Source organism: Lolium rigidum, chromosome 2 (genome assembly GCF_022539505.1).
Source record: "Lolium rigidum isolate FL_2022 chromosome 2, APGP_CSIRO_Lrig_0.1, whole genome shotgun sequence".
Lineage (NCBI taxonomy): Eukaryota > Viridiplantae > Streptophyta > Magnoliopsida > Poales > Poaceae > Lolium > Lolium rigidum.
The window spans coordinates 265,873,648-265,945,736 of record NC_061509.1 but is presented as its reverse complement, the minus strand read 5'-3'; the positions used below and the strand labels follow the sequence as shown (position 1 = coordinate 265,945,736).

Below are 72,089 nucleotides of genomic sequence, written 5' to 3'. Positions count from 1 at the left end.
ATTAGCTTGGACTACCGGATCATCACAATGCACATGTTTTAACCAAGTGTCACAAAGGGGTACCTCTATGCCGCCGGTACAAAGGTCTAAGGAGAAAGCTCGCATTGGATTTCTCGCTATTGATTATTCTCAACTTAGACATCCATACCGGGACAACATAGACAACAGATAATGGACTCCTCTTTTATGCATAAGCATGTAACAACAATTAATAATTTTCTCATATGAGATTGAGGATATATGTCCAAAACTGAAACTTCCACCGTGGATCATGGCTTTAGTTAGCGGCCCAATGTTCTTCTCTAACAATATGCATGCTTAACCATAAGGTGGTAGATCGCTCTTACTTCAGACAAGACGAACATGCATAGCAACTCACATGAAATTCAACAAAGAGTAGTTGATGGCGTCCCCAGTGAACATGGTTATCGCACAACAAGCAACTTAATAAGAGATAAAGTGCATAATTACATATTCAATACCACAATAGTTTTTAAGCTATTTGTCCCATGAGCTATATATTGCAAAGGTGAATGATGGAATTTTAAAGGTAGCACTCAAGCAATTTACTTTGGAATGGCGGAAAATACCATGTAGTAGGTAGGTATGGTGGACACAAATGGCATAGTGGTTGGCTCAAGTATTTTGGATGCATGAGAAGTATTCCCTCTCGATACAAGGTTTAGGCTAGCAAGGCTTATTTGAAACAAACACAAGGATGAACCGGTGCAGCAAAACTCACATAAAAGACATATTGAAAACATTATAAGACTCTACACCGTCTTCCTTGTTGTTCAAACTCAATACTAGAAATTATCTAGACCTTAGAGAAACCAAATATGCAAACCAAATTTTAGCATGCTCTATGTATTTCTTCATTAATGGGTGCAAAGCATATGATGCAAGAGCTTAAACATGAGCACAACAATTGCCAAGTATCACATTACCCAAGACATTTATAGCAATTACTACATGTATCATTTTCCAATTCCAACCATATAACAATTTAACGAAGGAGAAACTTCGCCATGAATACTATGAGTAGAAACTAAGGACATACTTGTCCATATGCTACAGCGGAGCGTGTCTCTCTCCCATAAAGTGAATGCTAGGATCCATTTTATTCAAACAAAACAAAAAACAAAAACAAACCGACGCTCCAAGCAAAACACATAAGATGTGATGGAATAAAAATATAGTTTCAGGGGAGGAACCTGATAATGTTGTCGATGAAGAAGGGGATGCCTTGGGCATCCCCAAGCTTAGACGCTTGAGTCTTCTTGATATATGCAGGGGTGAACAACCGGGGCATCCCCAAGCTTAGAGCTTTCACTCTCCTTCATCATGTTGCATCATACTCCTCTCTTGATCCTTGAAAACTTCCTCCACACCAAACTTAGAACAACTCATTAGAGGGTTAGCGACAATAAAAATTAATATGTTCAGAGGTGACACAATCATTTTTAACACTTCTGGACATTGCATAAAGCTACTGGACATTAATGGATCAAAGAAATTCATCCAACATAGCAAAAGAGGCAATGCGAAATAAAAGGCAGAATCTGTCAAAACAGAACAGTTCGTATTGACGAATTTTATCGAGGCACCAGACTTGCTCAAATGAAAATGCTCAAATTGAATGAAAGTTGCGTACATATCTGAGGATCACTCACGTAAATTGGCATAATTTTCTGAGTTACCTACAGAGAAAACAGTCCAGATTCGTGACAGCAAAGAAATCTGTTTCTGCGCAGTAATCCAAATCTAGTATGAACTTTTCTATCAACGACTTTACTTGGCACAATAAAACACTAAACTAAGATAAGGAGAGGTTCCTACAGTAGTAAACAACTTTCAAGACACAAAATAAAAACAAGATACTGTAGGTAAAAACATGGGTTGTCTCCCATAAGCGCTTTTCTTTAACGCCTTTCAGCTAGGCGCAGAAAGTGTGTATCAAGTATTATCAAGAGACGAAGTATCAACATCATAATTTGTTCTAATAATAGAATCAAAAGGTAACTTCATTCTCTTTCTAGGGAAGTGTTCCATACTTTTCTTGAGAGGAAATTGATATTTTATATTACCTTCCTTCATATCAATGATAGCACCAACAGTTCGAAGAAAAGGTCTTCCCAATATAATGGGACAAGATGCATTGCATTCAATATCCAAGACAACAAAATCAACGGGGACAAGGTTATTGTTAACGGTAATGCGAACATTATCAACTTTCCCCAAAGGTTTCTTTGTAGAATGATCAGCAAGATTAACATCCAAATAACAATTTTTTAGCGGTGGCAAGTCAAGCATATTATAAATTTTCTTAGGCATAACAGAAATACTTGCACCAAGATCACATAAAGCATTACAATCAAAATCTTTAACCTTCATCTTAATGATGGGCTCCCAACCATCCTCTAGCTTTTTAGGAATAGAGGCTTCACGCTCTAGTTTCTCTTCTCTAGCTTTTATGAGAGCATTTGTAATATGTTGCGTGAAAGCCAAATTTATAGCACTAGCATTAGGACTTTTAGCAAGTTTTTGCAAGAACTTTATAACTTCAGAGATGTGGCAATCATCAAAATTCAAACCATTATAATCTAAAGCAATGGGATCATCATCCCCAATGTTGGAAAAAATTTCAGCAGTTTTATCACAGGCAGTTTCAGCAGTTTTAGCAGTTTCGGGCAGTTTCTCGCGCTTTGCATTAGAAGTGGAAACATTGCTAACACCAATTCTTTTATTATTAATAGTAGGAGGTGCAGCAACATGTGTAGCATTAGCATTACAAGTGGTGGTAATAGTCCAAACTTTAGCTACATTCTTCTCTTTAGCTAGTTTTTCATTTTCTTCTCTATCCCACCTAGCACGCAGTTCAGCCATTAATCTTATATTATTGTTAATTCTAACTTGGATGGCATTTGCTGTAGTAACAATTTTATTTTCAATATCCCTATTAGGCATAACTTTCGATTTCAAAAGATCAACATCAGCAGCAAGACTATCGACTTTAGAAGCAAGTATATCAATTTTCCCAAGCTTTTCTTCAACGATTTGTTAAAAGCGGTTTGTGTACTAATAAATTCTTTAAGCATGGCTTCAAGTCCAGGGGTGAACTCCTATTATTGTTGTAAGAATTCCCATAAGAATTACCATAGCCGTTGCCATTATCATAAGGATATGGCCTATAGTTGTTACTAGAATTGTTCCGGTAAGCATTGTTGTTGAAATTATTATTTTTAATGAAGTTTACATCAACATGTTCTTCTTGTGCAACCAATGAAGCTAACGTAACATTATTAGGATCAATATTAGTCCTATCATTCACAAGCATAGACATAATAGCATCAATCTTATCACTCAAGGAAGAGGTTTCTTCGACAGAATTTACCTTCTTACCTTGTGGAGCCCTTTCCGTGTGCCATTCAGAGTAGTTGATCATCATATTATCAAGAAGCTTTGTTGCTTCACCAAGAGTGATGGACATAAAGGTACCTCCAGCAGCTGAATCCAATAAATTCCGCGAAGAAAAATTTAGTCCTGCATAGAAGGTTTGGATGATCATCCAAGTAGTCAGTCCATGGGTTGGGCAATTTTTAACCGGAGATTTCATTCTTTCCCAAGCTTGAGCAACATGTTCAGTATCTAATTGTTTAAAATTCATTATGCTACTCCTCAAAGATATAATTTTAGCAGGGGGATAATATCTACCAATAAAACATCCTTGCATTTAGTCCATGAATCAATACTATTCTTAGGCAGAGATAGCAACCAATCTTTAGCTCTTCCTCTTAATGAGAAAGGGAACAATTTTAATTTTATAATGTCTCCATCTACATCTTTATATTTTTTCATTTCACATAGTTCAACAAAATTATTAAGATGGGCAGCAGCATCATCAGAACTAACACTGGAAAATTGCTCTCGCATAACAAGATTCGATGAAAGCGGGTTTAATTTCAAAGAATTCTCGCTGTAGTAGCAGGTGGAGCAATAGGTGTGCATAAGAAATCATTATTATTTGTGGTTGTGAAGTCACACAACTTAGTATTTTCAGGGGTAGCCATTTTAGCAACGAGTAAATAAAGCAAACTAGATAAAGTAAATGCAAGTAACTAATTTTTTTGTGTTTTTGATATAGAAAACAAGATAGCAAATAAAGTAAAACTAGCAACTAATTTTTTTGTATTTTGATTTAGTGCAGCAAACAAAGTAGTAAATAAAACTAAGCAAGACAAAAACAAAGTAAAGAGATTGAGAAGTGGAGACTCCCCTTGCAGCGTGTCTTGATCTCCCGGCAACGGCGCCGTGAAAAAGAGCTTGATGGCGTGTAACTCACACGTTCGTTGGGAACCCCAAGAGGAAGGTATGATGCCACAGCAGCAAGTTTTCCCTCGAGAAAGAAACCAAGGTTTATCGAACCGGGAGGAGCCAAGAAGCACGTTGAAGGTTGATGGCGGCGGGATGTAGTGCGGCGCAACACCGGGGATTCCGGCACCAACGTGGAACTCGCACAACACAACCAAAGTACTTTGCCCCAACGAAACGAGTGAGGTTGTCAATCTCACCGGCTTGCTGTAACAAAGGATTAACCGTATTGTGTGGAAGATGATTGTTTGCGAGAAAACAGTAGAACGATATTGCAAGTAGATTGTATTTCAGTATAGAGAATTGGACTGGGGTCCACAGTTCACTAGAGGTGTCTCTCCCATAAGATAAACATCATGTTGGGTGAACAAATTACAGTTGGGCAATTGACAAATAAAGAGGGCATGGCCATGCACATACATATTATGATGAGTATAGTGAGATTTAATTGGGCATTACGATAAAGTACATAGACCGCCATCCAGCATGCATCTATGCCTAAAAAGTCCACCTTCGAGTTATCATCCGAACCCCTCCAGGTATTAAGTTGCTAACAACGGACAATTGCATTAAGTATTGCGCGTAATGTAATCGGTGACTACATCCTTGAACATAGCACCAATGTTTTATCCCTAGTGGCAACAAGCACATCCATAACCTTAGAGGTTCTTGTCACCCCTCCGATTCACGGAGACATGAACCCACTATCGAGCATAAATACTCCCTCTTGGAGTTACTAGCATCAACTTGGCCAGAGCATCTACTAATAACGGAGAGCATGCAAGATCATAAACAACACATAGACATAACTTTGATAATCAACATAACAAGTATTCTCTATTCATCGGATCCCAACAAACGCAACATATAGAATTACGGATAGATGATCTTGATCATGTTAGGCAGCTCACAAGATCCGACAATGAAGCACAATGGGGAGAAGACAACCATCTAGCTACTGCTATGGACCCATAGTCCAGGGGTAGACTACTCACACATCACTCCGGAGGCGACCATGGCGGCGTAGAGTCCTCCGGGAGATGAATCCCCTCTCGGCGGGGTGCCGGAGGCGATCTCCTGGATCCCCCGAGATGGGATCGGCGGCGGCGGCGTCTCCGGAAGGTTTTCCGTATCGTGGCTCTCGGTGCGTGGGGTTTCGCGACGGAGGCTTTAAGTAGGCGGAAGGGCAGGTCGGGAGGCGGCACGAGGGCCCCACACCACGGGGCCGCACGGCCAAGGGGGCCGCGCCGCCCTAGGGTGTGGCCACCTCGTGGCCCCACTTCGTCTCCTCTTCGGACTTCCGGAAGCTTCGTGGCAAAATAGGACCCCGGGCGTTGATTTCGTCCAATTCCGAGAATATTTCGGTACTAGGATTTCGAAACCAAAAACAGCAGAAAACAGCAATCGGCACTTCGGCATCTTGTTAATAGGTTAGTTCCAGAAAATGCACGAATATGACATAAAGTGTGCATAAAACATGTAGATAACATCAATAATGTGGCATGGAACATAAGAAATTATCGATACGTCGGAGACGTATCAATCACCTCCCACATTTGGTCGTGAGACCATCTTAGAGCAGGGTACCGGACAATGGCAAATTGTACTTGAAGCACACCAAATGCCCGCTCGACATCCTTCCTGCAGGCCTCCTGTCGCGTAGCAAAGTGGGAATTCTTCAGACCCGATGGATTCGAGATTGTTTTGATAAAAGTGGCCCATTTTGGATATATACCATCGGCTAGATAATAGCCTTTGGTATATTCGTGGCCATTGATCTCATAGTTGCATGGTGGAGCATGTCCTTCCACTAGTCTGCTGCAACACCGGAGACTGCTGCAACACGTTGATGTCATTGTGTGATCCCGCCATGCCAAAGAAAGAATGCCAAATCCACATGTCATAATCTGCCACAGCTTCAAGCACCACACTGCAATATCCATGACGCCCTTTGTATATACCTTGCCAAGCAAACGGGCAGTTTTTCCATGCCCGAGTGCATGCAATCGATGCTTCCAAGCATTCCAGGGAATCCTCCGGCAGCATTTTGTGCCATGATCCTTGCGAGTCTCTTCCTCGGTTGGCCCTCTCAAATAGTATTTGCCAAACTTTCCCACCACAGCTCGGCAAAACTTGTACATGCACTCAATGGCGGTAGACTCACTCATGCGAAGGTAGTCGTCCCGTGTATCGGCAGGTGCTCCGTATGCAAGCATCCTCATGGCGGCGGTGCACTTCGAATGGAAGAGAACCCGACAACGCCTACAGCGTCGAGCTTGAGCTTGAAGTAGGGGTCGAACTCTCGAACGCCGTGGAGGATATTCATGAACAGCCCCTTGCTCATCCTGTACCGGCGCCGAAAATTGTCGGCATGTGTTGCATCATCGGCGAAGTAGTCGTTGTGCAGCATGGCATGCCCTCCATCCTCTGCCGGGGCTTCGACTTCCTTCTTCCCGGCCTTGATCCTCGCGGCGCGGCCTCTTCCCTCTTCTCCGCCTCGGCGTTAACCATGTCCTGGAGGGACGCGATGATCGGCAAATGCTCCCGCAGGTCGTCGTCAAAGGCTTGCTCGTCCTCCGGCGACGGGGCAAGCATCTCATCGTCGTTGTCCATGGCTAAAGCAAAATCAATGGTTAAAATTGCGCCGAGGCGGATGACGCAACAAACGGCGGCCAATCGCGCCTACACGGCAAGTCGTCGAGCAGCTTCGTGCGCGGATGTGGGGCGGATTTGACGGCGCGTACGGGACGCGGCGGCGGCGGCGGTGGCACGGCCGGCGGGAGCCACGGCCGCGACAACGGTGCCGACTCTCGGCGAGAGATCGGACGCCCAAACGGTCGGGAAATCCAGCGGCGGCGGTGGGGTGGGAGGCGCGGGAAGGAAAGAGCGACGAGAAAAGAGGCGCGAACCAACGGTTTATGCAAATAGTCGCCGACATGTGGGAGCCCGCCTCACTTTTCGGTGTGTCCGGCGTCCCCGGAGCGTCCCCTGTGGGACGGGGATGGGCTCGGGGTGCCGGACACCGTATCGGGGCGCGCTGGACAAAAATAAGCTATGGGGGACGCGGCTGGAACGATTTTTTGGTCTAGCGCGCCCCAAATCTCTTTAGAGGACGCTTTAGGACGCGGCTGGAGATGCTCTGATGTGAGCAGCCATGCTGACCCCTCTCGCTTAAAATTCTCTCCTAGCCACATCACAACAACGATGCCGTCTTATAGCAAAACTCAATCCCCTAAAAAAAATGCAAAACCAAAACTTTCTCTAGTTTTCATACTTGCAGACGTAACTATGGTATCAGATACATAAATTGTGTTGAGTACTTGAGTTGTTCAAAAGAAGAAAAAAAAACCCGCTTCGCCGTTCAAAAACAAAAAGAGTGGAGAAATTGGAGATGGAAAAAGACAGAATTGCCCCTGAGTAAAATTCACCCAAAGAGACACAGAACTGATGTTCGTCCACCCCCGACTCCGCTCCCACTCGACCGCTCTCCGCCGCAGTCCGCCGGTCCTCCTCCGCCTTCTCCCCGCCGGCCGTCGTCCACCATCCCGTCCGGCCATCCTCCGTACGCCGCCGTCCTACCTAGCCCTCTCCTAGGCGCTCCCCCGTTCCGCCCCGTCGTCTCCTCCGAGCGCTCCCGACCGCCTGGCCGCCCGCCGACCTCCCCCGCTGCTCGTGCCGGCTGTTGCTACGGGGACGCCAGGCGACCAGCAGAAGCGGTCCGAATCAGCCCCAATTTCTCTCAGGTGAGCTCGCCTCGCTCCATTTTCCGGCGCCCTAGGTTGCTGTTCAGAACTCTGATTTGGATGGACGAGTTAGGGTTTCATGCCGTGCTGCGATTTTTGTTTGTTTGTATGAGCTCTAGCACGGGGAAATGGATCTTGGGTGGTGTGATTTACCGTCACAGGAGATGGACAGGAACTCTCTCTGCTGTATGCTTATTGTCTGTCAGTAATCTGTATGGAACTTGCTGGACAGCGACTTCAGATGTCATTTAGTATCGTCGCTTGCCCAGATTCAGCAAAAATTCGAACAGTAGGCTCATATTAGTATGCTTGTTTTTTCTGTATTTTGTTCATATTTGTCTGGGCGGCTCAAAATTTCCGGACAGCAACTTGGCATGTCATTTTACCATTTCAGAAGTGCCCAGATTTGGATAGAGTTTGAACAGTAGGCTCACATTAGTATGTTTGTTTTTCTGTTCTTTCCCCAGATTTCGCTTCCCAGGATCTTCCCTCGAAGCGCGAGGCGATGCCGCCAAGGAAGCGGGGGAAAAAGGGGCTGCTGCCACCACAACCAAGCAGCAGCAACCGCCACCACCAGGGCCGCCTGGCCCCGACGCGCCTGTGCAGGAGAAGCTGCGGTGGCTCACTGACCAAGAGAGTACGGTCTCTAAGCCCTAACTCCCTCCCTGCTCCTTCCTCATATGTCCTGCACAACATTTTTGAAATCCAATCTAGGTTTTATAGTTTGTAGCTATCAGTCAGACCTGTGAGTTGCAGGATACAGCAGTTTTCTGCCCTGATGAAATGATGCTTTCCAATGTAAACGTTTAGATATACTTCAGTTCTTTCATAGGTTCGTAGGAACGGCTTGTGAAGCTGCGTGTTTTGGGGTTAAGTGTGGTGTGTGTTTGGGCTTGGCGTGATTGCATGAATCCCTGTGTCAACAATACATTTGTGGACCTGTTTGACCAGTTCCATTATGATATGAAATCGGGAGCGGGGAGCTCCTTAATCGAAAAGAGAGACTATGCGGGAGATTATATAACTACCTATATTCACCAGAAGGATCGAGTCCCTAATCATGACTGCTTTAGTACAAGTTTTCCTTTTTTGCATAAATTAGATTTCGAGCTGTAGAAAGCAATGGTTCAATTTTTTTGCAGGAATCAGTTAAAAAATTGTATCGAGTAAGCAAGAAACATTCCTTAATGCAGACTTTGCTGTGAAGGATGCAGCATCCACAATTTTTACAAAGATGTAACGACATCATTATTGTTGTACTTGCAGTTCAGTCTGCAATCGAGGTTGAACTCAAAATTTAATGTTAATGGCAAGGTTTGTAATCTAGTGCAAATAAAATATGGTACTGAAGAGTATTACTACTAATATATTGTAATGGAAGTTGGCTTTAATATGTCTTGTCCACTCTGACTATCACTTAGTAAAGGGATTACTCCTTTTGCTATTAAATGTTAACTACTTAAAATTTCTCAATATTTCTTGCTCAGTATTTAATACATTAAGGATGCATTTCATACTAGAAGCACTGCCACTTCACTTAACGTAATGATCAGGACTTCAATGCTAATCCAGTCTCATCGATAAATAGTTGAACGTCGGAAAGCTGCCATCAGAGCTATTCAAGCAGCAGAGGTTGAGAGCGTACTTTCTCGGCTGCACTTGGTGCGAACCTACATTTCCAAGGAGCAAGAAGAAGCGTGTGCCTTGCACTATTTTCAGGAGAACTTGCCCAATGTATCAGTTGTCCCGAATGAAAAGCAGGATGAGCTTGAGTTGAAGTGGAAAGAGTGGGATAATCACATGTATGGAGACCACAGGGATGACAAGGTTTCACGAGCTTCGATCACGTCATTGGCAACTGCTGCTGGTTTCCATTTCTCGGCAGATTCAGGTTCGAGCGCTATCCGTTTGTTGATGATTTACTCTTATAGGTACCAAATCTGCTGGGTTGAATGTTTTTCGCACCTTGTATGATGTGTGCAGTGCAGAAGAACTTCATCGAGAGCACCTTAGATTTTAACAACTTTGTAAGTACTTTGTAGAGCTGTACCAGATATTTTTGCTGGTCCCTTCACAACTCTTAACCGTTCTCTGCTGCTTTGAAGACATGGAGTGAGCTACCCGAAGGCGAAATGACAGGAGCAGGGGATTCTCTACAGACACCTGGGGTTTGTGCTTTACCCTCTAGACACGAAATGTTATCTCATTATTTGAAATCTGGATCATCAAACTGAATAGTTGGGTCTTGAATCGCCTTATAAGCTTACGTATTGGTTGTAACATAATCCTGCGCAGGCTACGAGTAGCCGACTGTCTTTTGGCATGACACCGAAAACTGTAAGAGTACCCAAGAACGGGGAGATGCTCTTATCTGTGCACGGGTCACCTCTTGGAGTGTACAAAGAAGAAAATCTGGCACCCATTACTGGTATATGCTTGCTCCTAATACAACACCCATCTCTTGTTGCTGTTTTTTACTACTAAAATAATAATAAAAACATGTTACAGAATCTGGAAATGGAAGTGAAGAGCCGCCTCGTGATGCCACAGGCCCTCTACAGTAGCAGCAGCAGTAAGAACGCTTAAAGCTCAAGTCCCTGTCTTCCTTTATGCATCTGGCTCATGGCTAACCCTTTGTTTCCACTGCAGGAGGGGAAGCTGGGAGATACTAATCAGAACTTCAACCACTAATTCAGACTGTTCGTAGCATCTCAACCCTTAGAGCGTGACGAGGTTCGGTGTGTGTGGATTAGGTATCCTTTTGTGTAGTTTGATGAAGCTTGTTGTAGGACGCCGGTTTCAGTCAGCTGAGATCGTTTGTCAGGTGCCTTGGCACAGTGTTGTCTGTTGTTAACTTCGCCACCAGGAAGATTAGCTGAATCTTTGGTGCGGCCTTGGTGATTTACCCAGTTATTAAGACTTGTGTAATGAGATGAGATGGGCAAGGTAATACTGTCGATGCTGTAAATGGAGCTGTAATGTCCCATTTAGCTATGTGTATGGCGTACCTTGTATATCAGGGGGGTCTGCTATTTGTATCTTTCTGATTTGCAAGTTGCGACGCATCTTACACTTGACTTCGTTTCCGAGATCGTATCATGAGAATAAGATGGTGGACGTGGATTTAGTAGTATAAATTTTACCAAAAATCTTTCTGGATTCAGTGAATCTGCTTCAACTAATTTGGATCGTAGGTTATTCTGCAATCATAATGAGAGTAGTCAAAGGATGTGTGGTCCGTGTCTTTATATCCGTTTAAACGATTTTTATCAAATACTCCCTTCATGCCAAGAAAAATACTCCCTTCAACTAATTTTATCGTTGGAGTATCTTAAGTTCATCTAAATTTGGATTTATTTAGACATTAAACAGTTACTGGATACATAAAAAATGTAGACAGATAACTTTCATGGGAAGTACAGTACTATTCTGAAGAAAATCGAGTTTTATAAAAGATGTCTTAGGGCCACTTCTTTTGGGCTTATGCTTATAGAGAAGCCGGCTTATGAATTTCGGTGGGGAGAAACACCGGTGGGGAGAAGCTCCGAGAAACTATCTTGGACACTTCTTTTCGGCTTATGAAAATTGAGCTATCTTTTGTGTTGTGTTGTGTAAAGACTATAAAGCCCCCAAAATTCAATTGTGCCTTTGTCAATACTTAATATTGTATTGTTGTTTGTTTTACACATATGTAAGCAAGAAAATGAGAACCAGACCATTCTTGTGATGCCATTCTATGTAAAATGGTTATAACAGAATAAAGTTGCAATGCTTACACTGCAGTTTGCAAAATAAAATTATCAAACAACGACATGTGCAGGTTTCTGAGTTTTATAACACAAGATCAAATTGTATCCATCACAAATGTCACAAAATCACATCTCCACATCATCAAAACAGTGAGGCACCGGCCCAAATTTTGCACTCCACGCATCACAAATTTCACAAAATCATAGTCGGAGTGACGATGTACTAGCAGGCAGTGGGATGCAGCTTGTGTGGTCGAGTTTACTGGAGGGCGGAGCTCCAAAGATGGACTAGCCGGCAGCAGCGGCGGCGGATGGAACTTGTCCTCGACAGCGGCACCAGTCCGGGCTGCAGGTGGAGATGCGGTCGCGAGCGGGCGAGGGCTGTAGCGGCGATAGGCGGAGAGGCTGTGGGCGGCGCCGGCTAGGGGTCGTCATCAACTGGCCGAGGTGTCAACCGGCGGCGGCGGATCCTTGCTGCGGGAGGATGGCTCGCGGCGAGTAGCTGTGGGGGCGGTCCGGTAGCGGCTAGTGCGGGGCTGGCTGCGGCCGTAAAGGACAGCGGCGGGGCGGGCGCTGGTTGCCATGGCAGGGCCGGGACGGCGGCGGCGGTGGTGGAACCCTAGCGAGGCTCGTCCACGATTTGGGATATGAGCGATACGGAGAGATGGTTCCGTTTTCTTTTTTCTTTTTTCCTTTTCGTTCGGTAACCGACAACTCCTTTGGAGTGGCATTTCCTGTAAAATGAACTCAATTCCAGGGGGACGTTGACATACCGGTTCGGCTTACGTTTGGAGAAGCTCGGGAAACTGGTCCGGAGGAGTTTATGGATTTGCACTGTGGGCTGGCTTCTCGGCCAGAATAAGCAAGACAAAAGCTGGACACTTCTTTTGGGCTTCTCCGGTTTGGCACCTAGAAGCAGCTCTAGAAGCTCAAAAGAAATGGCCCTTAGGGCATCTCCAATGGGCCGATGCAAACCGTCGCTCATCCAATGGGGCGACGCAAACGGACGCTGAGCGACGGTTTGCGTCCGCATGTGCCGAAAATGCGTCTATTACGGGCTTCAGCGGGACAACGCATAGTGACCGGGCCGTCCGTAGCGAAAAAATCCGCCAGGTTTGTATCTCTGCGGGCGCTGCCCGGACGCAGCGGTCATCCGTCCGGTCCTCGCACGGACCCGCATGGTAGGGGCACAAATACTTCGTCTTCTACGGCATAACTTTCGGGCGGCCGCGCTGCAGCTTTTCAGGGCCGCGATAATGGTGCGCCTCGGCTTCCGCGAGCGTGCGCTGCTAGGCGTCATCGCAGTGGTAGGACATTGAATGCGAGATATCGTTTGAGCCTCTTAAAGGAACGCTGTTGGCGCCCATTTCCTCGACCACACCTTTGCCAGAGTCCACCCTATCCACCCGACTGACACCATGGGGAAGAAATGTTGTCCGTTCCGCAAGACCAAAAAACTACCACGAGGCTAGCGGCTCGCGGTCCGGCAAGAAACCGTGGGTCGGGCGGTACATCCGCATCAAGTTCGCGCCCCGCCTCTCGGAGGGAAACCGGCCGTGCCATGGCCGGATGCACACTTGCATGGAGGAGGCTGGTACCTCGCGTGCCGGTCCCCCCGTGCCACGCGAGGGCCGAGAGCGCCGTGACGAGGTGCGTTGATGACCCACAAGTATAGGGGGTGTATCGTAGTATCTTCGATAAGTAAGAATGTCGATCCCAACGAGGAGCAGAAGGTGTTGACAAGCAGTTTCGATGAAGGATTCACTGTAAATGCTCACAGACAAGTAATCAGGGGGGTTTGATGTAACAGTTGAATTAAGTACGAGTAAGTAAAGTGCGAGAGTAACAATTGCAGCGAGTGGCCCAATCCTTTTTAGCACAAAGGACAAGCCGGTTTGTTTACTTATAATGACCAAACGTTCTCGAGGACACACGGGATTTTAGTCTAGTGCTTTCGCTACATGCGGCTAAATAATCTTCATTGTTGTGATAAGTGTTGTGTGGGTGAACCTATGCTAATGTACCGCCCTTCCTAGGACTAATACATACTTGTGATTATACCCCTTGCAAGCATCCGCAACTACAAGAAAGTAATTAAGAATAAATCTAACCACAGCCTTAAACTCTAGATCCTGCGATCCCTCCTCGCATCGATATACCAGCGGGGTTTAGGTTTCGTCACTCCGGCAACCCCGCAATTGGCAAACGAGTACAAGATGCATTCCCCTAGGCCCATAAATGGTGAAGTGTCATGTAGTCGACGTTCACATGACACCACTAGAAGAATAACACCACAACTTAAATATCACACCATTGAACATTACTCAACCATAGTTCACTACTAACATTTAGACTTCACCCATGTCCTCAAGAACTAAACGAACTACTCACAAGACATCATACGGAACATGATCAGAGGCGATATGATGATGAATAACAATCTGAACATAAACTTGGTTCAATGGTTTCACTCAATAGCATCAACAACAAGTAGAAATCGATACCGGGAGAGTTTCCCCTATCAAACAATCAAGATCAAACCCAAATTGCTACGGCGGTGACGGTGTCCAGCGGTGATGACGGCGGTGATGATGGTGGAGATGATGATGATGGTGATGGCGATGATGTCCAGCTCGATGACGGTGACGATGGCGTCGATTTCCCCCTCCCGGAGGGAATTTCCCCGGCGGATTCTCGCCCGCCGGAGAGCTCTTTTCTCTCCGGTGTTCTCCGCCCCGCGAGGCGGGCTGTAACTCTTCGCGAGGTACCCTCCGTGGCTTAGGTCTTCGGTACGAAGGGTTTGGCGAAGAAAAGGAGGCGAAAGGGGTCGTGGGCCCTCCACACCACGGGCCGGCGCGGTCAGGGCCTGGGCCGCGCCGCCCTAGGGTGTGGGCCCACCCTGGCTGCTCCTGGCTCCTCCTCCTGGCTTCCTTCGTCATCTTGAAAAATAGGATTTTCGGTATAATTTTCTTCCAGAGTTGATCTTCCAAAATATTGCGTTCTGACGGTGCTTTTTCCAGCAGAATCCTGGCTCCGGTGTTCGATCCTCCAATAATGATGAAACATGCAAAATAGATGAAATAACATAAGTATTGTGTCCCAATATGAAATATATCAATGAATAACGGCAAATTATGATATAAAATAGTGATGCAAATTGGACGTATCAACTCCCCCAAGCTTAGACTTCGCTTGTCCCCAAGCGAAGCCGAGCTCGATAGACATGACCACATGTTTATGGAGTGAAGAGTCGATGAATAAAATACGGACAAGAAGCATCATATTCATTCACACAGGACATTATAGTAAACAACCTCTTATAACTCATATTGAAACAAGTATAAGGTAATCACAAGTAAAGGTGCATGAGAAATCATGATTGGTGATGGCAAACTTCGTTCTTGGTCAGAGAACAATTAACAGATTATATTTATCTCATTGAGCAGCGCTCTCATGTTAAAGTTTATAAGGCACAACTTGCATACTCAATCGTAATGGTCTTCTCATAATCATTGATAACTTGCAAAGCTATATTCATTCGAGATAAAACTTGTACTAAACAAAGAAGAATAAAAGACATGATGTAGCAAATCACAATATAATGGTTTGATCACAACTACTCAAATGCTTGCTTGAGATGGAGGGAAATAGGTTTATCGACTCAACATAAAGTAAAAGACGAGGCCCTTCGCAGAGGGAAACAGGGATTAAATCATGTGCTAGAGCTTTTTCAGTTTTGCAATCATATAAAGAGAATAAAAGTAACATTTTTAGAGGTGTTTGTTGTTGTCAACGATCGGTAGCGGGTACTCTAACCCCCTTGCCGGACAACCTCCTAAGAGCGGCTCCCATATTATTTTCATTTTGTGTGGCACTCCTTCCAACCTTTCTTTCACAAACCATGGCTAACCGAATCCTCGGGTGCACGCCAACAATCTCATACCATGAAGGAGTGCCTTTTTATTTTAGCTTTATTATGATGATGACACTCCCCCAACCTTTGCTTACACAAGCCATGGCTAACCGAATCCTTCGGGTGCCGTCCATCAATCACATACCATGGAGGAGTGTCTATTTAATTTAATTAATTTGGGATCGGGAATCCCATTGCCAGCTCTTTTTGCAAACTTATTGGATAAGCGGGTGAAGCCACTAGTCCATTGGTGGAAGTTGCCCAACAAGATTGAAAGATAAAACACCACATACTTCCTCATGAGCTATGAAACATTGACACAAATAAGAGATACTAAGTTTTGAATTATTTAAAGGTAGCACATGAAGTATTTACTTGGAATGGCAGAAAATACCATTTAGTAGGTAGGTATGGTGGACACAAATGACATAGGTTTGGGTTAAGGTTTGGATGCACGAGAAGTATTCCCTCTCAGTACAGGTCTTTGGCTAGCAAGGTTAATTAGCAAGCATAAGAGTCGAGGGAAACAAACAAACATACATGTGATAGAAACAATCATGCATCTTCCTTGTAAGTACAAACAATTTTAACTTCAGAATAATAAGCTATGAGCTAACAAGAAAGACAATGAAACATCTACATGTATTTCTCTTTTCTATTTAAACCTCAAAGTGTTGTTGCTATTGACCAATGCTAAGTTTGCCAAAACCAAATAGATTTATTCAATGCTCCCAAAGTGATACCAATACTAATAACAAGGTGAATCATATAGTACAGATTGCAAACTAGAATAGGATGTGCAATATGTAAATGATAAGACTTCTCATTAATATTCCATAACGATAACTCATACCAAGGGATACATAGACAACCAACTAAAGGAGAGATACTTCCAAACGCAACCCATCTTATATGATAACTTCCCTACTCATGATATGACACTACTTGACAATAAAAGTAAAAGGTAGTGATAACGTGATACCGCGGCACTCCCCCAAGCTTGGAACAAACCAAGGGGATGCCTATACCGATGATGAATTACTCCTTCGGCGATGGTGGTGATGAATTCCTGACAAGCTTCTCAATAAGCTCCTGAAGCTCGTCAATCCTGTATATGAGATTGCGAATCATCTCTGAGTTGTGCTCGACGCGGTTAAAGAGTCTGTCTGATGGCGAGTCCCAGCTCTTGGAGTTATTTCCCCATTCTTCAGCCTCAGGCTCCTTCTCTCCTGCAGTGTTAGAGCGATCTATATCCCATTGGCTAGGCAATGCTGCCTTGGGAGTCCCTTCAATTTGATTATTGAAAATTAGATTGTGGAAGGGGTGATGAGTGCCTGATGGAGATGTTCTCGGAGCTAGGTGATGACGTGGAACCGCTCCTCCCGTGCGAATTCTTGCGCTCTTGTTTGCACTAAAAGGGTTGTCCACCACCTTGATGCTTGCGATGGTAGCACGCGGATGTGCGCGCGAATCTTCCTCCACCTCTTCTTCATCTTCTTTCTTGACGTCCTTGTCTTCCTCTTTCCACCCAAGATCTCGATCATCTTCATCCGGAAACTCCTTGCCCTTGTTTTTGGAGACCATGGTGCTTCTAGACCGAAAACAGATCCTGGCAGAAACAGCTCGAAACAAAACACGTCGAAAACACGATATACGGACCTCCAGGGGTCCGGGGGATTATATAGCAAAATTTTTCACGACAAACGGAAAATACCAGATCGAACCAGAGTCGGAAAGGGGCGACGGGGCGGCCAAACCATAGGCCGGCGCGGGCCCAGGTCAGGCCGCGCCGCCCTATGGTGGCACCCCCTCGTGCGTCCTTTCCACTCCGTTTCGAACTCGTAATTTCTCATATTTTCCAAAAACAGCAAAAATATAGTTCGGAAAGTAAATTGCGTACTTTTCATTACCAGTACTGTTACCTATTCGAAGTCGAGTTCTGGCGGACTGTCAATTTGCCCTTTGATGTAGGCCTCCGGTGTCTCCACTTGAATAATATCGACATCAACATTATAGGAATCACCTGAGATATAATGCTTGAGTCTTTGTCCATTCACCACTTGCGTAGCATTGCCTTGGAGAGAGCTAATTTTGATTGCTCCTGAACGATACACCTCCTCGACAACATATGGTCCTTCCCATTTCGAGAGTAATTTCCCTACAAAGAATCTGAGACGAGACCGATACAATAGGACTTTATCCCCAATATTAAATTCTCTTTTGATAATCCTCCTATCATGCCATTTTTTGACTTTCTCTTTAAAGAGTTTAGCATTTTCATAAGCTTCACTTCTCCATTCATCTAGGGAACTCAATTGCAACAACCTCTTATCACCTAGGCAAGTTTAGGATCTTTATTTAATTCTCTAACGACCCAATAAGCTTTGTGCTCTAGTTCTAAAGGTAAATGACAAGCTTTCCCATAAACCATTTTATAAGGTGACATTCCCATGGGATTTTTATAAGCAGTTCTATAAGCCCAAAGTGCATCCTTCAATTTACTAGCCCAATTCTTTCTAGTTTTATTAACGGTCTTTCCCAAAATAGATTTAATCTCTCTATTTGATAACTCTACTTGACCACTAGTTTGAGGATGATAAGCGGAAGCAATTCTATGATTAATACCATACCTAGCAAGAGTTTTTCTAAATCCTCCATGAATAAAGTGAGAACCTCCATCGGTCATAATATATCTAGGTACTCCAAATCTAGGAAAAATAATATCTAAGAGCATTCTTAAAGAGGTCTCACCATCAGCACTTTTTGTAGGTATAGCCTCCACCCATTTAGTAACATAATCAACGGCAACAAGTATATGAGTGTTACCTTCCGAAGACGGAAAAGGTCCCATGAAGTCAAATCCCCAACAATCAAACGGTTCAATAACAAGAGTATAATTCATAGGCATTTCATTGCGTCCGGAGATATTACCAACCCTTTGGCATTCATCACAAGATAAAATAAACTTTCTCGCATCTTTGAAGAGAGTTGGCCAATAAAAACCTGATTGTAGAACCTTTTGCGCGGTTCTTTCTCCGGCGTGATGTCCTCCATAAGCACTACCATGACATTTACTCAATATCTCCTGTTGTTCATATTCAGGGATACATCTTCGCATAATACCATCCACTCCTTCTTTATATAAGTGTGGGTCATCCCAGAAATAATGCCTCAAATCATAAAAGAATTTCCTCCTTTGTTGAGACTGAAAAGGTTGGAGGCAAGTACTTGGAAACAATAAAGTTAGCATAATCGAGCATACCAAGGACCTGTCTCGCGAGCTCACCTTTATTACAGCCAATTGTTCATTTGGAAAACTATCATTAACGAGGAACAGGATCATAAGCAATATTTTCCAATCTAGACAAATTATCAGCAACAGGATTATCAGCACCTTTCCTATCTACAATATGTAAGTCAAATTCTTGCAACAGAAGTACCCATCTAATAAGCCTAGGCTTAGCATCTTTCTTTGTCATTAGGTATCTAATTGCAGCATGATCAGTATGAATAGTAACTTTTGAATCAACAATATAAGATCTAAATTTATCACAAGCAAAGACTACGACTAATAATTCCTTTTCGGTTGTAGCATAATTTCTTTGAGCAGACATCAAGAGTTTTACTAGCATAATGAATAACATTCAGTTTTTTATCTACTCGCTGTCCAAGAACAGCGCCTACAAGCAAAATCACTAGCATCACACATAATTTCAAAGGGTAAATTCCAATCGGGGGTTCAACTATAGGAGCGAGTCGTTAAGGCTTTCTTAAGAGTTTCAAACGCTTCCTTACAATCATCATCAAAAACAAATGGTACATCTTTTTGAAGAAGATTAGTAAGAGGCTTTGAAATCTTAGAGAAATCTTTAATAAATCTCCTATAAAACCCAGCATGACCAAGAACACTACGAATACCTTTAACATCCCTCGGATAAGGCATCTTCTCGATTGCTTCAACTTTAGCTCTATCAACTTCAATACCTCTCTCGAAATTTTATGTCCCAATACAATTCCTTCATTAACCATAAAGTGGCATTTCTCCCAATTAAGAACAAGGTTAGTTTCTTCACATCTCCGAAAAACTTTATCAAGGTTTCGCAAGCAACTATCAAAAGAATTCCCATAGACGGAAAAATCATCCATGAATACCTCTACAATACTTTCACAAAAACCATGAAAAATAGCGGACATGCATCTTTGAAAAGTAGCAGGAGCATTACATAAACCAAAAGGCATGCGTCTATAAGCATAAGTTCCATAAGGACAAGTAAAGGTGGTTTTCTCTTGATCTTTAGCTTTAACAGACAATTTGTGAAAACCCGAATAACCATCAAGAAAGCAAAAATGAGTATTTTTAGACAATCTTTCTAGCATTTGATCAATAAATGGTAAAGGGTAATGATCTTTCTTAGTAACTTTATTAACTTTTCGAAAATCAATGCACATTCTATACCCTACAACTACTCTTTGAGGTATGAGCTCATCATTATCATTAGGCACAACGATCATACCTCCTTTCTTGGGAACGCAATGCACAGGACTAACCCATCTACTATCAGCAATAGGATATATAATACCAGCTTCAAGAAGTCGTAATACCTCATTCCTTACCACTTCCTTCATCTTTGGAATTAGACGACGCTGAGGTTCAACAACAGGCTTTGCATCATCTTCCATATTAATAGCATGTTGGCAAATAGAAGGAGAAATCCCTTTCAAATCATCAAGAGTGTAGCCAATAGCGCTTCGGTGCTTCTTCAATATTTCCAGTAACCTTTCTTCCTCAATCTCCGAAAGCTTAGAACTAATAATAACGGGATATATTTTCTTATCATCAATATGAGCATATTTAAGATTATCGGGTAAAGGCTTTAAATCAAAAACAGGATCTTCCTTTGGTGGCGGTGTTGTACCCAAATCTTCCACCGGTAAATCATGCTTGAGAATAGGTTGGCGAAGAAAAATTTCCTCAAGCTCATCTCTTTCTTTCCTAAAAATTTCGCTCTCGCTATCCTCCAAATGTTGCTGCAAAGGATTATTAGGAACAAGAACAATAGATGCACATTGCTCCATTTTAATATCATTACTAGGCAAATCAGCTTTATAAGGAGTTTTAGTAAATTTAGAGAAGTTAAACTCATAAGATTCACCAGCAAATTTAGTCAAAATTTTCTCTTTCTTGCAATCTATAATAGCTCCACAAGTATTTAGAAAAGGTCTACCAAAGATAATAGGACAATAATCACTAGCAGCGAGAACCAAGTACCAAAAAGTCGAGCAGGATATTTAATCTTACCGCATAAAACTTCCACATCTCGAACAATACCAATTGGAGAAATAGTTTCTCTATTAGCCAGCTGAATAACCACATCAATATCTTCAAGTTCACAAGAATCAATTTCGTGCATAATCTCCGTGTAAAGCTCATACGGAATAGCACTAACACTTGCACCAATATCACATAATCCATAATAGCAATGATCACCAATTCTAACGAGATAGCATAGGAACACTAGCTTGTTTGGGTTTATTAGGATGTGAAACAATATTAGAAGCATCTTCACAGAAAATAATATGACCATCCTCCACATTTTCGAGTCACAAGATCTTTAACTATTGCAACGACGAGGTTCAACTTTTATTTGTTCTTCGGGTTCTACGGGTTTCTTTTCACTTTTATAAACCGCACTATTTATAACAGAGTACTCCTTCATTTTAGCAGGGAAAGGAGTTTTTTCAATATAAACCTCGGGAATAACATGATCGGCAGTTTCAACTACAACACATTTATTAATAGATGAATCAATTTTATCTTTATATGGTTCATGATACTTATCAAAGTTCTTCTTTGGCAATTCATAATGAGAGGCAAAAGCTTTAAAAAGATTTACAGCAACTTGAGAATCAAGACCATATGTAGCACTCATATTACGAAATTTATCAGTATCCATAAAAACTTCAATGCATTTGTAATCATAATTTATACCTGATTCTCTATCTTTGTCGATCTCCCATCCTTCAGTATTTTCTTGGATTCGATCAAGAAGGTCCCTTTTAAACTCTTCTTTGTTGCGTGTAAATGATCCAGAACAAGAAGTATCCAGCAAGGTCTTGTCTTGAAAAGAAAGTCTTGCATAGAAATTATCAATAATAACATTACCAGGAAGCTCATGAATGGGGCATTTGAGCATTAAAGACTTCAGTCTCCCCCAAGCTTGGGCAATACTCTCTCCATCATGAGGCCAAAAATTATATATGCGATTCCGATCCTTATGAATTTCACTTGGAGGATAGAACTTAGAATAAAACCGGGGCACAATATCATTCCATTCAAGAGAATCCCCATTATCCGAGTAATTTATACCAATGCGCCGCTTTACCGGACAGCGATAAAGAGAATAGTTTCTTCCTCACTTCATCCATAGCAATACCTGCACATTTGAATAACCCGCATAATTCATGCAAAAACAAGTAAATGATCACCGGGATGGACAGTTCCATCCCCTTCATAGCGGTTATCCATAACACGTTCAATAATTTTCATAGGTATTTTATATGGTATTACTTCCTCACCTAGCGCTTCATCCACTACCGTTGCAGTAGTAGTAGATTTCCCAAATAAAAATTGAAGAGAAGATCTCTCCATAATGACTTATAGCAACGAGCAGAAATAAAATCAGCACAACGAGTAAAGGTTTTCCTTACCAATTCCACTTACCAATAGCGCTTCACTCCCGGCAACGGCGCCGGAAAATAGTCTTGATGACCCACAAGTATAGGGGGTGTATCGTAGTATCTTCGATAAGTAAGAATGTCGATCCCAACGAGGAGCGAAGGTGTTGACAAGCGAGTTTCGATGAAGGATTCACTCGTAAATGCTCACGGACAAGTAATCGTGGGGTTTGATGTAACGGTTGAATTAAGTACGAGTAAGTAAAGTGCGAGAGTAACAATTGCAGCGAGTGGCCCAATCCTTTTTAGCACAAAGGACAAGCCGGTTTGTTTACTTATAATGACCAAACGTTCTCGAGGACACACGGGATTTTAGTCTAGTGCTTTCGCTACATGCGGCTAAATAATCTTCATTGTTGTGATAAGTGTTGTGTGGGTGAACCTATGCTAATGTACCGCCCTTCCTAGGACTAATACATACTTGTGATTATACCCCTTGCAAGCATCCGCAACTACAAGAAAGTAATTAAGAATAAATCTAACCACAGCCTTAAACTACGAGATCCTGCGATCCCTCCCTGCATCGATATACCAGGCGGGGTTTAGGTTTCGTCACTCCGGCAACCCCGCAATTGGCAAACGAGTACAAGATGCATTCCCCTAGGCCCATAAATGGTGAAGTGTCATGTAGTCGACGTTCACATGACACCACTAGAAGAATAACACCACAACTTAAATATCACACCATTGAACATTACTCAACCATAGTTCACTACTAACATTTAGACTTCACCCATGTCCTCAAGAACTAAACGAACTACTCACAAGACATCATACGGAACATGATCAGAGGCGATATGATGATGAATAACAATCTGAACATAAACTTGGTTCAATGGTTTCACTCAATAGCATCAACAACAAGTAGAAATTGATACCGGGAGAGTTTCCCCTATCAAACAATCAAGATCAAACCCAAATTGCTACGGCGGTGACGGTGTCCAGCGGTGATGACGGCGGTGATGATGGTGGAGATGATGATGATGGTGATGGCGATGATGTCCAGCTCGATGACGGTGACGATGGCGTCGATTTCCCCCTCCCGGAGGGAATTTCCCAGCGGATTCCTGCCCGCCGGAGAGCTCTTTTCTCTCTCGGTGTTCTCCGCCCCGCGAGGCGGCTGTAACTCTTCGCGAGGTACCCTCCGTGGCTTAGGTCTTCGGGACGAAGGGTTTGGCGAAGAAAAGGAGGCGAAAGGGGTCGTGGGCCCTCCACACCACGAGCCGGCGCGGCCGGGGCTCGGGCCGCGCCGCCCTAGGGTGTGGGCCCACCCCGGCTGCTCCCGGCTCCTCCTTCCGGCTTCCTTCGTCATCTTGAAAAATAGGATTTTTGGTATAATTTCCTTCCGAGTTGATCTTCCGAAATATTGCGTTCGACGGTGCTTTTTCCAGCGAGAATCCCGGCTCCGGTGTTCGATCCTCCAATAATGATGAAACATGCAAAATAGATGAAATAACATAAGTATTGTGTCCCAATATGAAATATATCAATGAATAACAGCAAATTATGATATAAAATAGTGATGCAAATTGGACGTATCATGCGTCGCCACCGAGCGATCTTTCCGGCCGATCTCCGAGAAGATCCGGTGTACGCGCTGAACTCTGATACGTCTCCAACGTATCTATAATTTCCGATGTTCCATGCTTATTTTATGACAATACCAACATGTTTTGTTCACACTTTATATCATTTTCATGCATTTTCCGGAACTAACCTATTAACAAGATGCCACAGTGCCAGTTCTTGTTTTCTGCTGTTTTTGGTTCCAGAAAGGCTGTTCGGGCAATATTCTCGGAATTGGACGAAATCAACGCCAAACCTCCTATTTTTCCCGGAAGCGTCCAGAACACCGAAGAAGAGTCGGAGAGGGGCCAGGGGGCCACCACACCACATGGTGGCGCGGGCCAGACCCTGGCCGCGTCGGCCTAGGGTGTGGCGCCCCCAGGTGCTCCCCTGCGCCGCCTCTTCGCCTATAAAAGCCCTTTCGACCTAAAAACGCAGTACCAATTGACGGAACTCAGAAAGACTCCAGGGGCGCCGCCGCCATCCCGAAACTCCAATTCGGGGGACAGAACTCTCGTTCCGGCACCCTACCGGACGGGGAATTGCCCCGGAGCCATCTCCACCGCCGTCTTCACCGCCATCTTCACCGCCATCGCTGCCTCCATGATGAGGAGGGAGTAATCCACCCCCGAGGCTGAGGGCTCCGCTGTAGCTATGTGGTTCATCTCTCTCCCATGTACCTCAATACAATAATCTCATGAGCTGCTTTACATGATTGAGATTCATATGAGTTTGTATCACAATTTATCTATGTGCTACTCTAGCAAAGTTATTAAAGTAGTTCTATTCCTCCCGCACGTGTGTAAAGGTGACGAGTGTGTGCACCGTGTTAGTACTTGGTTTATGCTATGATCATGATCTCTTGTAGATTGCGAAGTTAACTATTGCTATGATATTATTGATGTGATCTATTCCTCCTACATATGCATGAAGGTGACGGTGTGCATGCTATGTTAGTACTTGGTTTAGTACTGTTGATCTATCTTACACTAAAGGTTACTAAAATATGAGCATTATTGTGGAGCTTGTTAACTCCGGCATTGAGGGTTCGTGTAATCCTACGCAATGTGTTCATCATCCAACAAAAGTGTAGAGTATGCATTTATCTATTCTGTTATGTGATCAATGTTGAGAGTGTCCACTAGTGAAAGTGTAATCCCTAGGCCTTGTTCCTAAATACTGCTGCGTTACTACTGCTTGTTTCTTGTTTCTATGCGTTACTACTCGCTGCAATACTACCACCATCAACTACACGCCGAGCAAGCTATTTTCCGGCACCGTTGCTACTGCTCATATATATTCATACCACCCGTATTTCACTATCTCTTCGCCGAACTAGAGCACCTATTAGGTGTGTTGGGGACACAAGAGACTTCTTGCTTTGTGGTTGCAGGGTTGCATGAGAGGGATATCTTTGACCTCTTCCTCCCCGAGTTCGATAAACCTTGGGTGATCCACTTAAGGGAAAACTTGCTGCTGTTCTACAAACCTCTGCTCTTGGAGGCCCAACACTGTCTACAGGAAAGGAGGGGGAACGTAGACATCAAGCACTTTTCTGGCGCCGTTGCCGGGGAGGAAAGGTAAAAGGTACTCACACTCCGGATCTCGGCTACTAAGCTATTTTCCGCCATTGTAAGTACTCGAAGCTATTTCCTTTAGATCCTGCAATTGCAGCTTTTTGTTTCTTGTTTACACTAGTTAGGCATAATGGAAAACAACAAAAAAATTGGTGAGCTTTTTAGTCTTTTTCCTGATTTAGAATTGTTTGATGCGAAAATTAAAAAACCTATGGAACCTTATTTGCATGCTAGTAGCGATGTTATTAGTATGAATGCAATTACTGCTAATGCTATTAAGAAGTCTAAGCTTGGGGAAGCTAGTTTTTGTGATCTTTTTAGCTTCCCATCTTTAGGGGAGAAAATTTGTTCTGATAATGCTTTATCTCCCATATGCGATAACTCTAATGATGCTTCTGATATTTTAAATCCACCTGCTGAAAGTATTCCGTACAAAATACCTATGAAAATTATTGAACGTGTTATGGACAACCACTATAAAGGGGATGGAACTGTCCATCCTAGAGATCATTTATTGTTTTTGCACGAATTATGCGGGTTATTCAAGTGTGCAGGTATCTCTATGGATGAAGTGAGGAAGAAGCTATTCTCTGTTTCGTTGATCGGTAAAGCGGCGCATTGGTATAAATTGTTGGAGAATAGACATTCTCTTGGTTGGGAGGAAATTGCATCTCTCTTTTATTCTAAATTTTATCCTCCGCATGAAGTGCATATTGATAGGAATTATATTTATAACTTTTATCCTCGTGATGGAGAGAGTATTTCTCAAGCGTGGGGGAGACTAAAGTCACTAATGCTCAAATGTCCCATTCATGAGCTCCCCGTAATGTTATTGTTAACAATTTTTATGCGAGACTTTCAGGACAACACAAGGACTATCCGGATGCCTGTTCGGAGGGATCTTTCACAAGCAAGGAGATTGAAGCTAGGTGGGATCTTCTTGATCGGATTGAGGACAACGCTCGAAGGATGGGAGAACGACAAAGGTAAAGAGTCGGTATAAATTATGATTATGAATGCATTGAAGCCTTTATGGATACCGATAAATTTCGAAATATGAGTGCTACTTATGGTCTTGACTCTCAAGTTGCTGCAAATCTTTATAAATCCTTTGCTTCTCATTTTGAATTGCCTAAGAAGAATTTTGATAAGTATCATGAACCTTTTAAAGAGGCTTGCATGAAGAATGAAATTGTTGTTAATTATTGCAATAAGCATGCTCAAACTCCTAAGAATGCTATTTCTTATAAGCATGTTAATTTTTGTGGAATGCATAGACCCTGTGGAATTAATCAAGTCAAAGATGAATATTGCATCCATCATATTAATGAAAAAACTAGAAAGTGGCTTAGGGCTCTAGATGATCTTGGTAAAAAAGTTTGTGCCCTCTATCCTTTTATTTGTGAAGTTTGCCATGAAGTGGGTCATTTTAATTTTCAATGCTCCTCCAATGATAATTTGAACCCAATGAGTGCTGCAAACTTGTATTGTGATGATGAAATTACTCCTAATCAGCATGATGAACTCACTTTATTTTTGGGGTGTGAAGAATTGTCGAGAAAAATCTCTTTGTTACATATGAGTGATCTTGATATTGATGATGTCCTGCATGGGTGTTTTTCTTATTGCATTGATAATAGCCATACAAATACTTACATACAAAATATTTTAGAAGATGACACCTTGCCAAAATATGATAGGACCGCTGTGTGTTTTCAACTAATTAATGAAAAGGAGGGATCCTCCCAAGTTTCTTCTATTGTTTCTGAAAGTAAATCAGGTTATGCGGACAAGCTACCCTTCAAGCCTCTTCCTCCTAAAGAAGGAAATGAGGAGAAGGAAGAGAAGAAGAAGAAGAAGGGAACGAAGAAGAAGAAGAAGAAGGAGAATAAAAAGAAAGAGGTAACGGCGTATCCCCGCGTGAATGAGATAACGCTAGGTAACCGTAAGTATGTTGCTCCTAATGATTATTGTGATAATGAATCTGAATACGATGATCTTCCTATGCCCTTTACATACATTAGCAATCATGATTTGAATGAACACACTACTTTTGATATTGCAAATCTCTGGGAAACTAATTCTGAAAATGATGATAATAATTGCCATAGTGTCAGTGCTATCCATGCTTCCTCCCATAATAATATAGAAAGCTCTAAGCTTGGGGAAGAGGTGTTTGAAAATCCTTTTGCTACTGATCATTATGTGTTTGATACATCTCCTTCTAATGACAATGATGGTATGGTCATAGATAAACCGATCTGTGAAAGATAACTATTCTATTTCTTATGATGACACTTGTGCCTCCGATCTTTGATGATTATTATAAAGAATGCTATGATATAGGTTATAATTATCCTTATGAAACTTGTCATAGTCATGATTGGATTACCAAAAACAATTCTTTTAATATGCAACTTGTTTACCATGTTCAAATTCTTGATAATAATCTTGCTCCAATTACTATTAATGAGAATAACTCTTCTTATGCCAAAATTAATGATACTTCTATGCATATAAACCATGATAAGAATGTTTTAAGTGATGGGTATATTGTGGATTTCATCAATGATGCTACTGAAAGTTATTATGAGAGAGGGAAATATGGTTATATGCATCTTAATAATATTAAGTTTCCCCTCTTTATGTTGAGAATCTTGAAGTTACTCGTGTTTTATCCTCTTATGCTTGTCACTTTGTTCTTCATGAATTCATTTGTGTACAAGATTCCTCTTCATAGGAAGCATGTTAGACTTAAATTTGTTTTGAATTTGCCTCTTGAAGCTCTCTTTTGCTTCAAATACTATTTCCCGTGAATGGATTATTAAAACTGCTGAGCCCATCTTAACGGCTATAAAGAAAAGAACTTCTTGGGAGATAACCCATGTGTTATTTTGCTACAGTACTTTGTTTTATATTTGTGTCTTGGAAGTTGTTTACTACTGTAGCAACCTCTCCTTATCTTAGTTTAGTGTTTTGTTGTGCCAAGTAAAGTCTTTGATAGTAAAGTAAGTACTAGATTTGGATTACTGCGCAGTTCCAGATTTCTTTGCTGTCACGAATATGGGTCTACCTCCCTGTAGGTAGCTCAGAAAATTAAGCCAATTTACGTGCATGATCCTCAGATATGTACGCAACTTTCATTCAATTTGGGTATTTTCATTTGAGCAAGTCTGGTGCCATTTTAAAATTCGTCAATACGAACTGTTCTGTTTTGACAGATTCTGCCTTTTATTTCGCATTGCCTCTTTTGCTATGTTGGATGAATTTCTTTGATCCATTAATGTCTAGTAGCATTATGCAATGTCCAGAAGTGTTAAGAATGATTGTGTCACCTCTGAATATGTTAATTTTTATTGTGCACTAACCCTCTAATGAGTTGTTTCGAGTTTGGTGTGGAGGAAGTTTTCAAGGATCAAGAGAGGAGTATGATGCAACATGATCAAGGAGAGTGAAAGCTCTAAGCTTGGGGATGCCCCGGTGGTTCACCCCTGCATATTCTAAGAAGACTCAAGCGTCTAAGCTTGGGGATGCCCAAGGCATCCCCTTCTTCATCGACAACATTATCGAGGTTCCTCCCCGAAACTATATTTTTATTCCATCACATCTTATGTGCTTTGCTTGGAGCGTCTGTATGCTTTTGTTTTTGTTTGTGTTTGAATAAATTGGATTACATCATGCTTGTGTGGGAGACAGACACGCTCCGCTGGTTCATATGAACACATGTGTTCTTAGCTTTTAATTTTCATGGCGAAGTTTCTTCTTCGTTAAATTGTTATATGGTTGGAATTGGAAAATGATACATGTAGTAATTTGCTATAATGTCTTGGGTAATGTGATATTTGGCAATTGTTGTGCTCATGTTTAAGCTCTTGCATCATATGCTTTGCACCCATTAATGAAGAAATACATAGAGCATGCTAAAATTTGGGTTTGCATGAGTGGTTTCTCTAGAGTCTAGATATTTTCTAGTAAGATGTTTGAACAACAAGGAAGACGATGTATAGTTTTATAATGCTTGTAATATGTCTTTTATGTGAGTTTTGCTGTACTAGTTCGTGCTTGTGTTTGCTTCAAACAACCTTGCTAGCCTAAACCTTGTATCGAGAGGGAATACTTCTCATGCATCCAAATCCTTGAGCCAAACAACACTATGCCATTTGTGTCCACCATACCTACCTACTACATGGTATTTTCCGCCATTCCAAAGTAAATTGCTTGAGTGCTACCTTTAAAATTTCATCATTCACCTTTGCAATATATAGCTCATGGGACAAATAGCTTAAAAACTATTGTGGTATTGAATATGTAATTATGCACTTTATCTTTTATTAAGTTGCTTGTTGTGCGATAACCATGTTCATCGGGGACGCCATCAACTTTTCATTGTTGAATTTCATGTGAGTTGCTATGCATGTCCGTCTTGTCTGAAGTAAGAGAGATCTACCACCCTATGGTTAAGCATGCATATTGTTAGAGAAGAACATTGGGCCGCTAACTAAAGCCATGATCCATGGTGGAAGTTTCAGTTTTGGACATATATCCTCAATCTCATATGAGAAAATTATTAATTGTTGTTACATGCTTATGCATAAAAGAGGAGTCCATTATCTGTTGTCTATGTTGTCCCGGTATGGATGTCTAAGTTGAGAATAATCAATAGCGAGAAATCCAATGCGAGCTTTCTCCTTAGACCTTTGTACAGGCGGCATAGAGGTACCCCTTTGTGACACTTGGTTAAAACATGTGCATTGTGATGATCCGGTAGTCCAAGCTAATTAGGACAAGGTGCGGGCACTATTAGTATACTATGCATGAGGCTTACAACTTGTAAGATATAATTTACATGATACATATGCTTTATTACTACCGTTGACAAAATTGTTTCATGTTTTCAAAATAAAAGCTCTAGCACAAATATAGCAATCGATGCTTTCCTCTTTGAAGGACCATTCTTTTACTTTTATTGTTGAGTCAGTTCACCTATCTTTCTCCACCTCAAGAAGCAAACATTTGTGTGAACTCGTGCATTGATTCTTATATACTTGCTTATTGCATTTGTTATATTGCTTTGCATTGACAACTATCCATGAGATATACATGTTACAAGTTGAAAGCAACCGCTGAAACTTAATCTTCCATTGTGTTGCTTCAATGTCTCTGCTATGAATTTATTGCTTTATGAGTAACTCTTATGCAAGACTTATTGATGCTTGTCTCGAAAGTACTATTCATGAAAAGTCTTTGCTATATGATTCACTTGTTTACTCATTGCATTTACATTGTTTCGAATCGCTGCATTCATCTCATATGCTTTACAATGGTATGATTAAGATTATGTTGGTAGCATGTCACCTCGAAATTATCTTTTATCGTTTACCTACTCGAGGACGAGTAGGAACTAAGCTTAGGGATGCTGATACGTCTCCAACGTATCTATAATTTCCGATGTTCCATGCTTGTTTTATGACAATACCAACATGTTTTGTTCACACTTTATATCATTTTCATGCATTTTCCGGAACTAACCTATTAACAAGATGCCACGGTGCCGGTTCTGTTTTCTGCTGTTTTTGGTTCCGAGAAAGGCTGTTCGGGCAATATTCTCGGAATTGGACGAAATCAACGCCAAACCTCCTATTTTTCCCGGAAGCGTCCGAACACCGAAGAAGAGTCGGAGAGGGGCCAGGGGGCCACCACACCACATGGCCGCGCGGGCCAGGCCTAGGCCGCGCCGGCCTAGGGTGTGGCGCCTCCAGGTGCCCCCTGCGCCGCCTCTTCGCCTATAAAAGCCCTTTCGACCTAAAAACGCAGTACCGATTGACGAAACTCCAGAAAGACTCCAGGGACGCCGCCGCCATCGCGAAACTCCAATTCGGGGGACAGAACTCTCGTTCCGGCACCCTGCCGGACGGGGAATTGCCCCGGAGCCATCTCCACCGCCGTCTTCACCGCCATCTTCACCGCCATCGCTGCCTCCATGATGAGGAGGGAGTAATCCACCCCGAGGCTGAGGGCTCCGCTGTAGCTATGTGGTTCATCTCTCTCCCATGTACCTCAATACAATAATCTCATGAGCTGCTTTACATGATTGAGATTCATATGAGTTTGTATCACAATTTATCTATGTGCTACTCTAGCAAAGTTATTAAAGTAGTTCTATTCCTCCTGCACGTGTGTAAAGGTGACAGTGTGTGCACCGTGTTAGTACTTGGTTTATGCTATGATCATGATCTCTTGTAGATTGCGAAGTTAACTATTGCTATGATATTATTGATGTGATCTATTCCTCCTACATATGCATGAAGGTGACAGTGTGCATGCTATGTTAGTACTTGGTTTAGTCTGTTGATCTATCTTACACTAAAGGTTACTAAAATATGAGCATTATTGTGGAGCTTGTTAACTCCGGCATTGAGGGTTCGTGTAATCCTACGCAATGTGTTCATCATCCAACAAAAGTGTAGAGTATGCATTTATCTATTCTGTTATGTGATCAATGTTGAGAGTGTCCACTAGTGAAAGTGTAATCCCTAGGCCTTGTTCCTAAATACTGCTGCGTTACTACTTGCTTGTTTACTTGTTTCTCTGCGTTACTATCTGCTGCAATACTACCACCATCAACTACACGCCGACAAGCTATTTTACGGCACCGTTGCTACTGCTCATATATATTCATACCACCTGTATTTCACTATCTCTTCGCCGAACTAGAGCACCTATTAGGTGTGTTGGGGACACAAGAGACTTCTTGCTTTGTGGTTGCAGGGTTGCATGAGAGGGATATCTTTGACCTCTTCCTCCCTGAGTTCGATAAACCTTGGGTGATCCACTTAAGGGAAAACTTGCTGCTGTTCTACAAACCTCTGCTCTTGGAGGCCCAACACTGTCTACAGGAAAGGAGGGGGAACGTAGACATCAAACTCCTACAACTGGATCTCGTTCGGGACGTGGAAGTTCGACGCGCGCCGCCGAGCTGGATACCTTGGCGACCTCGACTACTTCGACCACGAGATCGCCATTGAAGAAGAGGAGAACGAGGATGAGGACGAGGACGCGGACGAGGATGAGGACGCAGACAAGGACGAGGAGGTGAAGCGCACAAACAACAACCATGACGCCGGCGGGCCGGCGTGGGATCCGGAGACCCAGCCGTCGGACATTACCGAGGACGAGGCCATTGCCATGGCATTGGCCAATAGCGAGCTCGACGAGGTCAATGAGCTCGCTATGTGGGATGAGCTCGCAATCCAGCTCTGCGAGTCGGTGCTCGCAGCGGAGGCCAACGACTCCTCCGGCCACGCCGACGCGTTCCAACAACCGCGCGCCGGCTGCTGCTCCGGCCTGTGATCCGTGGCCACTTTCACCACAGCCTCTTGCACCGGCGATGGCCTGGCCGCAGTTGCTGCAGCCTGCCCTTCCTCCTTTACGGCCGGCGTGCTGCTGGAGCCATCCCGATGGAAACGGAGCGCGGTCGATTTCAACCATTTCGGCCGACGCAAACGGATGTGGCGTCCGAAAGGTGTTGCCCCGTTGGAGATGTCCTTAGATTTATATAAATTTGAAGATGTGTATTTCTAATTTTGTCTATTGGGACAAGTCTATGTCTATTAATTCAACTGAACAGGCAGAGTAGAAACGGCTTCCGTTCCCTCCACGACAGGAACGGAACCGGTTCGCACCAGGTCACCGCAACGCAGACGCAGGGGATTTCGTTCGATCCAGAGCCCAACACGACACACTTCCCATCCGGTTGATTCGACCGCCGGAAACCCCGATCGCCTCCGCCGCACGCCACCCCGCGCCCAGAAGCAAAACCCCTCACCGGCGGCGAGCCAGCCGCCCGCCCCGCCCGCCCCCCTCCACCGCGACCGGCGGAGGAGCGCGCGCGGCGGCGAGGATGGGGAACAAGATCGCGCGGACGACGCAGGCGTCCGCGACCGAGTACTACCTGCACGACCTGCCCTCCACCTACAACCTCGTGCTCCTCGACGTCGTCTCCCGCGGCCGCTTCCTCAAGTCCGTCCTCTGCAAGCACGACGAGGGCCTCCTCCTCGTCAAGGTCTACTTCAAGCGCGCAGGCGAGCCGCTCGACCTCAAGGTACCCACAGCCCTCCATCCTTACTCTTCCGATTTGGGCAACCGCGTTCTGAGATCTGCTTCCGTGCCTCGCAGGAGCACGAGCGGAGGCTGGAGCGGATCCGGAGGGCCTTCCAGGGGCTCGAGGGCTCCCACGTCCTGCCCTTCCAGGTGACCACCCCGCGTGCACTGTACCGTGTGCTAAATTCAGTTTTGCCTCTGCATTACGGACGAGGGAAACAATTTACTTGCTGTTTATTGCTAGTATACCGCGTTATGTTGTGGCATTTAGTGAGGTTTAGCGACATCTTATGCCATCTGCATTATTTAACTCTGTTTGGTTTTGGTTGGAATTTTAGTGCGCGCATTCAGCTGAGGCGGTAGTGTTAGATTTAGACTGAATTGCTTTTTGGTTTGCTTGTTATATCATTTAGGGGTTTCTACTTCTAGGGCTAGGCTGTCAGGTTACATTCTGATTTTCAGATTATTATCATTTACTAGCAGTCCGGAGTATGCTCTCTTACTTTCATGTTTTCACATAACATGACCTATGCATCAACATTGAAATATGTCACTGCGTTTCAATGTGGAGAGAGAGAGAGAGGCTTTGTTACGCATCCGTGCTTTTCCTTCTCCCTTAGCTGGCATGCCGACTAACAGGGCTTCAAATGTTTTTTCAGATCTGGTTTCAAACGGACAAGGCAGCGTATCTCCTGAGGCAGTACTTCTACAGCAACCTGCACGATAGACTTAGCACGCGCCCTTTCCTCAGTCAGATAGAGAAAAAATGGCTTGCTTTTCAGGTGAGCCCTTGTTTTTTTGTCGCTGCTGTTGAATGGCCATTAGTAGTATTTGAAATGCAAAGGAGTCGATCATGCTAGTTGACTATAGGAAGTTGTACATCATCTCTGCTAAGTGTAGACATGAACCTCGTATCTCGAATTAGTGGAACGTGTAAGAGTCATTTGTTATCCCTTTCCTTTCCAGATATGCTTGTCGACTTAGCTCATTTGGTTGTGCAGTTAATCCATGCCGTGGAGCAGAGCCATAGTAAGGGAGTTTGCCATGGTGAGAAGGTTTTCTCCAAGTCATATTGGTATTAGCGTTTTCCTTTCATTCATATTTACACCGTTATTTCTCTTAGGTGACATCAAATGTGAGAATGTACTCGTGACCTCATGGAATTGGCTCTACCTCACAGACTTTGCGTCTTTTAAGCCAACATACATCCCAGATGATGATCCATCTGATTTTTCCTTCTTCTTTGACACTGGAGGAAGGCGAAGATGCTATCTAGCACCTGAGGTTAGTCCCTTCGCCAAAGTTACAGTCAAAAAAAGTTATGCTCTTTCGTCCATTGTATCCCAGTTTGCTTGCTCTCTTTTATACTCTTATGCTATATCTTTGACCGCCTATATCTTCTCTGGCACATGCTCTATTTGTACTGTCAAAATAAACTAAATTCCATTTTTTGTCCAGAGATTACATGAACATGGTGGTGAGTCCCAGGTTTCAGCAGATGCGCCTTTGCAACGTTCTATGGACATATTTTCTCTCGGGTATGTAGTATTTTCTTGTGTAAGATCTTTGCTAATTTTGTCGAGAGTTCGGTTGTTTCATTTCTATCTGTTCTGCTTTCCATTCGCATATTAGTGATAGCTACATCATCACTATCTTTTGCTTGAACATGTTAATTTGATCATATGGGATGTATTGTCATTTGATATCTTCATATGAGAAAAGGTGTTTTTTATCAGATCAAATCTGATGATTATTATTGGAAGATTACTTCAATAAGTTTATGCACAATCTACCTGTTGGGCCAGCAATATCATTGCTGTACATGATGTATTTTGCTACGATGCATTGTATATTTACCTTGAGAGAAAGTACCCACCAGTGAAGTACTGAGTTTACCAATAGACTGGGCAAGAGTTCAAAACTATTTTGGATTCACTTGAGGCTGCATGCCTGTTCACAAATATTGCGTTGCAAATAATTTTTTTCTCAAGATTGAGGAGTGCTGTGCAGTTAAATATCAGAAGATTTGTTGCTCAAAATAAATGTTATTTTCCATGTATTTCTTCACTAGCTACTTGTAGTTTCTGCAGTACTCTACTGTTCTAAAATATAAATTGAAATTGATGGATTTCTTATTTCCTTATTCACCAACGGTATGCACTATCTGCCTACTTTCCAGGTGTGTTCTTGCTGAACTTTTCTTGGAAGGTCAGCCCCTCTTTGAGCTTTCACAACTTCTCGCTTATCGGCGTGGCCAGTATGACCCTATGCATACCCTAGAAAAGGTTTTCTGTTATTTCTCGCTCTTTGAAATACTTTCTGTGTTTTTTCTGAATTATTTCAGTTCTGAGAAACTTTATATTCTGGTTGCTCCATGGGTGCCTGTGGAATTATTTCATTTATATGGCCAGTAATGCTTGCTTCTAGTGAAGTAGGACCAACAGTTCCTGTAATCATGTTCTTTAGAGTCATGACTACTTGGGCATTTTGTTCTAAACTTGTAGTTTGCAATGCAATACCTTCTTAGCTTCTGGCATGGAATCCAATATAACAACACAAGTAGAATAGGAGAACTATGACTGCATGTACTGTATGATGCATAAACTTTGGGTATCTGCCCAAATATTGGTCCTGAACTGACTGTTCATATCTCTTGGACTATGCTTTAGAGTAGTACTAGCTACTGCCTGTTGGAGCATGACTTGTTTTTCCCCAAGCCCTTAAGTGGATGATCCATTGCAGATTTTAGTGCAATGTAGAGCTTCAATTGGTAATAAAATTTGCAATGTTTGAATTCTTGCAACTGAGTAAACAATGGAGTGCTTGGTATTCAAGCTAATCAACTAGCATATAGTACCAAAGGGTTTGAATGGTCTTTTGTGTAAAAACGATATTTTCTGCGTGGATCTAAATTAATTAAAACGAACTTGGCCACTCTGTAGGTATACATTCCTTCTTATTTTAATTCATTTGTGAAACATATATGTACTAAAAATGCATGGTGTACTGGTGTAGGGAGTATTATTTACATGTATGCAACTATGCATACAAACCTACTTTCATTTGCTGCTATGTGATGATGTCACCTAACACTAGGATTGATACATTCCTTTGAGATATACCAGCAACAAAGTGATCAATGTTAATTTGTTCTTTCAGATACAAGATGCTGGTATCCAAGACATGGTACTTCACATGATTCAATTAGACCCCAAAGAAAGGCTATCATGTAAAAGCTATCTGCAAAAATATGAAACTGTCGTTTTTCCAACCTATTTTTCAAGATTGCACAACTTCTTCTCGGATATTGTTCCACTTGGCTCAGATGCTAGGGTAAGGATCATTTTAATTCATGTTCATTTTCTGGTCCATCCACTAATCACCATGAGCATCCTAACATAGTTTACTTAATACAGGTTGAGAAGACACAGGAAAATTTTGAAAGGATACATGACATGATGATAAGTGGCTTAACAGGTGAACAAAATCAAGTATCTGGGAAGGAAGACATTGGAGGACAAGTTACAAACTCACCGAGAGAATCTGCCAAAAGTGCATCCTTAGTTAAGAGAAACATTCCTGGAGACCATCATCAGATCGCTGGAGATCTCAATCTCCTTCTCAAGGAAGTGGAGCAAAGGAACGTCCATGGAGGCACAAAGGTCATGCAGGACACAGAAAGTTATGCTGCTTCAAATGTTTCACGTGCAAATGGTATTGGGCCCTCGCAGCAGGTTAATCAAACTCAAAGTCAAACTACAAGTGTCTTGGCGGCCCAGAGCAATGATGTATCCCATGTGCACAAGATATCCAAGAGTAACTTGCTTGCTTTAGTGTCTGGTTATGATGCCCAATCGGATACCTATAGTTTTGACATTTTCCAACAGACACATTCCAAGGTGAGCTGTGAAGGCATGGTCTTGCTTGCCTCATTAATCTGCTCGTCCATACGAAGTGTCAAAAAACCAGAACTAAGAAGGGCCGGTCTCATCCTTCTGAAGATTTCTTCCACATACATAGATGACGATAGTCGCTTGCAGCTGGTTATTCCCTATGTTATTGCAATGCTTTCAGATCCCGCTGCCATAGTTCGCTGCGCTGCTTTGGAAACCTTGTCTGATGTTCTCTGTCTTGTTCAAGACTTCCCTATCAGTGATGCAATGATCTTCCCTGAGTACATCCTCCCAATGCTCTCTTTGCTCCCAGATGATACAGAGGAGAGTGTCAGAGTTTGCTATGCCAGTAACATTTATAAGCTAGCTTTAACAGCTTATAGATTCTTGCTTCGTTCTCGGAGCATAACTGATGCTGGGCCTCTAGACAAATCAGTGGTTGCTGCTGGATCACAGTCTGCAGAAGCACCACTGAAGAAGAAGCATGATAAAATTGATCGGCAACTTGCACGTCTGAGGAAAAGTATTTATGACATAGTGCAAGAGTTGGTAATGGGACCAAAGCAGACACCTAATGTCCGCAGAGCTCTCCTGCAGGATATAGGTTATCTATGTTACTTTTTTGGGCACAGACAAAGTAATGATTTTCTTCTTCCTATACTTCCAGCATTTCTGAATGACCATGATGAGCAGCTCCGTGCAGTTTACTTTGGTCAAATTGTCGTTGTTTGCTACTTCATTGGTTCAAGAAGTGTCGAGGAATATCTTTTGCCCTATCTTGAACAGGCACTAAGTGACGATATGGAAGCTGTGGTTGTAAACGTACTTGACTGCTTAACCATGATGTGTGAAAGTCGTTACTTGAGGAAAAGGGTAATCGTTGGCTTATTTGGGAAGGCCCTTCCTCTACTATGTCATCCAATTCAATGGGTTAAACGGTCTGCTGTAAGGCTTATTGCTGCTTGTAGCGAGAGCTTAGGGCCTGTAGATACTTATGTGTACCTTTCTCCACATCTAAGGCATTTTCTACACAGGGAGCCACCTTCATTGTCTGAAGCTGCTCTTCTTGCATGTCTTAAGCCTCCAGTCTCGAAAGCAGTCTTATACCAAGCTTTAGAGGTTACCAAGGACACAGGAAACGTTTTACTGAAGGGTGATGGTAAAAAAGAACAGACATTACCTGGTGGAAAATATCCTGCTACGACACAAAGTGGGCCCTCTGCCACTCTGGAAGATGCTGTAAGGTTGAGAACATCTAATTTGTCTGGCAATGTGTCTTTGGACATCAAAGACTCAATTTCTTCAGATAAATCGTTATATTATGGCTACGCACCACATGCATCTACTGTGAGCAGTTCATTTTATGATGGATTGTCTAAGGGAATTCCATCATATTCGGTTACCACTGATAAGCGTGGTTTAGGAGAAATATTTATGCCCTGGGAATCCAACCGGCATCCAGGTTTATCAAGTTCAGTTCAAGGCCTCCAGACTAGAGAGAATCATTTCAGTAGCAGGCATGGTGATTTAAGCATCAGTGACTCAATGAAGAGCAGCTTGTCTGTGCCAGGTGATGGCGTCTCCAACTCTGAGACTGCAGTGTCGCCCTCCTTCACCAGATCAGCAGTGGCTCTGGAGACAGGTTGGAAGCCTCGTGGAGTTCTAGTTGCACATCTCCAAGAACATCGGTTGTCTGTCAATGATATTGCGGTGTCAGATGACAACACCTTTTTTGTGACGGCTTCGGATGACTCAAGTGTTAAGATATGGGATACAAGAAAGTTGGAAAAGGACATTGCCTTCAGATCAAGGTTGACATATAACTTGGGTAGTAGCCAAGCTCTATGTACAACAATGCTTTCTGGCAGTTCACAGGTTGTTGTTGGTGATAGTGATGGCGCATTGCACTTGTTTTCTGTTGACTGCGCACGCGGTGTTGGGAGTGTTGCAGAGAGGTATTCTGGCATCGTTAACGTAAAAAGGAAAGATCTGAAAGAAGGTGCTATTCTCAGTGTTGCAAATTGTTCATCGGACAGCTTTAGCCCAACCATCCTATTCAGCACTGAACATTGTGACATCCATAAATGGGATGCAAGGACCAATTCAGAATCTTGGTCATTTAAATCCTCACCGGAGGAGGGCTATATCTCAGCGCTTGTGATGGGCCAGTGTGGAAATTGGTTCATCTCAGGGTCTTCAAGAGGTGTTCTTACGTTGTGGGATCATAGGTTTTTGCTTCCTGTCAACTCATGGAACTATTCCACAGTAACCCCTATAGAGAAATTGTGCTTGCTTATACCACCACACAACTCAATATCTTCTGCTGGAAGACCACTGGTTTTTGTGGCCGCAGGCTACAATGAAGTTTCCTTGTGGAATGCTGAGAATGGTAGCTGCCACCAGGTAATTAAATAGATTTCTTTCTAGTATTCTTTTTATAGCATATCTCATTAACTCGACTTTGAGACATTACTGAACACCCTTGTAATCCTTTTAGAAGCTCCTGGTGCTACTTCACAGTATTTAGAATGTGAAATGCCTGCTCTCCTTTCAGTGCTTCCATGAGCTTTATATCATCTTGTGCAAGTACCAACATCTTTTGAAAAGATGGATATATTTAATACTATGGTCGGTATCTCGTTGTAAACACTGTACAGATGTTTAGGACAGCAAGCATCGAGAATGAGGCTGTTATGCCGAAGACACCATCAAGACCTGTTAACAAGACAAACGCCAAAGACATAAGGCGAGCGGGAAGCTACAAATACAGAATTGAGGAATTATCTAGTCCGCCTCCACGCCTTCCAGGCATCCGTTGCTTGCTTCCTTTGCCAGGGGGAGATCTGTTGACTGGAGGAACAGATTTGAAGATACGCTATTGGGACCAGGCCAGGTTGAATATTACTACCAGACCCTCTTGCTTCTGCATTTCCCCCCTTCACCACCTGTAATCTAATGTGTTTTTATGTTTGATGATTTTGAAGACCTGAGCAAAGCTTCTGCATTGCTGGCCCTTCAGCGAAAGGAGTTGGAAATGATGAGTGCTATGATATAAAATCCAGCTACGGTGTACAGGTTGTACAGGTAAGTTTACCAAAACAGTGTCAGCAATTTTGTTTCTGTTGTTTATCTGAAGTTACAAAGTAGTATTATGAACCCAGGAACCTTTTGAATTTACCAATCCATCACTTTATAATCTTCAAAACGATGCTGGTGACTTCCTACATGGTTATCTGATTGCACCAGTTTAGTGGTGGTGCTTGGAAACAGCGGGGGCAGTCAGTCTCTCTGAATCTCTCTTTGACGCTAACAGAGTTCAACGTTGTGGGTGCAGGAAACGTGTAAGCAGCCTACGCCATCATCCAGGTTGACGCACAAGACGCAGCTCGCGATGGCTGCTGCCGATTCCGCTGGCTGCCACCGGGACGCCATCCTCGCGTTGGCATCTGTCAACCTGTCGAGCCAGAGGTTGATATCGGCCAGCAGAGACGGTGCCGTCAAAGTGTGGAAATAGCTAATCCAGCTCGGGTGGGTAAAACCATCCCAAGATGACAAGTCCTCTTTGGTGTACATATTTAGTTTCATGACACGGTACATATATCTTGACACGCTGTTGTACAGATGATGATGTCAGTCAATACGAAATGGAAAATTTCCATGTATCCCTGGTCCAGTTGTTTGTTGATATGTTGTTCAATCACACTGTTATTGGTTTAGGCACCAGATTAACACGAACTTAACTTTTTTTTCCTTCATGTACTTCTATTTACTTTTTCAGTGTATATATTCCCTCAGTCCTATGAAGGTTGTTTGAGATTTGTTAAAAATTGAATATATATCTAGACACTAAACAACATCTAGATATATATTCAAATTTTGATAAATCTGAGACAACCTTCATGGGAAAGAGGGAGTATGAAACAAAACCAGCCATACTAATTTTTTTGGTTCATCTTTAAAATTAAATGGCACTCTACTCCACTTTTTAGTCGAATTGCATTCCAGTAGTGCTACGTAAACAAACAAGTTCTTTGCGAGGAGTTTACCACAAAAGATGATTGCATAGGACGCATATCAATCACTAGGATGCCTAAAACTGTGATGGCATAATCTCTTCCCAGACTCGCACGCAAGAAGTAGAGCACAGTAGCAACATTGCGCGCAGATCCCAGCGGCATTGTTGATCGCAACGCTGAGTGTGAGGAAAGCATGAAAAGCATCGAGCGGAGTCGCTGGCCGAGGAGGAGAAGAAGCGGATCCGATGCAACGCGATGAGACGCCACGCTGCCTGCCTGCTTGCCTTGGAAACCTGACTCGGTTGCTTGCCCATCACACAGTACCAGTCAGCGCAGCGCAGCGCCTGGCCTTGCTGTTCACCACCTGCCGCACTCAAAACCTGTGTGACTGCCAGCCCGGTGCAGTCTTGTGTACCACGCCACACCTCCATCTCCTTGGACCTTTGACACTGGCCACACCTTTGCCAGCCTCCATGCCTCTGTCTTCTCGCTAGCCATTGGAATGTGTGCACTCCCAGGAGCTTTGCCAGTGGGAGAACTACGTTCAGAGGGCTCGCTCACACGCAAATGTTGGAGGTACCTCTCCCCCAAACCATCCCAGAGATTTTGGGGCGCCCCCAGATAGAAAATCATGTGCCTAGCCCGCTTGCCTCAAAGTTCATTTTAGTCCGGCGCAGCTTAATAGCGTGTTTGGCGTTCCGAGGCCATTCCTGCTCCATACGGTTTTTTGCGGACACGCTGGATGCAACACGTTGGTGATGTGACGAGTGGTAGATCTGTCTTGTCATTGACACATGGTGGTGACGTGGCTGTTTTCTTCGTCATTTACATTATCGCAAACCTCTGGTTAAGCCTAGTAATAGCGGCATCGGTTCCCCAGGCGGGCACAGGGAGCCGCCCCGTCGCGATGGTAGCATGGTGGGATAGCGTTGCCGCTAATGTAGATCCATGACCCAAGCAAGCCATTCATCGACCTCACGCGCGACGATGACGACATCGACCCGCCGCATTGATTGTAGCAGTAGCCCTAGCCGAGCCGTGAAGGACGAGCCCACCGACGAGTCCGACCAGGAAGAACAATGTCACCAACGGCGACTACATGTACTTCGAGTGCTACTACCGCGACGACGCGGCCGCCGGTAGATTAGTTTAATTTAGATAAGAGCTATATGCATGGGACATACACGAAGTTGTCCTCGACGTGTAAACACACCTAAAAAGTTGCAAAATGGGGGCAGGCCATACACGAAGTTGTAAGTCGGGTGCAAACTGCCCCAAACAATCCGAATTGCACTGTTGGGAGGGACACGCTGTCAGCGGATGTATTTGCAAAAACCTCCCCGGATTTATTGGAATTCACAAAAGCCCCCTGGCCCATCTCTTTTAGTCGTGCGTCGTCTCCACTGCGTCCATTAGCGCCGTCTTTCTCGGCACGATCACGGGGTGATGGCCGCGCCGCCACCGACCGCTGCCATGCCGCCGCACATACGACCGCTTTCCTGGAAGAGGCTCCCAACTATGGTATGGTTTCTCCGTCCCTCCTTCTTCCTCCCCTCCTGTTGGTTTATGCGTCGGTTCTTTCATTTTCCGCCATGGCCATGAGAGCTCGTTGCGTGGGATCAGGCTAGGGTTTCATCGAGATGGTTAAGGAGATGGATTAGACAAGGTTTTTTTTTTCTGCAGTGGCTGGAAGAATTATTCATCTGTCGCGCATTGGTTCATCTCGGCAGTTGGTTTCTGTTTTTCTGGCCAAAATTTTCATGACAGATGGTGAATATGAGTGTAATAAGTGATTGTAGTCGGTTAGGGGCGTTGTGGGTATGTAACCTTTGATAAAGTCACAAATTTGCGGTAGTAGGACGTGTAGTTTGATTGGAGGAACCTGCACAAAATTTCTCTGTTATGTCGATATTCAGTTAACTGTTCATAACTGAAATTATTCAGAGACTGCACATTACAGCATACACACTAACACACAGATCAAGGATTACAACGGCACCTCTTACACATTGGCTCATTATTCAGAGGCTCACACATTCACACATCTCAACCATGCACACACTAATTCTTGCTCGACTTACCATGGATGCTTTTCTTCAGCTTCTTTGCAAAGCTCTGCAATTCTTCTTGATGCGGCACAAGATGAGTCCAGCAGTAACCTCTTGCTCAAGTTCTTCCAGCCCATCTACAGCTTCCCTCTCCATCATGGCTATCCTATTTCTCTCTTTTGCTGCTTCCCTCTCCTCAACACTCCTTCTGTGATACAATATCACTTCTTTCTCTCTGGTTGGCAACTCTCTAGCACTTGAGCTCCTACTGAACTGGGATTTCTTTCTGCTACTACTGCTCCTCTTGCCCTTCTCACTCCAGGAAAATCCCATGACTGAATTAGAAAATGTGTTATGTACGGGCACATGCATTGACGATATTTATAGTGGAAGAGGTAGGATGTAGACAATGTTACACAAGGCAAACAGTATTTGCATATGCCAAGGCACTGATAGTTCAAATCACTGTCACTTTTTAGATTTCATTCAGTGAGAATATTCTTGAGTTTTACAGTTTGTTTTATATGTGCAGGTAACAATGAGACTTTGTTTGAAGTTGAGCAGAATGGATTCTTTTGTGGCTTGAGGATGGATAATTTCTGTTACATGCAGCCAGCAGTGGAGTATTGGGATGATTGCAGCACAGAAACTTGGTCAATTGAGTGGATTGATCAGTTGCTTAGACAGATGGGGTACGAGAGGAATGAAAACATGACAGTGTACTGGTACACGCCTGATAAATTACGCACTAATGGTCTTGGGTCCATAGTGACAAATGCAGATGCAATGCATATGAGTAATGTTGTCGGCCCTACTTGTCAGACATTGTATGTGTACCTTGATCACACAAACTTTCTCAAGCATATCAGGCCATGGTTAATTTTCAGACTAGATGGAAATTGTGGTGATGGAAATGCAGATGAAGGAAATGCAGCAAATGGAAATGCAGATGATGCAGATTCAGATGTGCTAGATGATTCAGATGATAGTGCTGATTCAGATTTCATGGACAGTGACTATGATGCGGCAGATGGTGATGATGATTTGTTCATCGATAATGTTGACATTGAAGTACATGACAACAATGAGCACCAAGATGTTGATGAAATAGAAAATGATGCAACTCTAATAGCGGATGATGATTTGCACCTAACAGCTGAAGTGAAGGGACATTTGCACAACAAGTTCAAGGTTTTCAATGCGGCTGTTGACATGAGAAATCCAGAGTTCAAGATGGGAATTTTTCAGTGAATTTTCCAAGTGTGACATGCTATTGAACAACCACTATGAAGTGTACAACAGCTACATATTAAAAGCAAGAGAAATGCCTGGCAGTCATGCCTTCTTCGTCCATTATATCCGGTGTATCTCCGTCGACACCAGAGTGCACCCGACACTTCGACCTGGCTGCATCTACTACACGGATTTGGGTTATATCAGATAGTACTTTGATGATATAAAGGCCTGGGATGAGTGGCCACTACGTGTGGATAAATTAGGAAACTACGGTCTGAGAAATGAACAAAGACCGTACCGTTTGGAGGATGTATTGGCTGCACACTGCAGACGGAAGGAGTTCAATGAACATTTTCTTCAGATCTTGGAATGGAGCGACAAAGAAATATATGCTGGATGAAGAACAGATTCATTCATCCTAGGGTATCCTAGTCTTCATGTTGGCCATACATTGCGTCTTGTATTATTTTCAGCTTAGTTTGTCGTGAACATTAACATCGTTATTGGCAGCTGTATTCAGTTTATGTATTATACTTAGTTTTCGTGATTTATTATGCTGTTGTAATTTATGCTATACTAGCTTCTAGATTTGCTACTAGATTTGTTACCATATTGGGTGAAAAACGAGGGCCAAAAGGCAATAATCATTAAAAAAAGACAGAAATAGAAGCTTCTCTAGATTTGCTACTAATTTTGTGAAAAGAGAGAGAATTGTTACAGAGAGAGAGAGAGAAAAAAGGTGCCCTTAAAAAGGGATGCCAATTTGGGCCGATAGAGACAGAACCCAGCTCCTGCTCACGTACAACCAAACGCGGTCTCGTCCTGTCCCACGCGGTCCCTTTCTACCAGCCCCACACGATGCGGCCCCACACGACGCGGCCCCACACGTCAGCACGGAACGGTCAACTAAACGGGAATCCCTCAACAGCTGGATTACAGAGCTGCATTGAGTACATGATTTTTCAAACAAATCTCCTTGTCATCAGGGCAACAACCACATAAACCATCACACACACAACACCTAACACAAGAATGCCAGCTTCCTTCTTCTCCCTCCACTTCATATCTGCTTTGTGATCCCTCAACAGCTTCTTCTTCTCCAACTTCATCCTCTGCATTTCACATTCCAGAACAGCAACAACATTCTCCAGCCTCAAATTTTCTGCTGCAACTTTCCTCATCACACGAGAAGAACTGCAAGTGCAAGAGTTCTGGTTGTGCCCATCAACATTGGCAGCATCCATCGATTTATGCACAGCTACCTGAAATGCAGTAAAGCGGTCCAAATTCGGTGTATGTGTCGTCTAATTTGGAACACAAATTCATTCAAATACAGAAAAGAGCATACCTTGCCATCCCAGAGTACCTCTGCGGTTACTCGCCACTGTTCGCCTGCGCCACTGCTCGAGCTTGTTCCGCCGGGATAAATGCCACTCCGGTGGCCTACTCCATCTTCTTCCCCCATTCCTCCTCCGCGCCGCTGCTGGAACTTCCTCGCTCGCGCCGTCACTGGTCCGCCGCGCCGCCGTCGCCACCGGGAGAAAACGATTTGGGAATTAGGGTTAGGCACGAATATTCTTTCGCATATTTCCTTCCCGCCCGACCGTGAAAAATAGGGGTCAATTTATTTAGTCAAGAAAATCCAGCGGGGGATTCACAAAAAAGCCTAACCCGGAAGCTTTGTTCATTCGCTAGCCTGGCAAGCCAAATGGCTACTTCTGATTGGTTCTAGGTGTTTTTGAACCCGCATTACAACTATTTGTACCACTTGTCCCCATTTTGCAACTATTTGGGTGTGTTTGCACGTCGAGGACAACTTCGTGTATGTCCCATGCATATAGCTCTTTAGATAAATTGCACTATTTTTTAGTTAGCTTCTGAATTTAAGTTTTTTAAACAAATATTTGGGGATGCGGCTGGATAAGAGCGTGCCCCAAATACAACACCACGCGGCGGCCTTATTCGACTGATCCAACGATTTTACCAAACGTTATTTGAGAGACGCAACTAAAGGTGCTCTTACCATTTTAATTGAGGTAATTGCACCACAGGTACAAGAACTTGCACCCTATGTGCATTTTCATACAAAAACTTCAAAAGTGTGTTCAGGTTGTACAACAACTTGTTCTGGATGTGCACCGTTGGTACAAGTGGTGTCTGGAGCTGCCACGCGTCCCTGGTCAACCGTCAAACCGTTTTTGCAGAAAAGTCCTTACAGAATGCGAGAATCGCGCGCGACCAGAAGCTTTCCTCTCCTTTCCGCTCGTCTCTTTCCCCTTTCCTCTCCTCTCCGCTCGTCTCTTTCCCCTTTCCTCTCCTCTCTGCGGCGGCGAACCCTAGATGCATGGCGGACCAAGGGGAGGGGAGCATGGACAGCACGGGCCGGACGCCGCCGCCAGGGTTTGCCCGTCACGGAGGGCCGCGGTGGAGGGGCAGGCCCGTGGCTCCAGCACCTGCTCCTGCTCGTGGCCGTCGCGGAGGGCTGCGACATGCGGTGGCGGAGGAAGGCCACGGCAGCAGTGCGGCGATAGAGGAGAGGGTTGTGGAGGAGCCAGAAGTACATGCTCCTGTACTGCTGCCTAGCATCGGAGGAGGAGAGGGCGGCCATGGCAGAGCCCAATGGCTGGCGGCCGGCAATTCCAAGCAATGTCATCCTGGAGGAGCAGATTGGCGCCATGGAGGCTCAGGTGGCCAGCCTGCGGTAGCCTCCCCCGCCACCACCCCCAGCAAACTGAAGGAGGAGGACATGCGCATCTGGAAGGAGGGAGATCCGTGGGCGACGATCACAGGTGAGTACTTCTGGAAGAATGGCGATGGTTGGGCAATGAAGTCGTCGACAGCAGGAGGATCATCGTCTCCATCTACACTGGTGAGTTAATTTTCTGTGTTAACTGAAATTGGTGTGTTAACTGAAATTCAATTTCTGACTTGGTTGATGTTAGTTCTTACAAGCAGAAGAAGAAACTTCAAGAGGAGAATGCATTGCTGCTGATGGAGCTAAAGGGGGTGGGGCTACAGCTAGAGATGAGGAAGGCAGAGAACAAGAAATTGCTGAAGAAACATAGGCAGGAGCTTAGAAGGAGGGATTGGAGGGAATGTGTAATTGTGTGCTTGTTCTCTGTCTGCTTAGTGCTTGTTGCTATGATCAGTGTGATGTAGAATTGGGAAATGTAGGTGGTAACCATGCTTGTTTAGATGAAAACCATGCTTGTAATCAACTATGTTTATGGAATAAATATCAATCTTTGCTTCAATTCCAACAAGTACTTGCTTTGCATTCAGACATCAGTAACTGAGGAAGACAAATTGTAGGGTTCAAACATCATTTCAGTAGCACTGATAGCATTCAAGTGTTTACAAATATAAATATGATCCTAAACATCATTCAGTTAGAACATTACAAATTCATCACTGAGGTGCTGTCTGACTAATTGGAATTTCTTCAGGATTGTCACTTGGGAATGGCTCATTCAAATCAGGCAACTCATTTCTTTTTTTTTCGATACAGGGAGAAAACCCCAGCCTCTGCATCAATAGATGCACACAGCTATTTTTATTACGAAGTTATCAGGTTTAGAGTTTACAGCTCAAGGATCACAAAGTGTGGATACATAAATCAGCCAGCGGAAAAAAAGAAAACAAGTCGCATATGCATCTTGTATTCTTCTAGTAAGCCGCCAGCCAACCTGGTTGAAGATATCCCGTGCAACCGTCTCCAGACGGGTGCATCCAGAATCCATATGTGCCCGTTGTGCCTCCGGCAACAGGAAAGACCACTCGTGGATCCAATGAGTAGCCATACGGATAACCTATAAAAAATTAGCAGTTCCTTTCTTGTTAAAGATTATATCATTTCTGCAATTCCATAAAGACCATACAATAGCACAAGTTCCAACTCGAATTCGTGCCTTTGTATCTTTGTCAATCCCATTCAACCAATTACCAAACATATTTGTACAATTAGTTGGTGGGACAATATTGAAAGTAAAATGAACTACTCTCCAAACAAGACGATCAAAGGGACAATCAAAAAATAAATGGTTAATGGATTCCTCATGATCACAAAAAGCGCATTTTTTAGAACCATGCCAATTCCGTTTTGACAAATTATCTTTTGTAAGAATCACTTTTTGTTGAAGGAACCACATAAAAATTCTAATCTTTAGTGGTACCTTAAGCTTCCATATATAGTTCTTCAAATAGACCGTATGTCCATTCATAATATCAGTATACATAGACTTGACAGAGAAAGAGCCGGAATCAGAAAGCTTCCAAACAAACTTATCCTCTTCATCATTCAAATTAATAGATAAAAGACGCTGAACCAAATGGATCCACGCATCCCATTTAGCATCAGATAAAATCCTTCTGAACTCAACATTTAGAGGATTATTTGCTAACACATCAGACACCAAGACATTTCTTCGGCGAACAATAGAATACAACAAAGGATATTGATCCGCCAGGGGAGTTTGGCCCAACCAAGAATCCTCCCAAAATCTGGTTAAATGGCCATTTCCAATAGCAAAAGAGCCTCTCTCGAAGAAGTCATCTTTCACTCTCATTAAGCCCTTCCAAAAAGGGGAATCTGTCGTCCTCGCCGTCACTTGTGACAACGTTTTATTGTAAAGGTACTTTTTGCGCAACAGTTCTTGCCACACACCATCTTCCTTAAGTAATTTGAAAAGCCATTTGCTTAATAAACACCTATTTTTTATCTCAAGTACCTCAATACCTAGCCCCCCTTGATCCTTTGGTCGACAAATAATATTCCACTTGGTCAATCGGTATTTTCGCTTAGACCGATCACTTTGCCGTAAAAAACGAGAACGGTAAAAATCCAACCTTTTCAATACCCCTTTAGGTATTTCAAGGAAAGATAGCATGAACATAGGTAAACTTGTCAAAACCGAATTTATAAGGATTAGCCTATCTCCATATGAGAGTAGCTTGCCTTGCCAGCAACCAAGTTTCTTTTCAAACCTGTCCTCTACTGGGTTCTATTCTTTATTCAAAAGCCTCCTATAGTGAATTGGTATGCCTAAGTATTTAAAAGGTAGGGAGCCAGTCTCACACCCAAAAATACTTTTATACTGATCCACCTCATCTTCCGCCTTGCCAAAACAAAATATCTCACTTTTGTGGAAATTTATTTTCAATCCGGACAACTGTTCAAAGATACAAAGAATTAGTTTCATGTTCACTGCCTTCTCGAGGTTGTGCTCCATGAATAATATTGTATCATCCGCATATTGAAGAATGGAAACCCCACCCTCAACTAGATGAGGAATAAGGCTGCCAACTTGTCCATCCTCTTTAGCCCGTGCTATGAGGATGGCTAACATATCAACAATAATGTTAAATAAAAGAGGGGATAGGGGGTCTCCCTGGCGAAGGCCCTTTTTTGTCTGAAAGTAGTGGCCAATGCCGTCATTGACTTTAACACCTACAGAACCCCCCTCCACAAAATTTGTGATGAGGTCACACCACTTTTGGTCAAAACCTTTCATACGCAAAGTTTGTTGGAGAAAAGACCACTTCACTTTATCATAAGCCTTTTCAAAGTCTATTTTAAACAAGACCCCATCCATTTTCTTCCGATGAAGCTCATGGATCGTCTCATGCAAAACCACTACACCCTCAAGAATGTGCCGGCCAGGCATAAACGCTGTTTGGGAAGGTCTAATAACATTGTGAGCTATCCCGGTTACCCGATTAGTCCCCACCTTTGTGAAAATTTTGAAACTCACATTTAGCAAACATATGGGTCTCGTATTGCTGAATCTGTACCACATCTTCTCTTTTGGTAACAGAGTAATCACCCCAAAATTTAGTTTGTACAGCGGCAAGACACCTTGTTGCAGCTGTGTAAACATAGCCATAATATCACCCTTAATAGTGTTCCAGAAAATTTTATAGAATTCAGCAGGGAACCCGTCAGGTCCCGGTGCTTTATTGTGCTCCATTTGTGATATGGCCTCAAAGACCTCCTCCTCCGCAAAGTCGGCTGTGAGCATCACATTCTCCTCACTAGAGACTTGAGGAATATCTGAATTGACATCATTATATAAAGAGAAACTATTCTGGACCAGCGGCCCGAATAGCTTCTTATAGTATTCAGATATAAAACTTCTCAAATTGTCATCCCCTACTATTGTCCCCTCGTCTTGTTCTAATTGGAAAATTTGCTTTCTTCTATGTTTCCCATTAGCAATTAGATGGAAATATTTCGTATTATTTCCTCCTTCTTGCACATGTTTAACCTTTGCTCTTTGCGCCCATTTAGATTCTTCTTCCCTTCTCATCTTAGCTAATTTTTCATTTGCCTCTCTCAACCTTGCACTTTCGCAGGTATTAAGAGGTATTGTTTCAGCCCTGATATCAAACTCATCAATAATAGCTAGCAACCTCTCCTTTTCTTTTTTGTACCTACCACTTCTATTACGCGCCCATCCTTTGAGATAGCGCCTCAAATGCCTGATTTTATTTTGCCAAATTTCAGTAGGGTTGTTACCTTTAACAACCGCGCTCCATTCCCTTTCAATCATCTCAGTAAAACCATCCTCACTTAACCAAGACAACTCAAAGGAAAAAGAATGCTTATTACCTAGGTGAGCTTGTTCACCTGAATTAATAAGCAGAGGCGTGTGATCAGACCCCGTTCTAGATAACGCTCTTATTGTTACTAACGGGAATTTTTGCTCCCACTCTACACTTGCAAGAACACGATCAAGCTTTTCGAAAGTAGGATTGTCACGCCGACTAGCCCAGGTAAATTGTCTACCAGAGAGAACGATTTCTCTTAGGTTAAGACTTTCAATTATCGCATTAAAAACAAAAGGCCAGTGAGCATTAAAATTGTCCTTATTTTTTTCATGCGGTCGTCGGATAATATTAAAATCTCCTCCTACCAACATAGGAAGAGCACTATTTTCACAAATCCGGACAAGCTCAGCCAAAAAGGGTTGCTTATTGGCTTCTTGCGCTGCACCATAGACAACAACAAAATTCCATTCGAAACCATCTTTTGATCTTAAATGGAATTTAATGCAGAAATCTCCAGAGTCAACGTTTTTGATAGAAAGAATTTCTAGATTAACACCTACAAGAATACCACCCGATCTCCCATTTCTGGGTTGCTCATCACCAAAAAGCAAGTAGTAGGTTGATCCTGGACCTGTGTTGTAACCTCTTCTTCTTGCATTTGATGCTGTTGGCACAGTTGGCTATGATGAACTGGCCTCCTCTGCCATATTTGGCTCTTTTCTTTTCCTTCCTTTTCCTCTTCCTGTTTCACTTGCTCCTCCTCTGCCAGCTCCTCTTCCTCTTGCACTTGCACCTCCTCTCGCCAGCCTTGTCTTCCTCCTCCTCTTCCTGTTTCACTTGCTCCTCCTCTGCCTCCTCCTCTTCCTCTTGCTCTTCCTCTATCTGCTTGTGCATTAGCTCTGCCTCTTCCAGCTTCTCTTCCTCCTCCTCTTCCTCTTGCACTTGCACTTGCAGTGGTTAGCCTTGTAGGTGGTAGTTCCTCTCTTGCAGACACTACAAAGGCACTTTCTTCAGGTAATGGTTGTTGCACTCTTGGTAGAGGGAAGTGAGCTGCTGCCTGTTGAAACATTGGTTGACACATTGGTACAGGGAAACATTGAATCAAATAACATAGATTGAAAAATTGGTAATGGATCATGGAGTTACCTCTTGGCCCATTTGATGCACCAGTGTTCTCATTTGATGCATTGGATCATTTCTAGGGTCAGGAGTGATAGGCATTAAGTGCTGCATGACAGAAGGATCATCCACATCATCATCTTCCACATTGGTAGCTCCATTTAGGTTATACAATACCCACTTGGCATGTCCTTTTTTTTTATTATGGTTGGGGTTTCCACACACAGAGCAGTGCATAGTCACACCTGCTCTTGTGATGGATTTGACTCCATGTTCCTCCTTCTCCTCTGGAGTTTTCCTTCTGTGGTCTTCCCATGACCTTTGTGTAGATTGGAGGATGCACAATTGGTGCATTCATTTTTTCCCAATGAACCCTGGATCTAAGAGGAGTCAAATTGTATGCATAAGCTTTCTTGAATGTGTCTATGCTATAACAGCTATGCACAAGCTTGTCCACTTGGAGTCTATCTGCTCCGCAACAAGCAATGACATGATGACAAGTCATCCCCGTAAGTTGCCATCTCCTGCAATCACATTGCCTCGCCGACCATGTCAACATTGTAGGTTTTCTCATATTCATTTGATGTGACATGGTAGACACCATTTCCAGCATGTGATGCTCCTAGATTCTTTGCCCATTCTGTCATTTTATCTATTTTTTTCCTTATCTTGGGGCAAATAGTACCAGACCATGTATCTGCCTCTTTTTGCTTTGCCACATTTCTATGCATGATTTTGCTGAAAATGGTTTCCAACATTGATAGTACAGGAAACTCTCTAGCCTCAAGAATGTAGCTGTTAAATACTTCAGAATGATTGTTCAGAAGCATGTCACATTTTGGGAAATCATTGAAGAAAGCTTTAATCCATGTACTAGGCTGCAATTCCTCCACCCATGCCCAAGCTTCTTCACTGTCCACTTTCAATTTTTCCATATTTCTTTCCCAAGTTGGAATATTTGTAGACCTTGCAACTGCCCATAGATCATTCTTCAGAGTTTGCCCTTTGTGTTTCTTGTGAAAATTCTGGTAAATGTGTCTCACACAGTGCCTATGTTCTGAATCAGGGAAAACATTCTTCACTGCATTGATGAGGCCCTGTAATATAAAGACAATGTTAATCAGAGAATATTCTTCAGAATATGGCAGGTCGACTGAAAAAGTAAATTATGCACAAAATAGAGAATATTCTTTTCCCTTTTCTGGCTAGACAGAACAGATCAAACTCATGGACTTGTCTACATGTGTTCAGCTAGTGTGCCTTCTATTCAGCTTGTGTGCTGATGCCATTGTGCTGCATCCTATAAATGGCATCCATCTACTGAAGCAGAAATGCAAGCAAAGATGGACAATGCCATGAGTTGGAGGAGGAGCACTGGCTCTACCGGTGCCTCCGGCTCCCGCAGATGCCTCTCCGTCCAGAAGTGCTTCCATGGCTAGGGCAGACAAGCACTTGCTAGTTTATCGTAGGAGAACCTTGGAAGAGAGGGAAGCTGCTGCTGCAAGGCGCAAGGAGGAGGAAGAAGCTGATGCTAGGCTGAGGGAAGAGCAAGAAGCAGCTATTACCCTGAAGCAGATAGGTGAGTGCTTTAGGACTACACAGGTCATCCAACTTCCAACAGACAGACCAAAACCAACAGACAAACCAAGAAGGTACCATGTGTCACCAAATCTTGAAGAAAAGGTGAAGGCTGGAGTTATGTTGTGCTGGCTGAAGAAGGGCATGAAGAAGATGAAAGAGGCTCTGAAGATTGGTAGAGGCAAGGACAAGGGCCAAGTTTATCATAGGAAAGGTTAAAGCAGTAGGCATTTAGTTTGTTGCTGTTTTAGTCATCTAGTTTGTCTGAATAAGAATGTAAGGCATGAATAAGTAGGACCAGTGTTGAGTAGATAGTGACATACCTTCTGTCTGTCACTCATGATAGTGAAAGGACCAGTGTTTGTAATCCCTAAATCATCCCTTAGTGTTGTCAGGAACCATTCCCATGAGCTAGTGCACTCAACTTCTACTAGTCCCATTGCAATAGGATAGATGCAGTCACTGCAATGCTGTCTCACTACAATGGCTCACTACAATGGCTCCCTCCCTTTTCTCTTCTGAAACCTTGATCATCCAAGGACATCCTTCCTCACAATGAGCATCAAGCCTAGTTGCTTCATTCCTTGACTTCCTAATCTTTACTCTCTCATTCACACCATAAGCTATCAAAGCCTTCTTAAATTCAGCCATGCTAGAAAATAACATTTCAACTTTGAAGACAGGGGTTGCCATGTCTACTTCAGGATTGAATTCTTTGAACCTGTATTCCAAAAGCTTCTGCTGCTCATTTCTCAGTTTCAGATTATCATGGTCAAGCCCAGCATCATCCTCAAACTCAACAATGTCCGTGCACTCATTGTGGTCATTAACATCTTTGTCAATGTTGTCTGCAAACAGATCATCATCACCATCTTCAGCATCATAATCACTGTCATAGAAGTCACTGTCAGTGTCAGCATTATCCTCATCCTCACTTTGTAACTCTCCTGATGACAGACATGCAGATGACAGAGGTTCTTCATCAACAATCTCTTTCTCTTGCTCTGTTTCATCTCCAACTCCAGTGTATTTCCTTGGAATTGGCACCACAACATCTGTCCTCAGCCCCTGCAAGAAATTGTTGTGATCAACCATAACTGATAGTGTCTTCACCTCTCTCACAGCTGTCATCATTGCAAGAATGTCACCATCATTCTCAATGAGACACAATCCATCTCTCATGTCAGTCCCAGGAACACACCAGTAGAACTTTGTTCTCTCTGTCATTTCATTCCCTCCTTGCTTAAGAAAATCCACAAGCCAGAGAAGTGAGAAAGTATCAGTGTTGCAATTGTCAAAGAAATCCACAGTCCCACCAATGTACTCCAAATGCTCCTTCAGACCACAGAAAAACCCATTGTGCTCAAACTCAACACTAAATCTGTCTGGATCATCTGCAGGAAGTGTCAAAATTCAGTTAAAAATGCAAGTGTTAAAATTCAGCTAACTTGTGCAGCTTCCATTTGGCCCTAAACTTCATAAAACATGATGGATTACTGCTACATTGTTACAAACACAATAGCAGCAATGGAGTAGATGCATTGGTCCGAGCTGATTCGACTTATTCATCATAAAAAAATGGCAGCTTTTCCACCTCTACATTTTCAGTTAAAATTCAGTAAACAGTTAACTTGTGCAGCTTCGATTTGGACCTAAGCTTCATAAACTAGATGGATTACTGCTACATTGTTGCAAACATAATAACACCAATAGAATAGAAGCATTGGTCCGAGCTGATTGGACTTGTTCATCACACAAAATCGCAGCTTTTCCGATCAACAGAAGACTGGCGCCTCACATGAACACCTACCATCTCGACCAAAACCTTCCCCAAACCTATCCCTAAGCAGTACAACGACGTCTCCCACTGATTTTGCGCAGCTAATCGTCCACACATGGCTAGATCGGCCCCACGAAAATCCATGGCCGTGGAGGAGAAACAAAGAGAAGAAGAGGAGAAACAGAAAACGAGGACGGCCACGAGACGTACCGTACTGCGGAGGTTCGTCTCGCCACTCTCGCCGGCGTGGATCGTCCGCCATGTCCGCCGCCGCCGCCCACGAACTCGGCTGCGTCCTCGCCACCCACGACGAAGAGAAAGAAGGAAAGCAACGTCGTGCGCGTGATTTCTGCGCGGTCGTTATACAGAGAGGTGGGAGGACCTCTTCGTAATTATCCGGGCTTGTGAAACGTTGCGATGCAAAACTTCCTCTCCCGCCTCCAAACTGCCACGTGTCACCACCACATTCAGTTGTATGAACTGTGCACATATTGGACAAGTTCTTGTATGAGTGGAACACGTTTTGGAAGATGTTGTATGAAAATGCACATACGATGCAAGTTCTTGTACCTGTGGTGCAATTACCTCATTTTAATTAGTTATTACAACACCGCTTGGGTATTCTATTTTGGTGCCCACATGCAGCCACAGATTCATGGTAAACATCCGTTGACTGCTCCCTTTTCTACCTTTGACCGCAGCCAGCCAGCCCCAAGAAAGGAAGAGCTGCATCTGCATCTCCAAATGGTCCCTGGTTGGTGGTTGATAAAGAAAGGGAAAAGGGAATGATGAGCTGATGGTCCTCCATCGCTTGACCGTCATGGTAGTACTCACCAACAGTGCTACTCCGTACCAGTAATCATCAGATCCAGCCAGTATGGGTCGCTTGACCCAACCAGGAATCACGAATCCCCGGAGGAATTTAGGGGAACATTCGGGCCTCAGCCACTGCTGCTCCATACGACCGTACTCCATGCGTGTAGCAAGTTGATCGGTGTACATGCGAAATCCCAGGGATCCGGGAACATTATTTTGAATCCTGCAACTTGTTCCGGCATGTGTATTGGGATTATGCAATGCGCGCCAGTGAACTCCATGTGACATTCGGTACTGGAATGATAATGGAGCGAATTTTTGACTTTTCCGGAAAAAAGCTTTTTTTTTTTTTGCAAAATAGAGATATAAATTTTTATGGTGGAAATGGAAACAAGAATGGAAAATCGTTTTCGGGCGGAAACGGAATTTGTGTTTCGAGCTAATATGGAATTTCCATTTTAGGTATAATGTGCATGGCTCATTCTAAGCTTCCAGCAATTTCATTACATGACCTTGTCAAGCCGAACTTCCAAAGTGGGTCATCGTAAAACTGATGACCACGCAGTACCTACATGCATTTGAGGAGTCTTCCACAGTTTAACCTAGTGGTGGAAACGGACCGGATGCGAATTTTCTCATATTCGTTTTCACATTATCAAAACATACACGGATGCAAATACAAATGTTGTCGAATACGAATGCGGAGCGAATGCTACTCGAATACATATACAGCTCGGATGTTTTCTCAATTCAAAACAGATATAACGAAATAATAGACTCATGTCTTATTACGAGTCAACGGCCAGGGATAAATGTAGTGATATGATACACAATAATGTCAAGCTCAAATCATAGAAACGTTCGATTCACCACATTGTTAGTTTTTTAGGTTGGGTAATTGCCATACCTCGCTATAATTACTAAAATAGACTTACATAATTTTATTCAGATACGGATATGTCCAGTTTCATATCCACATTTTTTTCAAAATTCAATACCACATTTGTATTTGTATATGTAAAATTGAATATTGATGTTTACCTCCATTTCCATTTCGTCCGGATGTGGATATTACCACAAGACCATTTTCCTGAATAAGAATGTCAGATTATATGGACTATCCACTACCAGTTCCCACCCTTAGTTCGACCATTCCCCTATCTGTATTATGCTAGAATTAGAGAACAAGCTTTCTTGTTCGTTTGAATGTTTGAGATATTTTCACATGATTCAACCAACCATATGGCATGCAGTGGACGAGCTGGACACCGCTAAACGCAAAGCCAACCATGTGATCGATGGAAAGTTTGAAACATTGGTTGCACTATGGTGGCTAGCAGGACGGGCAGCGGCATGTGCACATCGGCTGATCAATCGACCCGGTGGTTCCTCTCTTTCCCGTGGCGAGGCACTCGACGCCTACTTTCGTGTCTTTCCCATCCAATCATTCTTCTTCGCTACGAGAGGCTCCAAAAGACTGCATGCCGGGGCTGGGTTACCTCTTTTCGAGAAAACTAAAAACATCATGCATGATGCTCCATCGATCGTTCATTCATCGTTGTGTCTTGTGTGCATGGCGACTAGATGTTGGCCTTCTTCTTTTCGCTGAAGTCGATGGCCAATTACTTCCTACTATGCCTCATCATTAATCCTATATATTCTCTTACTATTTTGCACGTAGTCATAGTCACGAGTGGTTCAAGGGGTCTCGTCGATCGTCGTGTCAGTTCGTGCCTTCGTGGTCTCCGGTGAGTCTTTTTCTGTGGATAATCATGTCTGTTTGGACCGCATAATCTCATCAAGTACCTACACAAAGTGACGCCGTAAGAGCATCTCTAACAATCAATAAATCATAGACCCTTAAAACGGTTATAAAGGGAGATGGAAAACGTTTTTACGGCGGTGGAACACTGTAAATTTTTAAAAGAAACCTTCGAGGCAAATTTGATCACCGAGAATTGCATCGAAAGTAGATCGGCCACATCTTGGCTTCGAGATGTCAGATCTCGCGGCACGGCGATGGATGTGGTCGAATCAGCCGGATTTGGTGGCCGGAGGAGGGCAAGCGGCAGCAGTGGCGGTGGGGATTCGGCGGTGGAGCGACGGATATGCCCAGGTCAAGCACCATAAACCCCCTCTTTCCGAACCTTAGATATATCGGGCGGACGCTGGGCCTAATTTTTTTAAGGGGTCGACTATTTATACATTCTTTGTCTGGGCCCAAATTATGTAAAAAAAAATGGTAAAACCGTCAAAATTTTGAATGACCAAGCTCTTACATGATCTATTAGAGCATCTCCAATACGGTGACCCATCCCGCGCCCGCGCATGCGGATTGGTCGAAGAGGACAAATCCGTGGCCCAACGCGGCCACGCATCGCAAATGCGGATGGCTGCGGCCTGCGGGTGTCAGGGACGACCCAAACCCGGCCCAAATCTGGTCTAGGTTTGCGTGGCCGCGGATGGCACACGACGTACTCGCGTGTCCGCCCGGTCCGCGTTGCTGGCCCACCGGTCGGTGCCCTAGTCCTATTAAATATGGACTGGGGAGGGGGACTGTCCCTATCCAGTCCCCACTCACCACTCTGGCCGCACGCACGCACGAGCTCGAGCTTCCGCGCCGCCATGGCCCCGAAGCGGGAGTTCGAGCCGTCCGCCAACGACCACGAGGCCGGCAGCAGCCGGCGACGTTCGAGAAGGGGCCGCCGGTTCCTCCCATCCGCGACCGGATCTACGTCACCATAGCGGTGATGCAGATGTTCTGAGATGCCGGCGTCCCAATGCCGTGGGCGACGTGCACCCCCCCCCGCGGCTGGCACCTGAGCCCAGATCGGGTTCCGGTGCCGCCGATCCCGGGCTTCGGCCGCGCCCGCATAGCGGAGATCCGGAGGCGCCGCGCGCAGCTGCTGGCGGACCTCCGGGAGCACCCCACCTACGGCGACACAAGTCCCAACTGGAACTTGTGGGTCGAGGTGGAGCACGACCTTATTTTTTAAAGGGGTCGATTATTTATACATTCTTTGTCTGGGCCCAAATTATGTAAAAAAATGGTAAAACCGTCAAAATTTTGAATGACCAAGCTCTTACATGATCTATTAGGGCATCTCCAATACGGTGACCCATCCCGCGCCCGCGCGTCCGGATGGGTCGAACCGGACAAATCTGCGGCCCAACGCGGCCACGCATCGCAAATGCGGATGGCTGCGGCCTGCGGGTGTTAGGGACGACCCAAACCCGGCCCAAATCTGGTCTAGGTTTGCGTGGCCGCGGATGGCACGCGACGTCCTCGCGTGTCCGCCCGGTCTGCGTTGCTGGCCCACCGGTCGGTGCCCTAGTCCTATTAAATATGGACTGGGGAGGGGGACTGTCCCTATCCAGTCCCCACTCTCCACTCTGGCCGCACGCACGCACGAGCTCGAGCTTCCGCGCCGCCATGGCCCCGAAGCGGGAGTTCGAGCCGTCCGCCAATGACCACGAGGCCAACAGCAGCCGGCGAACCGCGCCGGCGGCGTTCGAGAAGGGGCCGCCGGTTCCTCCCATCCGCGACCGGATCTACGTCACCGTAGCGGTGTCGCAGATGTTCTGAGATGCCGGCGTCCCAATGCCGTGGGCGACGTGCACCTCCCCCACGGCTGACACCTGAGCCCAGATCGGATTCCGGTGCCGCCGATCCCGGGCTCCAGCCGCGCACGCATAGCGGAGATCCTTGACATGGCGCACCGGCAGGAGGAGGCCACGTGCCAGGCCGCGCTCCGGGAGGAGGAGGAGCGCCATGCCGCGCTCCGTGCGGAGGAGGAGTGCCAGGTCGCGCTCTGGCAGGAGGCGGAGTTGCAGGCCGCTACAGCGGAGCAGCTCCGGAAGGAGGCCACGCGGCTGGCAGGCCTGCGCAGGCCGGCGAGCCCTCCGGACCCGCACTCTGCCTGAGAAAGGGCGCAGTGGTCGCCCTTGCTGGAGTCCCCGGTGCCCTCCGGCGTGTCCAGCCGGAACAGCGCGTCGCCGCCGGGGGGTGTCGTCCTCATCGACGACAACGACGACGAGTACTACTGGGAGTAGGGTGGCGCATCGGCGGCCACCGCGTCCCAAACCCGGGCCTAGGGTTTCGTCTTTATTTTTTAGTTTAAAGCCCATACAGGACTTTCTTTTGTGTAAAAATTGCCCAAAATAAGGCTAAGTTTAATGGACTCTAGTTTAAATTTACATTTTTTTGTTATTTTACTTTTTTTTGTTTTTTTGACATGTGCGTTGCGTCCGCGCGTTGGGCGCAGCGTGCGACCCAAACGGACACGCGGACGCGGGCGGCTGTCCGGACGTCTGCGCGGCCACCCAAACGGCCCAAAACGGATGGGCCAGCGCGTCCGTTTGGGTCGCCGCGTTGAAGATTGATAAGGGGTAGCCCGATCTTCTCAGTAAGCATGGTGGTGATGATGATCACGCGATGAACACAACGGAGATAACACGATGATGAAGTGGATGATAACTTGTATGACGCAACGAAGTCTCTCGATTGGTCCCTGTCGCCAATGCAACATCTCTCAACCCAGCAAGATATTCGCAACTCCACACACTTGCACACGTAGCCGCCGACCACGAAGCGGTAAGTTGCAACCGTCTAATTTCCAATGGAGCAACAGATTACACAAGACTTTCAGGGTATACACCAAACAATATGGTGTAGAAATTTGATAGAGTTGCAAAGCAATCAACTATGAACTAGGGTTTATCTTAAACGTGGTCTAAACCTAATTTGGGCGCGTCCTGGGCACTTATATAGGGGTTCAGGACGACCAGGGGTCGAAAAGATACATAGAAAACCGACCCAGATTGGATCTGGTCGAGATAGACTCGGACTCGGCCGGTCTGGGGGCCGGTCGACCGGGCCTGGGACCGGGTGGTCCGGTTTCAACCGGGCCATGGACCGGGTGGTGACCGGGTGCTGGACGGGTGGCTTAGTACACCCGCCCGGATGGCACCAACTGAAGATCTGGTCGGCGCCGGGCTGACCCGGCGAGGCGTCCGGTTAGACCGGGCTGGGGACCGGGCGCGCCGGCCGGTCAAACCGGGCCTGGTGCCGGCCTAGACTTCGTCTTCTTCCCTCGCGCATGCCTCCCGCTCCTCCCTCGCGCGTCCATGGGATGTCTTCATGTCCAGCTTCATGTCCAGCTCCATGTCCAGCTTCACGTCCAGCTGCCCCTCTTCTCCTCGTGCGATGTTTGCTCCCTCTTCATACCTGATCATACATAAGTAATAGGACTTAGGCAGTATAAAGTTCTCATCGATCAAAATATCACTTAGGAACAAGTTCACCTGTTGTTTGAGTAGCTTCGCACGAGCCCTTGTAATGGGTCCAATCCTGACTTCATTGGACTTGAGTTTCACAGCAGCATCGTCCTCATCTTGCAATGACGGAGGTAGTAGTGTAGTAGGAATGTCCTCATCATCCCCCCCCTTCAAAAGGCGTCGACCTCGACGCTCCAAGGTCTTCTCCGTCATATGGTGTCAAATCAGCCACATTGAAAGAATTACTGACACCAAACTCATCAATTGGAAGATCTATAGAGTATGCATTATCATTGATCTTGGCAAGCACTTTGTAAGGACCAGCACCACGAGGAAGCAACTTGGACTTCCGTAGCTTCGGGAACCTATCTGACGTGGGCATAACCCTTTGGGTACTCGACATTGGCATACCCGATGCATATTATGAAGATGGACCAGCACAAGGACTCGACGAGCTGGACCCGCAAGGAATATCAACTTGGACTACAAGGAAAGAAGACTCCAATACGAATCCTACTAGGACTCTTGTAAACCCTAGTTTGGCTGATATATAAAGCCAGGCAGGGGCACCCCTTAGACACGCATATTCAGAAACATAAAACATAGGGAGACACGCCTAGACATCACAACCCACAGATTAGAACTAGACTAGATCCAACAACTCCGCCTATGGCGGCCCCCTGTACACCTATATTCATATAGTGGATTGCTAGCAGGACGTAGCGATCCTCCACCATGGGGACGTGAACCTGGGTACATCGTGTACCGCCTCGCTCCCGAAACTTCCGTCGTCGCCTTTCTCTAAAACCCAAGCCCCTCATGGTGGGCATTGCCGAGGAACCGCCTCGTCACTATCCTTGCGAAAATGTACCCAGACCATACCACCAGGCTTGAACAACATCTCCTTGCGTTTTTTTTTCAACCTTGCAGCATTGTTCTTGCCTTTCTTCTCTATCAACTATTTAGTCTTCACATGTATCTTCCGTACAAAATCTGCCCTCTTTGATGCCTCCATAGTGAGGCTCCGTTTGGGAGCTCCATATTTTCTAAACCACAGTATTCCAAAACTGAAGTATTTCACAGCCATGGCATGGAATACTACAGTTTCGTGATACCTTAGTATTCCTCAGTTTTAGCAAAAAATGCAAGGTGTTTGGGAACTATTGTTTCACCCTCCCCTGGACTGGTTTTAGGCTACATACAAATAGAAAATAATGCTTCAAGAAAAGAGGTGAGATGTGTATGTATAGTACAATCGACTAGAAATGTTGTAAGGCGTAGATGAATAAAAGGCATCACAGGCAGACTAGCCTCCCTGTAGTAGCAATTGACTAGATCAATGGCCAATATTTGTACATCCGGACGCTTCGCCCTCCTCGCGTCGCCCCCTCCTAGCGACCGAGGAGGCGAAACCCTAGCCCCGCGCCGCCGCTGCTCTCCTCCCCTCTCCCCCTCCTCGTCGCCCCCAGAGACGCCGCTGAGCTCGTCTCACGTCGCCGGTGAAGGGGGCGGCGGGGATCTGAGCTCTCGCCCCCCGGGCGGTCTGTAGGTGGAGGATCTTCGCGCCGGGATCGACTTGACCGAGGCGGCGGTGCTGCAGTCTCCTCTTGCTCCGACGGCCGGCGGCCTGAGGTAAGAGAGGTCTCTGCGGGTTTCTTCCTCGGTGGGGGCTCCGGATTCCAGGGCGTGGCGGCCCTGGGCTGGTGGGCGGCGTCGACTTTCCGGCGGGGTGGCGCTCGCGTGGGTGTTGGCCGCCGTGCTCGGCTGTGGGGGCAGCGGCTCGGTGGCAGGTGTTGGTCTGGCGTGTTGATCTCTCCGGCGTCGCGCTCGCCAGATCTGAAGGTCATATCTTTGTGGCCAGATCCGTGGTCGCGCCGGTCGCCGGAGCTCGGCTGGGTGCGTCTCGGTGGGTTGCGGGGCGGGGGCCTCCGGGAGAAATCCCTGGCCAGTGGCCACGACGGTGGTGACGCCTGCGGGCATCACTCCCTCGCTGGATGCGTCGTCGAGGTGGTTCCCCTCCCCCTACCAATCCCCTGTGCCCGGGTGAAAACCCAATTCCCCTTGGAATGGGCGGCGTCTACGCCTCCGGCGTGGTGCCCTTCTTAAAGGCGCCGCTTTGGGTAAAGGGGGCAGTGTGTTGTTGGTCCATCTTGGAGGCAGTGGCTGGCGTGTTTCATTTGCAGCGTTCTTCTTCGGTTCTCCGGCGAGGGCGCCTTCCTTTGAGCGGCTGTTCCTTCGTGGCACCGTCAGCTTGCGTCAGGCCGGGCGAGTTCTCATGTCCGGCGGTGGTGTTGGCCTCGTGATGCTCTCGGCTGTTCTTGGTGGCCAAACCTGGCCTCTGCTCTTTGGTCTTAGTGTCCCTGTCTTCCGTCCGAGCTCTAGGGTGAGCGACTCCGGCCGGCGGTACGGCACCCTTCGATCCAGGGCGAGGGAGCAGGGGCTTCCTTCGGCTTCGGAGACGGAACATGGCCTTTGGCCATTTGATGTACGCGCACGACGGTTCTCCTCCTCGACGACGAGCCCATTCCGAGTGTCAATTGCTACTGCTCCAAGTGTAGGGCTTTGCCTTGGTGGCTGAGGACTTCGACGATCAAGCTATGTGTCGTGTTTCGGTGTGTGCTTGTGTATGTTGGTGTCTTGTAAGCTGTTCTATCAGCATCCTGTATTTCGGTCCCGTTCGTAGCTTTATTAATTTAAAGCAGGGTTTAAGCCTTCTATTTAAAATTGACTAGATCAATTAGTAGCTACCCCCGTTTGATCCATGCAATAGCTATTGTCCTATTGACTAGATCGATTATTCCAGTATCGCCATATTGACTAGATCGATCATTCCAGTATCGGCAGTATCTGTCTTCTCTTCACTGCGGTCTGCCTGTCTCTTGCTTTCTCTAATACGCCAAGGAGAATCCACACAGAAAATAGGCTGGCAACGGATCAAGCATGCGAGCAGGTTGGGTGGAGCTTTTTTCTAGCGTTTCTCAGTTTTGGAAAAAATAGGTCTGGATCTCTTTTTTCAAACTGTGAAAATACTTTGTTTTGGGGAATACTGAAGTATTGAAACTGCAGTTTTTTGATCCAGCCAAACATCGCAAAGTATTTAAAACCACAGTTTTTTTTTTGAAAACTCCAGTATTTCCTGAACACTTCAAATATACTTCGCTAGCAAACGGAGTCTGACTTTCCCATGTATAGGTACAAGTCAAGTGGAGTAATAGGTTTAAAACCATACACCACCTTAAAGGACACATTTCTGGGCTAAAATATACCGTCCTGTTATAAGCAAACTTCACATGTGGAAATCAATCTTTCCACTCCTTCAAGTTCTTCTTGATCATGGATCTCAACATTTGTGACAATGTTCTATTCACAACCTCAATTTGACCATCACTTTGGGGATGACAAGTAGTGCTGAAAAGTAGCTTTGTCCCCAGCTTTCCCCAAAATGTCTTCCAGAAGTAGCTTATAAACTTCACGTCACGATCAGAAATAATAGTCTCCGGGACTCCATATAGACGTACAATCTCTCTGAAAAACAGGTTAGCAATATGCGACACATCGTCGCTCTTGTGGCAGGCAATAAAGTGTGACATCTTAGAGAATCTATCCACTACCACAAATATAGAATCATGGCCTCTCTTAGTACGCGGAAAACCCAACACAAAATCCATACTAATATCCTCCCATGGTGTAGTAGGTGCCGGTAAAGGAGTATACAAACCACGAGTCTTCAGCTTGGACTTGGACTTGTTGCAAGTAATGCATCTCTTCACATACATGTCCACATCCTGCCTCATCTTTGGCCAATAAAAGTGATCAGCGAGCATGAGTAGCGTCTTCTCACGCTTTTTTTAATTTGGAGTAATAAATTGCTGTGGGGCCTTTGCCTCACAGTCTTGGGTTTAAAAAAAAAGTGACCCATCAAACCTCCAACATGTGATTCCTGCAATAAGAGCAAACGCACAGACGATTCTGGAACACATAGTTTGTTAGTTCTAAACAAGAACCCATTATGTATGTGATATTTCTCCCATGCTTTACCAATATCACACAAGCGTTATGGTTCATCAAAATCATGATCAGTAGCATACAAATCACATAGTATCTCTAATCCAGGAATTTTAACATCAATGTGAGTTAATAGCATATTTTTTTTAGATAGAGCATTAGCAACAATATTATCTTTTCCCTTATTATACTTAATAATGTATGCAAAAAGACTCAATGAACTCTACCCACTTAGCAAGACGCTTATGCAATGTTGATTGAGCTTTCAGATATTTCAAAGCTTCATGATAAAAATGTATGATAAATTCTTTTGGCCACAAATAATGTTGCCAAACCTCAAGAACTCTTATTAAAGCATACAATTATTTATCATATATAGAATAATTCAACTTAGCACCAGAAAGTTTCTCAGAAAAATATGCAATTGGGCGACCCTCTTGCATCAACACACCACCAATTCCAATACTACTAACATCATATTCAATCTCAAATTGTTTATTGAAATCAGGAAGTGCAAGCAACGGTGCAGAAATTAACAACCTTTTCAGTTCATCAAAAGCATGATTTTGGGCTGTGCCCCACTCAAATACAACACCCTTTTTAGTCAATTCATTCAACGGTGCAGCAATAGTACTAAAATTGGGCACAAATCTTCTATAGAACCCAGCTAGACCATGAAAACTTCGTACTTGACTCACATTCATGGGAGTAGGCCAATTTTGAATTGCTTCAATTTTAGACACATCTACTTCTACTCCATGTTTAGAGACAACATAACCCAGAAATATGAACTTATCTTTGCAAAATGTGCACTTCTCAAGATTACCATAGAGCTTATTATCACGCAACACTTGCAAAACATGTCGAATATGCATAGTATGATCAGATTCATTGCGGTTGTAGATTAATATGTCATCAAAGTACACAACCACAAACTTTCCAATAAAATCACGCAAAACATGGTTCATCAGTCTCATGAAAGTGCTAGGTGCATTAGTCAAACCAAAATGCATTACTAACCATTCATATAAACCAAATTTTGTTTTAAAGGTTGTTTTCCATTCATCCACCTCTTTCATCCTAATTTGATGATAACCACTACGCAAACCAATTTTAGAGAAAACAACAGCACCACTCAATTTATCTAACATATCCTCCAAACGGGGAATAGGATGACGATATCGAATAGTAATGTTGTTTATTGCTCTACAATCTACACACATGCGCCATGTACCATCTTTCTTAGGAACTAAAATAACAGGAACATCACAAGGACTAAGGCTTATGCGAATATAACCTTTTTCGAGTAGCGCTTGTACTTGCTTCTGTATCTCTTTCGTCTCTTTGGGGTTCGTCCTGTATGGTGCCCTATTGGGCAGCGGAGCTCCGGGGATTTAATCAATTTGATGCTCAATGCCACGCAATGGTGGTAATCCAGCTGGCACCTCCCCCGGAAACACATCGTTGAATTCCTGCAAAACACTAGAAACACCAAGAGAAATAGGGTCATATCGTTAGAAACCAAAACCTCACCCTCGTACATGAGCACAAGAGGCATGGCTGTAGGATCCTCACTAAATTCTCTCATGTCCTCTTTGGTGGCTAATAAGACTAAGGAATTCACTCTCTCACTTTTCGTTATATCACTCACGGCATTACAATTATCTCGCCTATCTATAGGTGCATCCTCCAAGTTTATTTCAACTTTTTGACGAGATTTATTGACAATTTGTTGTGGTGACATAGGTTGCAAATTGATTTTCTTGCCCTTGAAATCCAAGTGATATATATTGGCACGGCCATTATGTTGCACAGAACGGTCATAGAGCTATGACCGACCCAATAGTAGGTGACACACCGTCATAGGAACCACATCAAAATCAATGGAATCCTTATACGGTCCAATCTCAAACTCAACACGCACCGTGTGGTTTACCTTCATCTCACCATTGTCGCTCAACCACTGAATATAGTATGGATGCGGATGCGGTAGATACTTCAGTTTCAGCTTGGTACACAACTCCTTGCTTGCTAAGTTGCGGCAACTCCCGCCATCAATAATAACCTTGCAAGCTTTATCAGGACCAACTAGAGCCTTTGTTTGGAACAAATTGCAGCGCTGAGTAGATGCACTTGGAAACACATTAAGAGCACGCTGAGACACAACAATAGTGCGAGCTTCAGACGGAAAAGCATCTACACCATCACTATCATAGTCATCATCTTCTGGAGCATATGGATCAACATCATCTCTAGTCTCATACTCATTGTCCTTATTGATAATCATGACTTTGCGGTTAGGACAATCTCTCTTGAAGTGACCCTTGCCACCACATGTATGACAAGCCATATCACGGTTACGCGCAGTAGACAGGCTAGAACCACTTGTACTTGCAGCAGATTCGGACTTCTTTGTGTTGGACACATTGGAGACCGGTTTGCTAGACGAAGTAGGAAAAGGTGCGGAGCGCGAAGATGGCGCCGGCGCCGTAGATGGAGGCGCCCTAGGCGTATAGCGCCTAGCTCCCGTAGCATGACCTTTGATTTGCGCTTCTTTAGCTAACTGTGCTTCAGCTTCTCTTGCATGATGTAGCAACTCATTCATAGTAGTGTAACTGTGATAACGAACAATGCCTTTGATATCATACTTCAAACCATGTAGAAAACGCTGCATTTATCATCTGAAGTGACTCACGGCCACGGCCACGCTGCATAAGCATCTCCATCTCCATGAAATAAGTATCAACAGTCTTCATACCTTGTCTCAAGAGGGTCAACTTATCATATATAGATCACAAATAATTAGTGGGAACGAAACGAGCTTGCATAATAGCCTTCATCTCACGCCATGTAAGAACTGACAATTTGTTATCTTCCTGACGAGCACGTGTAACTCCATCCGACCAACGCAATGCATAGCCATCAAATTCTGAGGAAGCAAGCTTAACCTTCCTATTTTCAGTATAGTCATGTAGACGCCACAACTTCTCAATTTTCAGCTCCCAAGTGAGGTATTCTTCAACATCATCACCTCCTTCAAATTTGGGTATTGAGAACTTTGGCTTACCCAAACCATCGTCTTGTTGTTGTGGATAAGCACGGCGAGCTCTGAGTTCAACAAAGCCACGACCACGGTAACCACGTCCAGCACCATGACCAACACCAGGTGCTTCATCTTGAAGCTCATCATCCTCATCCTCCTGTTGTTGTTGTAGGGTCAGATTATCAACAGCTAGAGTCAACGCTTGAATATTGCGCTGAATATCTGTCATTTGATCCTGCATTTTGTTGACGGTCTCATTAGTAGTATCCTGCTTCTGGGCAACCTCCTGAACGGTCCCCTTAAGTTCCTCATCCTGAATGCGGAATTCACGTCGCATCTCATTACGGAGAGCTTCATACTCCATCCATGTTATCACATCAGCGACATCCTTGTTTTTCTGGTTAACAATTTTTTCATCACTAGAAGACATGGTTAGTAGATTAGTGCACTAAAACAAATATATATGGTGGTACTCTCAACACTCACTCAAAACTGATGAGAAAAGGAAATCTTACCGCTCCAAAGTGAATTAGTATTGCTTATCACTTGTAGTAACAACTAGTGCACAGATGTAGCGAATCGAATATCAAGGGTATAAGAACAATCACATGACAAAGCAGGATATATGTGGGGCTGTAGGTGGGCTACCTATTTGCACCAATAACAAGCTCTAGTGCTGACCGTAGACAACCAATAATACTCACACAAGACGATAAATGTGGCAATGCAACTATATGGATGAAAAGGTTGCAATGCACTCGAGAGACACTAGCAAAGCTCAACGAAACAGGCACAAGATTGCTCAACTACAGGTGCAGAAAATTAAACTAGGCCTTCACTTGATCTTACTAGCACTTCACTTTTTTTTTCACTCGTTTTCTCGTTTTTTTGAATCACTTTTCTTTTTTTCTATTTCTCACGGTTAGTGTAGCTACAGTATTTTTTTTTTGATTTTACGACTCTTCTCCTTGTAACACGGCGAACAGAAATTGCAAAGCACTGAAAACCTAACGAGCAGCCTATCGAGCGGTAAAACTAGTCTCTTTTGGGAAAGTTCCTAGTCACGTATATCGAAAGGCTGTGTCTATGGTTGAGACAAGCACACTGTATGCTATGTGGACTCGGAGAAACAAAACTGAAAACTAGATAATATCGAAAACACAAACCCTAATAATACTAGATGGAAGAAAAAGATACACAAAAACAACTACGAAAAGCAACTAAAACTCAAAATTAGTGCAATCTAAGGCTATGAAAAACCCTAACCCTAACTTTTTATGGCGTTTTCTAGATAGGAAAACACTCACAACTCAACTATGGGGTGGATTGTGGATGGCTTACCGAGGAAACACTGAAATATGATACCAAGATGATAAGGGGTGGCCCGATCTTCTCAGTAAGCACGGTGGTGATGATGATCACGTGATGAACACAGCTGAGATAACACGATGATGAAGTGGATGATAACTTGTATGACGCAACGAAGTCTCTCGATTGGTTCCTGTCGCCAATGCAACAGCTCTCAACCCTGCAAGATATTTGCAACTCCAGACACTTGTGCACGTAGCCGTTGACCATAAAGCGGTAAGTTGCAACCGTCTAATTCCCAATGGAACAGCAGATCACACAAGACTTTCAGGGTATATGATACGTCTCAAACGTATCTATAATTTCTTATGTTCCATGCTAGTTTTATGACAATACTCACATGTTTTATATACACTTTATATCATTTATATGCATTTTCCGGCACTAACCTATTAACGAGATGCCAAAGCGCCGGTTCCTGTTTTGTGCTGTTTTTGGTTTCAGAAATCCTACACAGGAAATATTCTCGGAATTGGACGAAACGAACGCCCAGGGTCTTATTTTTCCACGTAGTTTCCAGAAGACCGAAGGAGATACGAAGTGGGGCCACGAGGTGGCGACACCACATGGCGGCGCGGCCAAGGAGGGGCCCGCGCCGCCCTATGATGTGGGTCCCTCGTGAGCCCTCCGACTCTGCCGTTCCGCCTACTTAAACTCTCCGTCGCGAAAACCCTATTACCGAGAGCCACGATACGGAAAAAAGTTCCAGAGACGCCGCCGCCGCCAATCCCATCTCGGGGGATTCAGGAGATCGCCTCCGGCACCCTGCCGGAGAGGGGAATCATCACCCGGAGGACTCTACATCACCATGATCGCCTCCGGACTGATGTGTGAGTAGTTCATCCTTGGACTATGGGTCCATAGCAGTAGCTAAATGGTTGTCTTCTCCTCATTGTGCTATCATGTTAGATCTTGTGAGCTGCCTATTGATACGTCTCAAACGTATCTATAATTTCTTATGATCCATGCTAGTTTTATGACAATACCTACATGTTTTGTACACACTTTATGTCATTATTATGCGTTTTCCGGAACTAACCTATTGACGAGATGCCGAAGTGTCGGTTCTCGTTTTACGCTGTTTTTGGTTTCAGAAATCCTAGTAAGGAAATATTCTCGGAATTGGACGAAATCAACGCCCAGGGTCCTATTTTCACACGAAGCTTCCAGAAGACCGGAGGAGATACGAAGTGGGGCCACGAGGTGGCGCCACAGTAAGGCGGCGCGGCCAGGCTAGGGCCCGCGCCACCCTGTTGTGTGGGTCCCTCGTGACTCCACCGACCTTGCCCTTCCGCCTACTTAAAGCCTCCGTCGCGAAAACCCTATACGAAAAAGCCACGGTACGAGAAACCTTCCAGAGCCGCCGCCATCGCGAAGCCAAGATCTGGGGGACAGGAGTCTCTGTTCCGGCACGCCGCCGGGACGGGGAAGTGCCCCCGGAAGGCTCCTCCATCGACACCACCACCATCTTCATCAACGCTGTTGTCTCCCATGAGGAGGGAGTAGTTCTCCCTCGAGGCTAAGGACTGTACCGGTAGCTATGTGGTTAATCTCTCTCCTATGTACTTCAATACAATAATCTCATGAGCTGCCTTACATGATTGAGATTC

General features: G+C 44.4%; 2 protein-coding genes across 3 annotated transcripts; both read left to right on the top strand.

Annotated features, from left to right (window-relative positions):
• Positions 1-8,242: 8,242 nt before the first annotated feature.
• On the top strand, positions 8,243-11,082 carry LOC124690880. The gene is made up of 8 exons (XM_047224207.1): positions 8,243-8,319; positions 8,582-8,751; positions 9,703-10,005; positions 10,098-10,141; positions 10,220-10,282; positions 10,410-10,542; positions 10,623-10,686; positions 10,764-11,082. The coding sequence occupies exons 1-7, from the start codon at positions 8,243-8,245 to the stop codon at positions 10,676-10,678; spliced, it is 846 nt and encodes a 281-aa protein (XP_047080163.1). The 3' UTR covers positions 10,679-10,686; positions 10,764-11,082.
• A 22,470-nt stretch (positions 11,083-33,552) lies between these two features.
• On the top strand, positions 33,553-41,396 carry LOC124693380 (serine/threonine-protein kinase VPS15). Of its 2 annotated transcripts, XM_047226861.1 has the most exons (12): positions 33,553-33,755; positions 33,830-33,904; positions 34,414-34,536; positions 34,756-34,801; positions 34,878-35,038; positions 35,213-35,292; positions 35,934-36,039; positions 36,914-37,087; positions 37,171-40,050; positions 40,305-40,540; positions 40,632-40,731; positions 40,982-41,396. In XM_047226861.1, exons 1-12 carry the CDS (start codon positions 33,555-33,557, stop codon positions 41,159-41,161), a joined length of 4,362 nt encoding a protein of 1,453 aa, XP_047082817.1. In that variant the 5' UTR covers positions 33,553-33,554; the 3' UTR covers positions 41,162-41,396. The 2 variants fall into 2 exon arrangements, with proteins under 2 accessions (XP_047082817.1, XP_047082818.1); XM_047226862.1 differs by lacking the exons at positions 33,553-33,755; positions 33,830-33,904 and having other exon boundaries at positions 34,721-34,801.
• The last annotated feature ends 30,693 nt before the right edge of the window (positions 41,397-72,089 follow it).

Excerpts from the sequence above, each read along its gene's own strand:
- LOC124690880 (XM_047224207.1), top strand. The coding sequence starts at position 8,243 with ATGGATCTTGGGTGGTGTGATTTACCGTCACAGGAGATGGACAGGAAC. Across the intron at positions 10,283-10,409 it reads ATTCTCTACAGACACCTGGG|GCTACGAGTAGCCGACTGTC; the intron begins GTTTGTGCTTTA and ends AATCCTGCGCAG. Across the intron at positions 10,543-10,622 it reads AAATCTGGCACCCATTACTG|AATCTGGAAATGGAAGTGAA; the intron begins GTATATGCTTGC and ends AACATGTTACAG.
- LOC124693380 (XM_047226861.1), top strand. The coding sequence starts at position 33,555 with ATGGGGAACAAGATCGCGCGGACGACGCAGGCGTCCGCGACCGAGTAC. Across the intron at positions 34,537-34,755 it reads AAAAATGGCTTGCTTTTCAG|TTAATCCATGCCGTGGAGCA; the intron begins GTGAGCCCTTGT and ends TTGGTTGTGCAG. Across the intron at positions 34,802-34,877 it reads TAGTAAGGGAGTTTGCCATG|GTGACATCAAATGTGAGAAT; the intron begins GTGAGAAGGTTT and ends TATTTCTCTTAG.